Genomic DNA, 72,089 nt, shown 5'->3' on the forward strand with positions numbered 1-72,089 from the left:
CAATATGGAAACCCTACGGAAATATTAAAGTACTGAGTTATGTCTCCACTGGTGCAGTGGTGAGTTGAACACACACCCAAATATTTCCTAGCCCCATCATAAACCCCTCATTTGCTGGCCTCCTCCTGTGTGTGATTGGTTTGTCACTGTGCATGGTAGGGTGAGTTGGTGCTGACGGGATGTGTGTAAATCTGGGCATCTAGAGGGTCCACAGGGTTACAAAGGCACGTGCTTATAAATGGGGTCATGAACCTGGACCAGCATAGTGCGCATGCACCGCGGGGGGGTGGTGGCGCTAGAGTTCTCCAAGGTGGGCGTGGTCTTCTCCGGCAGTGCCAGCGCTGAGGCAATTGCCGCCTGGCTGTCGGCCGCGCGGCGTCTCCAGAGGCCTGAGCTTCAGTGGGTCGTTTGAAGCCGCGGGCAGGGAGAGAAGAGCGGTGACCAGGGGCTGTGTGGGAGCGGGGTTCGAGTGGGGAGGAGACTCTCTTCTGGTGCTGCGGGCTAGGCCGTCGGGGTTCCTGTCAGGACCCCCGGATGGCAGCAGTAGGGGAGAAGGCGTCTCGGCCCTCGGCCTGGAGCCACTGGGGTGCGGCTGGCTCTTGGACGGAGCCGCGGGGCGGTGGAGGGGAAAGGATGTCCCTAGGCCGCGTGGGGACCTGGGTCCCCTCAGCGAATGCACCCCGAGAGGAGGGAGGGTCGTGTGGGGACGGGGAGTGGAGACATTGCGTGCGCGCTGATTCTGGGCCTTGGTCCTCCACAGACGCCGCTGGCGGGGGGCGCAGAGGCCTAAGGGCTCCCGAGATCTCCGCTGGCAGTGCGGGTGCCGAACACGTTGTCGCCTGGCTGTTTCCCGCCTTGCCGAGTCCACAGGTCCGGTCCTCACGTGGTTCTTTGAAGACGCCATCAGGTAGAGGAAACACACGGACAATTAACACTTAAGGAGCACTTTTTTTCTTTTTCCTTTTGTCATTTTCATGTCTCGAAGTCCTACATGGGCATTGTTCCTTAAGTTTTTTTCTCCAGGATAGTGGGCCTTCTTCCTCCAGAGACATTGCTTCCAGGGGCACTTAGTGGAGCCATGGTCCCCACGCGGCTTAGGGATTTCCTCCCTCCCGTCCCCTGGCACTGGCTGGCTGCTCTATCCAAGAGATAGCCACCCTCCAACAGCACCAGGCCAAGTGCCACAGCCCCACTCCCAGTTTCTGGTGGTTAATTGGACATGTGTCTCACAGATTTTAGTTCCCACACTGGCTTTCAACCACGATCCTCAGACCTCAGCGTCTTGAATAGTTAGAATTACAGGCATGAGCCACGAGTGACAGGCCAGATAGTGATGTATGAATCCACTTAGCTTAGATAGAATATGACCTTTTTATTGATGGAAAAAATTGACTTTTAGACTTTGACAGCTTCTCTTCTATAACCTACAAGTGAAATTTGATGAAGACACAAGTGTATAATTTTGTCTTTGTCTGGTATTGCTTTTAGGATAACTCTGCAATCTTAAAATACTCTGGGAAGAGGCCGGGAGTTTGGCCTAGTGGTTAAAGTGCTTGCCTAGCATGCATGAAGACCCGGGTTCAATTCCTCGGTACCACATGCATAGAAAAAAAGCCAGAAATGGTTCTGAGGCTCAAGTGGTAGAGCTCTAGCCTTGAGAAAGTCCAAGGATAGTGCTCAGGCCCTGAGCTCAAGCCCAGGACTGGAAAAAAAATACTCTGGGAAGTTATGCCAACTAAAAGTAAGAGGGCAAAGCCCCTGTGTGCATTTAGGAACTTGAATTTTAGGAACATCTCCCCATTTGCAGAACTGGTCACAATGGCTCACTCTGCATAATTTGTTTGCACAAATGTAGTTTTCCCTGGGACAAGTACTCAAGCCTCCTGGCTTCCAAACTGTGAACAAACATGTAGATGCAGCAAGCCGGATAGCTCTACTTTGAAAGGCCTCATGGCAAAGCAAATCTCTAGGTAGGTGTGGAACTAATTTTGGAGAAGGATCCTACCAAATCTGACTAGGACTTATAAGCCTGTATTCAGGCTATTTATACAAATCCTGTGGCTTTACTGTAGACTCGGGCATTTTATAAAGGGCCAGGCAGGGTTGTCTATGTGACTAGTCCCCAATAATGTCTCAGGAGCTGAATTTCTATCAATCTTTTCTGATAGATAACATTTCTCTCCTGTTTGTAGGCCATATTGCTGCAGGAGTAGCACATTCTTGTTGACTCTACTGGAGAGGTGACTTGGAAGAGTGACAATATTAACAAATAACCACTCCTGCTCCAAGTTATTAAGGTTGGTATAGTATAATGATTTCTATCTTTTTATTCTTTACCCTTTTATCCTTGAACACTTGAACATTGTTTCTTGTAGGTAGTATATACTATTTTTAAAGATATGTTTTATGGAATGGGAAAAGGCTTCAAGGTGCATAGAATCTGTCTAGCAGATGGTAAAAGGAAAAATATTTTGGGGATATCCTTTCATTCATCTATTTTGGTCATTTTACCTGAACCTAAATGATGTGCTTAGGTGTAACTTCCTTTTTGGTGGAATATGTTTTAAATTCACACCTTCCTACTTGCTTAGCCAGTCTTTAGCACTTTTGCCACTCTAAGTCCTTTACTTGCTACTTTGGAAATCACATCTACCCACTTTTTTCCTGTGCTTGCTGCAAACTGAGCATCACCAGATCTCAGTCTCCTAAGTAGCTGAAATTAAAGTGTAAGCCACTGGCACCTGGCAGATTCTAATGTTCTCATATCTTTTGCTTTCTGCCTGTTTTACTGTTTCTCTTTCCTGCTTTCCTTTCTTGCCCTGGGAGATGTATTTATATTTTGACTATTCTTTGTTTTCTATGCACCTTGCATGTTTAATAGACATTTTAGATATGTAAATATAGGAGTCGATAGTCGTTATTATAGTTAATGTTTAATGTTGGTTCTGGGGTTGAAAGTCAGACTGGTCACTGTCCCTGAGCTCTTCTTGATCAAGGCTAACACTCTGCCAATCCTGGTTGTGATTCCAATGTCAATTCGCATTAGCACCCTTTCAGTGTGTGTCTGCTCCGCTTTGTTTGTCTATTACCATGTTTTTTGATCTGTAGCCATGGTGATTTGGGAAGTTTTACAATGAGTCTGACTGTTTTGTTTTTCAGATTGCGACCTGAAACATCTGAGGTGGTTTATAGTACCTCTTTACATCTTCAGTTAAAACATGGCCTCCAAGAAAACTAGCATCCCCAAAACAAGAAAGAGACAGCATAGAAAACCTGAAAATGTTGCAGAAGGAGAACTTGAAGAATATGAAGTGGAGAAAGTAGTGGGCCAGCGTGTAGTAGCTGGCAAGGTAGAATATCTCTTGAAATGGAAGGGATATCCAGATGCTGATAATACTTGGGAACCAGAAGAGCATCTAAATTGCCCAGCCTTAATTGAGAATTTTCTGCGATCCCAAGAAGATACCAGTGAAACTGGAGGTAGCATATCAACACAGGATAGTGAGGCTGATGATAATGCAACAGGGTTTGCTAGGGGTTTAGAGCCCGAGCGCATTCTTGGTGCCACAGGAACTAGTAATGGATTAATGTTCCTCATAAAGTGGAAAGATTCAGATGAGGCTGATCTAGTGCTAGCAAGAGAGGCTAATATTAGATGTCCTCAACTTGTAATTGATTTTTATGAAGAAAGGATAATTTGGGCCCCGTCAGCAGAAGATGATGCTTAGTGATAAATATATATATGTATTTATACGTGTACTTGAGTACATATATATATATATATACACACAAATACAAATACATATAACTTGGAGTTTTGGTTCTTTAATGGTTTGAAACAACAATTCTGATAAAATCAAACTTGATATACTGGATTTGAAAATAGTTACAAGTTTGAGATATTTTTGCATTCTTGTACTATTTACTTTTAAGGAGTATAATAAAAAGTTTCTGTAATTTCTTCCTCTATCAGAAAGCAGTATTATTTTCTTTCACGTATTTATTTTCTCTACATTCAAGAGTAGTTTTTCAATTTTAAATACACTTTTTGATTTTTATTTAATCAAAATGGCACCATCTTGGAATTGCTTGTGTGCATGTTTTTGTGTGTGCGTGTGTAAAAGATTCTTACATTCTCATTGTTTGGGAGATTTTTCTTGTTTGGGGGTACTGGGCATCAAACCCTGGGCCTTGCAAATGATTGCCAAATGATGTATAAATGAGAAACATCACTGTACCCTACCCCCCCAGTACACATTTTTTTGTGACAGTCACTGAGAAGCTCAGGCTCTTCTGGTTCCTGACAGGTAGCTAGACTTGTCTCACACTTAAGGTTCTCCTGTCTGCCATAGATATATAAGTACAAGAGATTTATTTTCAATTTTTCCTGGAAGGAATATTTATCACTTTCAAGAACTTTCCAGCCAGTGGAGATTAGGTTAAATCTCATTTCCATTAATTAGGTAAACACATCTAATTGGACATTGAACATTTTCTCTTTTCATCCATTTCGTTACAGAAAATTAGAATCTGTATACTGAAAGCTCATGAATTTGGAGATATCTTAGATGCAGATAATGGAATTATTTACAGATTTTGAAACTGTACAACCTCCAGACATTAATCAATGAACAATATTTCATAATTACTGACTTTCCTGCTTTCTCATTACTTTGTCATTCCTTACATGCAGGTTTCATCTCAGTATTGGGTTACTGGTTCCACAAAAGCCAGAAAAACAACTTTTTAGTAAGCAGACTTATACCTCACTTTATATTGTTTACTTACCTGTAAATCATGGGGAACAGTGATCAATATTTCTATAAGCTTTAAACAAAATTATAGAGCTGGGTGCCATTGGTTTATGCCTGACATTGTTGGTACTCAAAAAAAAAAGATTTGAGGATCAAGTTTGGAGGCCTGATTTATTAGGAAAATCCATGAGACCATCATAAACAATTAACTCCAGTTAAGCACCAAAATTGTAGCTGTGGATCAAGTTTTAGAGAATCAGCCTTGACAAAAATCAACACATTGACAACGTCTAGGCCCTGAGTTCAAGTCCCAGGACAATCTCTCTTTCTCTCTCTCTCTCTCTCTCTCTCTCTCTCTCTCTCTCTCTCTCTCTCTCTCTCTCTCTCTCTCTCTCTCTCTCTCTCTCTCTCTGGCTCCCCTCAGTCTCTCTCTCTTTCACACACACACATACTATCTTGTTCTCTGCTCTCTGATACCATTCACTCTGATGAAAAAATGAGGGGCTTAATTAGCCTTTAATAAGCTGTGTGAAAGTCTTGGATTTTACTGTAACTCCTGGTATGGTAAAACTGAAAAGAGGAGAAAATCCCTGGTGCATCTTTTCCAGTATCTCTTGCTCAAAACACAATCCACCCTCCCCAAATTGGCTAAATGTTGACAACAGCATGGAGGATGAATTTCATTCCTCACTATATACCTGAAGACTTGGGTAATGAGTCTGATCCTCACTTGGAATGTCAAAGTATTAGCAGCAATTGGGGATGAAATTTGTTAAATATGCCTATGTGAATACACTGGTGTGGTAAAGGGTAAAATGCAAGCTCTGGCTACCTGTTGCTGTTACTGTAAAGTCTTGAGATGAGAGGGCCTGGGGTCACTCCAGAGATGCACCGCTACCAGTGTTTGGGTCCTGGTGTAATGGAGGCTCCAGCCTGTTCTTAGTTGCTGATGCCAGACAACAGAGAGGAAAGTGTTGACCCAGGCTGCTTGGTACCACTGGGTATTTTAGCAGAAGCATGGGGAGTGCTCCCCTTTACTGGCTCTACACAAAAAAAACACACAAAGTCTGTAGTTAGTCTGTGGTGACCCAAGTGTCAATAGTGCCTGTGTGGTTAGAATTGTGTTTCTATTGGCTGTGGTAGCCCATTCCTATTCTCCTAGCTAATGGAGGAGCAAAGGTGGATGTGGGTGGGTCTATACTTGGACCAGCCCAGGCAAAAGATTTCCTGCCCACAGTCTCCACCACAAGGAAGGAGCACCTGTTCAGAATGGAGGTGTGGTAACAGTGATGGAATGCCTCCTGAAAGCAAGAAAGACACAGAAGAGGTGGGAAATCACTGAATCTTTGTGCCATGTGCGGCTTATACACACTAGTACACACAAGCATTCAGACACAAACACTCTTCATGATAATAACCTACCTCCCCCTCAACTGGAAGCATAAGAAACCAAAGGAATATTGGAAGAGTGTATTCACAGTGTAAGTAAAAGAAAAATTCTTGGGATATAATTCCATTTATATGGTTATATGAGTTCAATCTACCATAGATCTCCATGCCACCTCTGACCCACCACAAAAAATGCCAAACCCTCTGATTTTCCTCTTCCCACCGGCCTGTGATTTTTCTCACTCTAACTGGGAGGCTGATAGGTATGAATTATTGCTAGTATGTCGTGAAATCTCGCTTTCAAAACAATCTTCATGTGCAGGGCAATATAGGCAGAAGTATAATAGCTGCATGCCTCATTTGCAGAAGATGGAAATCTTAAGCACTCATAAGTTGGCAGATAAAATTGACTCTTAGGTGCCAGGAATTTGGCCTAGTGGATAGAGTGCTTACCTAGGATGCATGAAGACCCAGGTTTGATTCCTCAGAACCACATACACCGAAAAAAATCCAGAATTGTTGCTGTGGCTCAAGTGATAGAGCTCTAGCCTTGAGAAATCCCAAGGATAGTGCTCAGGCCCTGAACTCAAGCCCAGAACTGCCACAGTCGTTGGGTCCACACTTCTAGTTCAGAGGACCAATCTTTGTTTGATCTGGTGATTTTTACCCCAGGTAAGAATATGGGAGATGAAAAGTACTTGTTTGAGACCAGGTTTAAACTGCTAAACTATGTGTTTCTGCTGTGTAGTGGGGTGGTATGTAAAGCAGGCTTGTGATCCTCTCTGGGTGTGCACTGATAATAATAATTGGTAGAGTACACTTTTGTACTCTGGTTCCGGCTCCCTCTTTGAGGATGCCAACCATCAGTGGAGTAAGAAAAGGGTTGCTTTTTGTCACTGGGACCTCCCACTCAATCTTAGCTCTTGATTCCTCTGGGAAACAGGAGATTCCCCATCACCGATTTCCCAATGTCTGTAGCCAAATAAGGTGTCCAAGTGTTAAGGGTCTATTGAGTCTGTCAAGTCACATTGCTACTGTGCTTCAGTAGAGCCTGTGTCTTCAAAATATGGTTTCTGCTAAGTATTATTAGTAGTTTTCATTACACTAGCTATTCATGGAACAAAATCAGAGGTCCATAGTTAGAGAGTAGCTCAGGGAAGGATTCGCCCTGGACTAAATCTCAACAAAAAAAGCAGGTGTCCGAACTAGAGTCTTATTTCAGGTGAGACACCAAACCATTGGAAAGAAAAAAAAGATGAAATTGATTCAATCCATAATTCCAAATTTCATAATTACTCCCCTGCACATACACACACACATAAACACATGAGCATACAATTCACACACACAAGCTGTCAATGTGGGGTTGCACAATTTGTTGGATTGGAAGAACAATTTGATGTAGGGAAAATCCTAAAATCTTATTCAAAACGTTACCACACCTCTAAAGGACTGTAGTGTTGTTCCACTGTGACAATACTGTTTTGGGATGTGACCTACCACCTGATTTCTGTCCTGAACAAAAGGTAGAAACTGTGTATGAACTTTCAGTAGGAAGACAGGGGAGGAAAAGTTCACCTTACATATTTGCCACATGCCAGGTCTAGAGTTACCACCCTTGGTGGTGCCACCAGGTGGAGAGGAAGGGTATAACCAGAGCATGTTTGGGAAGAGGATGCAAGTCCCAACTGTGCCTACAGGCTTCTGCTGTGTGATTCAGGGTAGGGCAGTCTGGATTCTTCTCTGGTTATCCAAGGTTATCTGAGGGAGCCAGAGGTGGTGTGTAGTATATATCCCCTTATTGCCTGTTACTTTAGGAGTTCACACTCCCCTTGGAATGATGCTTCCAGCCAGTAAAGGAGGAAAGCATAAGTACAAGCAGCTTGGTGCCAAGAGGCCATGTAGCTGAATCCCAGCAAATGCAGCCTGAGTGGGAGTACATGACTTCTCCACCAAGCTTCAGCCACCACATGCAGACAGAATACTAATTATTGATTTCTTACTGAGAGTGCTATATTGAATCCTTAAGGCCATGAGCTCAACTGAGTTACTTTAAGGAAAGTTTTAAAAAGAGGCTCTCCTGTATGAGACCAGTTTATCATATAAACAGCATATTTTTCCTAAGGCTGTGCAAATTTACCCTTCAGTTTTTACCTGGGATGTTCCCACTTGTAATTTAAGGAAGCTCCAGAAACCAAAATTGGCTCAGTATTCCTGATACCCATGTAATCATGAGGCTTTACATTTAAGCATAACCAGCAGTTCTTTCGCAGGTCAGGGTGGGTAAGGTATACAAATCTATGTACCACAGAGTGTCACACAAAGAAGGCTCCCTGGAAGTAGTGACATAAAAAGTCAGATGTGAAGTGGCCTCCCATCCAAAATCAGCCCCATGTGATGGAGCCAGGCAGAGGTCTTGTCTATTTTTACCACAGTGAGTGTGGTCAAGATGCTGATGAAGGGATATAGGCTTCCTTCCAGATTTCTGTGGGGTTATCCTTGACAAATTTCTTAAACCAAATGGAATCTCCAGGTTAAACGAGGTGGGCTGAATTCAAGCTGGGCCTGTTAGATCCCTCCTGGGGACTTGCCTAAAACTTTACTAAGTTAAGGAATCATTATTATGTAACTTAAGGCAGGGTGCTCACTTCAGTGAAATCTATCTCACAGTGTTTTCCTGGTTGCTTCATCTGTATGTGCTGGCTTGCTTAGCAGGATGGGGCCAGGAACAGTAATTAAAATATTTAGGTTTCTCACTGTTTTGAAGGCAGCTTTTTAGGCAGTGACAGTAGCCGCATTATTTCCTTTTACTTCTATAGAATTCACTTTTTCATGCCTGCGACAATGTACTAAGGTGACAACTTTTGGTAACCATATTTCCTCCAATAAGTCTGGGATATCCTTGTAGACATAGAAGACCTACATAGAGACTGTAACTACCTCTGATAAGTGAGGTCTCCACACTCAAGAGAGTCTGCATTTATTAACACTTTTTCCATGTCTAATCCTTTAATTTATCTTCCCCTCTAAAGATTTCCCAATTTCCCAAGAGGTCACAGTCTGGTGATGATGCTTATAACACAGGGGCCTTTGTAGATCATCCCATACCCAAACTATAGCACAATGTCTACTTCACATGAACTTTAGATTTTTTATTGCTCTATTTTGAATTAAAAAAACTATTTCTAGAATGAATTTGGAAGACAGGTTGGTTCTGGGTCTTGGTGACATAACAGTATAGGATGAACCTATCAATATTGAATATGTTAGCCAGATGTAGGTGACTCTCACCTCTGAATCCTAGTTCTGATTATCTTGATTTGAAGCCAATTCACCCAAGAAAATCCACGAAACACTTCCAAAGAACTTGAAATGCCAGAAGTAGAGCTGTGGCTCAAATATTATATCAATAACCTTGAGCAATAAATGTAAGTGACAGAGTCCAAGCCCTCATTTCTAGTCCCATTACTGGCACAAAACAAACAAAAACACAAAAGCATCCTTTTTTAAAATATATTTTTATTGTAATTAATAAAAGGGTTACATGATATTTGCCAGATAGAAGGTGCATTAATTCACATATATTGATACCCTTTCACGTATCTTGGTCCCCATTACCCGCCCCTCCACCCCCCCGTCGTCTTGGTTTTCCCCCCTTCACTATCCAATTTCAAATAACCAAATACAAATAAATCCAATATATCAGATAACAAAGTGAGATACTGTAACAATATGATATAACCAAGGGACAGCAAAAGAGATGAGAGATAACATAGTACATTAAGGACAACAATCATTCATTGTATGGCTTTTGTTTCAATATCCTGGACGTCTTTTCAATTAGCTTCATACTATATGGCCTTATGTATCAAGGTTTTGCTCTATTGCAGATCTCTGCTAGTAGAGCCCAAGGTTTCTACTGATTATGGCAAATGAGGGAAACCATTGAGGCTAAGTTCCTTTGAGTCTGGCTTACTTCACTTAATATGATTTTTTCTGACTTTCCATTTCCTAACAAATGGGGCGATGTCATTTTTTTTGACAGCAGCATAGAATTCCATTGTGTACAAATACCACAACTTGTTGATCCACTCATCAACTGAGGGACATCTAGGTTGGTTTCATATTTTTGCTATGGTGAATAATGCTGCAATGAACATTGTTGTGGTAGTGGATTTAGTATGCCCTAGTTTCTAGATGGTTGGGTAAATGCCAAGTAGTGGAATTGCTGGGTCATAGGGGAGCTCTATGTTTAGCCTTTTGAGGCACTGCCATACTGCAAAAGCATCCTTTTTATTTTTATTTTTTATTGTAATTAATAGAAAGGTTACATTATATTCACCAGATAGAAGGTACATTACTTCACAAACATTGATACCCTTTCTCATGACATGGTCCCCATTTCCCTCCCCTCTCCCCCGCTCATCTTGATTTCCCCCCTTCCCTATCCAATTTCAAATAACCAATTAAGCACATATAAAATATATAAGATAACAAGGTGAAATATTATTAAAATATGAGATAACCAAGGGACAGCAAAAGACATGAGAGATAACATAGTACATTAAGGACAACAATCACTCATTATATGGCTTTTGTTTCCTTATCTTGGAGGTCCTTACATTTAGTGACATACTATTTAGCCTTATATCTCTAGATTTTTTTCTATTGTAAATCTCTGCTAGGAGAGCCCAAGGTTCCTTCTGATTATGACAAATGAGGGAGACTCTAGGGCCTTCTTTGAATCTGTCTTACTTCACTTAATACCTTACAAATGGGGAGATGTCATTCTTTCTGACAGCACCATAGAATTCCATTGTGTATAAATACCACATCTTGTTGATCCACTCATCAACTAAGGGACATCTGGGTTGGTTCCATATCTTTGCTATGGTAAATAGTGCTGCAATGAGCATCATTGTACTAATGGATTTAGTATGTCCTTGTTTCTGGACGATTGGGTAAATGCCAAGTAGTGGAATTGCTGTGTCATAGGGGAGATCTATGTTTAGTCTTTTTTAGAACTGCCATACTGCTTTCCATAGTGGTTGAACGAGTTTGCATTCCCACCAAGAGTGTAGTAGTGATCCCTCCTGGCCACATCCCCTCCAGCATCTGTTGCTATTAGTTTTCTTCATCCTGGCCATTCTAACTGGTGTGAGGTGGAATCTTAGAGTTGTTTTGATTTGCATTTCTTTTATGACCAGAGATGTTGAGCATTTCTTCATGTGTCTATAGGCCATTCTTATTTCTTCTTCAGAGAAGTCTCTCTTTAAGTCTTTGGCCCATCTTTTAATGGGATGATTGTTTCTTTGGAGATTAGTTTTGGAGTGTTTCAATTTTTTGAGCTGTTGATATATTTTAGATATGAGGCCTTTAGTATTGTATGGTTAGTGAAGATCTTCTCCCACTCTCTAGGCTTTCTGGTTAATTTGATAGCTATGTCCTTTGCCATACAGAAGCTCTGCAGTTTAATGCAGTCCCACTTATCTAGTCTTTCTCTGATTTGTTGTATTACTTTGTCCTTGTTAAGAAAGTTTCGACCTGTGCCAAGGAGGCCTAGTGCATCTCCTATTGCTTCAGTATTGCTTCCTATTGTTTTCAGTATGTCAGCTTTTACCTCCAGGTCTTTGATCCATTTGGAGTTAATTCTAGTGCAGGGTGACAAAGAAGGATCCAACTTTAGTTTTCTGTAGGTGCTTAACCAGTTCTGCCAGCACCCCTCGTGGAAGAGGCTGTCTTTCTTCCATTCTATTTTTTTTTGGCTCCCTTATAAAAAATTACATGGCCATAGGTCTGTGGTTTAATATCTGGGTCCTCAGTTCTATTCCATTGGTCTTCAGGCCTGTTCTTGTGCCAGTACCAAGCTGTTTTGATTATTATAGCTCTGTAATATAGTCTAAAGTTTGGTATTGAAATTCCTCCTGCGCTGTTCTTTGTGCTAAGAAGTGTTTTTGCTATACGGGGTCTTTTATTAGTCCATGTGAAGTTTTGAATTGCCTCTTCTATTTCTTTAAAGAATTACATTGGGATATTGATGGATATTACATTGAATTTGTAGATAGCTCTTGGCAAGACAGCCATTTTCACGTTATTAATTCTTCCAATCCAGGAGCGTGGGAGGTTTTTCCATTTCCTCAATTCTGCTTTAATTTCCTTTTTCAGGGTTTAAAATTTTTCATTAAAAATGTCCTTTATATTCTTAGTTAGGTTAATTCCTAGGTACTTTATTTTCTTTGAGGTTATTGCAAACGGATTTGCTTTCCTGATTGTTGCCTCGTTCCTCTTACTATTGGCATAGAGGAAGGCAGTTGATTTTTGAGGGTTAATTTTATACCCTGCTACCTTGCCAAAGTTTTGAATCAGCTCCAGGAGGCTTAGTAGTGGAGTCTATAGGGTTCTTTAAATACAGAATCATGTTATCTGCAAAGAGGGAAAGTTTCACTTCCTCTTTCCCTGTTTGGATCCCCTTTATGCTTGCTTCTTGCCTTATTGCTCTGGTTAGGAATCCTAATACTATGTTAAAGAGGAGTGGAGAGAGTGGGCATCCTTCTCTTGTTCCTTATTTTAGAGGAAATGGCTTTAGCTTTTCACCATTAAGTATGACAGTAGGTGTGGGTTTGTGATACACAGCCTTTATTATACTGAGGAATGTTCCATGGATTCCTAGTTTCTCTAGAGCTTTTAGCATATAAGGGTGTTGGATCTTGTCAAATGCCTTTTCTGCATCTATTGAGACAATCATGTGATTTTTGTCCTTGTTCCTGTTGATGTGTTGAATTATATTGATTTGTGTATGTTGAACCAGCTTTGTCTCCCTCTGATGAATAATGTTTGATCATAGTGCATAATTTTTTGATGAGTTGTTGTAGATGGTTGGCCAGTATTTTGTTGAGAAGTTTTGCATTGATGTTCATCAAAGAAATGGGTCTATAATCCTCTTTCTTTGATGAATCTCTGTCTGGTTTGGGGATGAGGGTTATACTGGCTTCATACAATGAGTTTAGCAAAAGCCTTCATTTTCAGTTTTGTTGAACAGCTTGAGTAGTATTGGTGTGAGCTCTGCTTTGAAGACCTTATAGAATTTAGCTGTGAATCCATCTGGCCTGGGCTTTTCTTAGGTGGAAGGTCTCTTATTGCCATTTCTGTTTCAGTGAAAAGCATTCTTTTTATACACACGTGTTCCTTTCTGTCTCTGGAGAGAACAATTAAAAATATCCCAAATTAGAAAAATAGCTTGGAGACACAGGGAAGTAACCAATAAGCAGTCATTTATTATAGTGCTAAGAGATTCATTCTTCCCAATACTCCAAATGGTGACAATGTATAAGTAGAACAGTTATAAGCAAAATGAAAACAATTTATGTCATTTACAAAGCCAACATTTCTCCAGTCTTAATCCTTTTGCTTTTGGGGCTAGGAGAGGGACAAGGTAGATGCATATTTTCTCACCACAATTCTTACTGTACATATGGATGAAAATGAGGCCTGATCTCAGCAAGTTTTCCCTCCAAGAGAAATGTGACTCTTTAGGCAAAGGAAACCTCATATTGGAAGTCTCTTCGATCACATTCTCATTCTGTGTTGTTTACTGTGAAGCCTGTGGAGTGTTAGGCAAGTTCTCATCTGATCAGTCACATACATACAAGTGCTAAGAGAGTCTTCTCTGCTACATTTTATTAGCATATATCACCTGTATATTGCATGGTATTTTTAAAAATGTGTGTGGTTACACATTCTCTTACACTCCTGATCATGCACAAATCTATTTATGTGTGCAGAGTTGAGCTTGAAACCAGGCACTGTGCACTGTCCCTCAAACTTTTTTCCCTTAAGACTGGCACTGTATCACTTGAGTTACAACTTCCCTTGCAGTTTTGTACAGATTAGTAGAGATAAAAATCTCATAGATTTTTCTGTACAGACTGGTTTCAAAACTCAGTCCTGAGACATCAGCCTCTTGATCAGCTTGGGTTATAGCAACAAATCACCAGTGCATGGAAATTGATGCTATTTTTTAACTTCCTTTGCATCTCTTCAATACCTCTCACTCACATATTGTGTCATAATTTTGCATCCCCCGACACACAGGTACATGTACACACATTCATCCAGCAAATAGTACTTTTGTCACTAAGTGAAGGCATAAACTAGACTATTTGCTGTGTTATTAACATTATAAAAAAGGCAAATTACTAAGATTTGGAGCATTTGAAGTCCTATGGGCTTCATCTGTAATCCTAGCTACTCAGGGGACTGAAGGTTGCAATTCCAGGAAGCCTGGGCAAGAAAGTGTATGAGAGACTTATTTGCAATGAACAATTCCAACAAACCTACAAGGGAAGTTGTACCTTAGTTCTTAGAACAGTAGCCTTGAGAGAAGCTCACGGACAATGAGTTCAGGGTTTTAAGGAGAACAGTAAAAATGTTTAAATGTTGGTATATTTTGAGTAAATATATCTTTTAGATGTGCTGTACAAAAATTAGTAATAAGCCACATTAAAATGCATGTATGCTATAAATATGCTGTTCAAAAATTAGTCATGCTCATTTAAAGCTAATATTAATAAACACTACGTAATTTGCATATTAAATTTACATGCCCTATGAAGAAAGTAAATTGAAACTGTGTGAATCCATAAATCCAAGTCTCACAATCACCAACAATTCACAAATCCTTACATACTAACACACCCAACCACACACATGAACATACACACAACTAACATTCATAAAAGATGTCAGTACAAGGGTGCACATTGTGTTCAATTAGGAGAAAATATTGGCCTCTGAAAGTTTTGAGACCATATTCAAAACTATAACTGTACCTATAAAGGACTGTGATGTAGTGCCTGTAGGGCGATACGAGTTTGGGGCAAGATCCACGTATTACATCCAAAGTTCAAATGAGACTCCAATACTCTCAGTTAAAGAAAGCTAAGAACTTTATTAAGCCATGTGGCAACAGCTTCCCACTACCAGGACCATGAATCCCCACTTTAATATAGTAAAAAATGGCCCCATGCCTGGGGTAGGTAGGGTTTTATAAAGAAGGATTACAAAAGTGGGTCATGCAAGACCATTGTGCCATAATTTCATTGGTGATTACTTAGTGACCTTTAAGTCCATTTTTTCTTCATCATAAGCATTAGACATTAGACATCATAACTCTCCGTAGTGGCAACATACTGTGGCTATTTCTAATTGGAAGGCAATGGCCTTACAAGTTAGACGTATTTTCCTCAGGGCATCCTGATCTTGGTTATCTTAGTTCAATTAGAAGGCTAACTACCATAGAATGTTTTCTTTCCCCAGATCATCTCAGATGGCCTTAAGGGCCTTCTGGGCTTTGCAGTTTTAACCATTGACTTAAGGGTTTTTCCTTTCTCAGTAGTATGTGTCTAGGGTCTTTCAACTAGCTCCTTCTCTAAGGTGGAGCGAGCCCAGTGGTGACTGGATTCCACACCACCAAGTACATTGTGCGCAGAGGCTTGCTTTGTATGACAGAATTCATAAACATAAAGAAGCTATGAGCTGACATGCTAGAGGCCAAGTCCAGAGATTGAATCTTGGGTCTGTTGGTGGTTCCACCTAGTAGTGAGGAAAGGAAGGACAAGTGCATGTTTGGGAGGAGGATGCAATCCTCAGTTATGGCCAGATGCTTCTGTTGGGTCCAGAATCATGCACTTTGGACTGTGCTGTAGCTATCTAAAGATGCCAGCAGTTAGGCCACATACCTTACCACTTCCTGCCTGGTATATATGGGGGCCCCACTCCCGTGGATGTTATGGGACCACCCTGTGGAAAACGAAGTGTAAGCCTGGGTCTTACACGGGCCTGTACATTGAATGTCAGCTAATGTAGACAGGAAGAACGCAGTTTATCAACCCTGCTGCAGCCATCAGAAGGTGGGCAGAAGGCTTTAGTCAGAATTTGTTTGTGGTGCTACAGTGGCATTTTATTTTAGTAAGGCCTTTGTTGTTGAAGTGGTGATTCGGGTGACTCTGATGACCACTCCTTTTATGCTACTTAATCCTGAGTCAGAGAAGTGTGTGTGTGTGTGTGTGTGTGAGAGAGAGAGAGAGAGACAGACAGACAGACAGACAGACAGACAGACAGACAGACAGACAAAGAGGGGGTGAGTGTTTGGAGACAGGTATAGTAAATACAGGGTCTTGAATCAATCATTCTGAAAGTATTTGTGTGTATTGATTGCATGGATGAAGAGGAAAAAAAGAAAGACCTCCAAGTAAAGCAGTTCCTACTCGAGTAACCCATAAATCTGAGTCCCCAAACCAGCACAACACACATAGAATATTCTTGCATGTTGGTGGACTCTTAGTCAAAGAGAACCAGAAGGCAGCAGAGGGGTAATTTTGGAAAGCCTAAGGACACATAAAAGGCATTGGATGTGTCTGCACTAGTGCGGTCCTAGATCGTGGATACACACTCGAATATTATTTGGCAGCCCCATTATAAACACCTCATTTCTCTGCCTTCTCTTGTGTGTGATTGGTTCCTCAATATACATGGAGGGAGGAGTTGGTACAGGCAGGGGAAGAGGCGGTGTCAATCCGGATATGTAGATCCTACACGTGGTCATTACAACGCATGCGTATAAATGGGGTCCTGAACCTGGGTGGCATTTTGCGCAGGCACTTACAGGGGCGCTAGAGGTCCTAAAGGTCGACATGGTGGCCTTTAGCAGTGCCGGTGCTGAAGAAATTGCCGCCTATTTTTGTGTGGTGTCTCCAGAGGTCTGAGCTTTAGTGGATGGTTTGAAGCCGCGGGCAGGGAGAGAAGAGCGGTGACCAGGGGCTGTGTGGGAGCGGGGTTCGAGTGGGGAGGAGACTCTCTTCTGGCGCTGCGGGCTAGGCCGTCGGGGTTCCTGTCAGGACCCCCGGATGGCAGCAGTAGGGGAGAAGGCGTCTCGGCCCTCGGCCTGGAGCCACTGGGGTGCGGCTGGCTCTTGGACGGAGCCGCGGGGCGGTGGAGGGGAAAGGATGTCCCTAGGGCGCATGGGGACCTGGGTCCCCTCAGCGAATGCACCCCGAGAGGAGGGAGGGTCGTGTGGGGACGGGGAGTGGAGACATTGCGTGCGCGCTGATTCTGGGCCTTGGTCCTCCACAGACGCCGCCGGCGGGAGGCGCAGAGGCCTAAGGGCTCCCGAGATCTCCGCTGGCAGTGCGGGTGGCGACCACATTCCCTCCTGGCTGTTTCCCGCCTTGCCGAATCCGCAGGTCTGGTCCTCACGTGGTTCTTTGAAGACGCCATCAGGTAGCAGATTTTTTTTTTTGTCATTTGTGTGTCTTTTACTCTCACCTGGGCATTTTCTCTTAGGTTTTTTTCTTCCAGGTTAATGCTTTACTGCCTTGATCCACAGGTCCACCTCCTTTTTTCTGGCGTTTACTTTTACACAAGTCTCTTATACATGTTTCCTGCCAGGGCTGGTTTTGAATAGTGATTCTCACATTTCAATCTCCTGATTTGATGGGATTACAGGCATGAGCCAATGGCACCTGTCGTTAGAAGCATGTTTTAAGTGGTACGTGTAGTTTTTTTTTTTCTTCTGCTCTTTGGCCCTGCGTCAGGTGATCTGTTTTATTCTCTGGGAATCAGCAGTTGGACAGAGTAACTCTGCTTCCTCCCAAGTCCAATTGATATTCCTCCTTGCACTTGGTTGGTGTCATAGGAGGTAGAAAGTATTTCCCAAGCCCCTTGATGTGACTGGGCCTCCCCACTGAATTTTTGCTATTGTACCTCGAGAGAAAGTATATGATCCTCCATCTCTCTGCAGGTTAGAGAAGAAATCCATAAACTCTATCCTTATTTTTGTTGTTGTTGTATCAAGGTGGCATTATGTTCCACTAGGGCCTCAGGTGTTACAGTTTTGATTCTGGTGGTTGTGATGGCCTATTCCAATTATTCAAGCAAATATAGAATAGTGGTGGTTGTCCTTGGATCTTTGTTTGACATCAGGACATGGAAAATGTATCATGGCTTCACCTACAAAAAAGTAATCAAGATGCGCTTGTACTTGAGACATGGCCCACCTAATAGAAAACACCACCCACATAGAAAGTCAAACAAGGAAAGTGGGGGAATTCCTGGATCCACTATCCATAACCAGCAGAGCTACAGACAGAAATATAAACACAATGTGCTTTTGAGCTTCTTGATAGCCTGGAAGCGCAAGGCTGCCTATGACAAATTGTGAGACCTTTTTCCAAGTGTAAGGCAACATAAAAGAATTAGGAATGTGCATGCCCATTGCTTCAGTGCTGGCTCCTGAGTATGAACCCTAATGGACGAATTTATGACATTTTTGCCAGTCCTGGGCCTTGAACTCAGGGCCTGGGGCACTGTTCTTTGGCTTTCTCAAGGCTAGCGCTCTACCACTTTGAGCCACAGCACCATTTCTGGCTTTTTTTTCTATGTGTGTGGTACTGAGGAATTGAACCTGGGTCTTCGTGCATGCTAGGCAAGCACTCTACCACTAGGCCAAACTCCTGGCCCCTCTGACATTTTTTGTCTGTGTTTTGTTCATCATCCTAGTTTGGAGGGCAATAGGCAGAGTGATTGATGGCACTGTGCAAATGCAGGTTTGAAATTCTTTCTAGGAGGAGGGAAAAGGGTTTGTGTGGGAAATGGCAAGTACCTGCCTATATTTTTTGTAAATTACCACAGGGCGTGCTAGATATCTTATCTAGGTATGAGCTATCTTCTGTTACCATTGAGCCTGAGGGAACAGCCTACTATCCACTTGCTGTACCCTCTCCCAGGAGTGAAGGTCTGATTCTGTTTAGTTTGGTGATGCCAATAAGTTGGTATGTGGGGGTTGAAAAGTGCATCTTTGGGAGAAGTTTTAATGTGCTAACTGTAGCTACATGCTTCTGATGTGGGTCAAGCAGTCTGGGTTCCTCCTGTGCTTATATATGATTTGAGCAGTTGGGTAGTATATACCTCCACTCATACATGATATAATTGGGATTCAGTCTGGCTCTTAGCTGATAATGGAGGCCAGTGCCTTCTGAAATTTTCTGTAAGGATGTTTCATTCCATGCAGACTCCTCTGAATTAAAATTAATGACACCTGAAAAGAATAGTATTATTCTTCCACCTGGATACAGCTTCCAAAAGGATGGAGGATTAGTTTTTGTCAATTTACTATGCTTTAATGAATATACATAACATTCCCAGGAATTAAAATTCTTATAATGAAATATTAAATAAGGAACAGATTCCTATAAAGGAAAGCATGAATAATCAATGAAATCAATTTAAATATTCTCTTATCATTTTCTTTTCTGTTTTGCTTTCTTTTGTGAAACCTTGGGCTTGATGTGGTGACTTGAGTGCTCTTTTTGAGTTTCTTTTGTTCAAGGATAGCTTTATCTGAAATTCTGGTTGGTGGGAAGAGTCTCACGGGTCTTTCCTGCCCAGGCTGGCGGGATCTTCAGATGTCATGCTCCTGAGAAGTTAGGATTATAGGGATGAGCCACAAGGGTCTGGCTTCTCTTCTCTTTTTGAAAGAAGAACTTTTTATTCAGCCTATGTGTACTTTGATAAACTCTCCATACTTTGTCCTCTGCCTTCCTGTTGCTAGGATTGACAGTATACATCAACATATTCATCCTACTTTTTAATATTTCACAGGTGACATTATGCTTTTGTAAGGAGACTCACTCAGGAGAAACAGAAACCTCTACTTAAGAGGCCAAATTTTCAGTCGGTGGAGAGACTGTTGGTGGACTCTTATCTCAAAGGCCAGCAGCCCCAAATGAAGCTAGAACAAAGGTTATATAGGACAAGTCTACATAAGGTTTGAGGAATTAAATCTAAGAAAAATTACTATACTTTAACAAGTCCCATCAGACAAAAACACTTAAAACTAATAAAAGGGTTTAAAAAAAAAAGTAAATCATCTAGGGACATAATCAGAAGAAATCAAGGGCCAATCCTCTAGAGAAAACTTAGACCCAGTCTCTTAACTTAATTCCCCATTGATTTTATGTACATGAAATAGATTTTTTTATTTTATGGGCCTAGGCTGCATTTGGTGGCCTTAAAAGAAGGTAAAGGTTTAGGGAAATGTAGAAGTATGTGCTTCAGCAGATCTGAAGTGGCTTGTGTCTTTCATCCCAAATCAGCAAGCTTTAGTCACATGCAGTAGATTCAGGCAGCAATCCCATCTACCATCACCACAGTGAAGGTGGTCTGGATAATGATGTAGAGTCCTTCCTGGCAGGAGTGAGTCATCTTTAATGAACTTTTTAACCCAGACAGAGTCTCCAGATTGGAAGGGATGGACTGGATCTCAGCTGGGCAATGGCAGGTTATCCTGGTGGGCTACCTGTATTTTCTGAATAGAGACTGGAAACACAAGGAGGCATTATTAACCTAAGGTGGGACCCTGAAATCTCTGAGATCTCCTAATATTTTCTGGTTACTTTCTGAGTACATAGGGTTAGCAGGCTAGGGACCCACTGGTTTTCAAGGATGTTTTCAGACAATGGTCTGGGGCAATTTACCAAGGTGACAACTTTTTTTGTTACCCAGACTTCTTGTTAATAAGTCTCAGATTTTCTGGGCAGACATAGGTGGCTTGAGCCTGTAACTATCTATTGCAAGTGCCATCTCCACACTTCTGCACTCGTTACCACAGTTTCCTATGCCTCTTCCTTTAGTCTCTCCTGCTTCATTTTTCCAAAATGATTTTAGTTCCTTGATCTTAAGGTGAATTGATGGGTGAAGATCCATCTTCTGTTATTTCTTCAAGCTGACTCAGAGAAGCTGACACTACCTAACCACAGACCTAAAACCTTAGCCTGTTTTAGAAAGGGGTTGCAAGGGTCAGATGTTATTCAGAGCAGTATTTTCTTCAAACTGGAAAATACATACATATTAACTTTTTACAACTATACAGACATTTTTAGCTACAGTAGTTCAGCCTGTCTAGCACTCTGACTTGCAAAAGCATCTTCCTGGATGCCTGCGAATCTGACCTTTGATGACCCATAAAATGCATAATAACTACCTGTGAAGGTTCATGCCTCATTGGGTACAAAACCTGTTTTGAACAGATGAATTTATGTGACTAATGTTAGCCAAAAACCCACTGCCACTTAGGGCTTTGAGCAGATACAGGGGGTTAGAATTTTAAGCTGTCCCCTCATTTGTCATCCTTCACTCTTTACCATCCACTATAGCAGATGACTGAAAGCCAGGGTGTAAGTTCTTGCACATTTACAAAGTAGAGAGACATGGGTATTAGATAGGCATGCTTGCAGTCTATTTTCCTGTGACCTCCTAGCTCTTATGAATCTTGGAGAGCCAAGCACAAGGGAGTTCAGGATCTGACGCCATCTTTGTCCATTCAGCAGACTTGCAAAATAGCATTGAAATCAACTGGCATCACAGATTAATCCCCTTTAAAAAAATGAAACTTTTTAAAAAGTATTTTCAATTTTTGAAACATCCCAAGGGCAAGTTTTCAGAAGTACTAATAACATTACCCACATTACAGTTACATTTGAAATAAATCTTTATAATTTTTGATACCTGGTCCCAAATTTTAACAGTGCAAGGAAATAAACCATAAGTTTTCAAGAGATTTACATTTATGCTAAGCCAGACTATGATTGCAGAATTAACAGCTTTTGTCTTAAACATGTTCATACACTCACACACAGAAACATACACATACACTTTTGCACAAAGATCTTAAGAAAGTACACAAAAGTGAATATCAGCCATCTGTTTTATGGCATTTTACAAGATGTGTGTGTGTGTGTGTGTGTGTGTGTGTGTGTGTGTCTTTAACAAACAAGTATAATCTCTTCCTCTTACATATAACCAAGATTTAAGGCACAACTTTTGAACAAGGCACTTTAGTTAGGCCTCATTTATCCAGGGCTTGCTTGTTTAGCTAGGCATAAACTGCTAATTGACCTTTGAATATCTTTAGTTGGAGGAAGGTTAGGTGAGAATCACCTGAAACTAAACTAGTCTGACTCTTTTACCCAGTCTTTTTTTTTTTAGATTTTATTAACATTGATTTTTACATCATATTTCAAATGTCATGTTTAACTAACAAGTATTAAAGATGGAATCTCTATATATAATCACTGGAACATAGATTTTAGAACATAATTAAAATTAAAATGGAGGTTTGTATGTCATAGATACATATGAATCTATGTAATTAAACATTATGTCTATAGAGTATATAGACCATCATAGATTTTTATGTCTGTGTAGTTATGTTTATATTGTCAAGACCATGTCCATAATCTTGGGTACTCAAATATTGAGTCATCGTTCTTGTACTGTTTGGATCTAATATCTACATATTAAAGATACCACGCGCCTTTTGTTCCTTTGGTCTTGACTTATCTCACTCATGAAGATTCACTCTAGTTTCATCCACTTCCCAGTTAAATGCCATTATTTTATCTTATCTGTGTGTGTGTATGTGTGTATCACATTTTTTGTATCCATTCATCTGCAGTAGGGCCTCTAGATTGTTTCCATCACTTGGCTATTGTGAATAGTGCAGAGATGGCTTAGCAGATGTCCTTATAATATCCTGGGTTATGATGCTCAGGGTAGATGCCCAGGAGTAGTATGGTGGGATCGTAGGGAAGGTCTGTTTTCAGTTTTTTTAAGAAATCTCCAAACTTCCTTCCAAAGTGGCTGAACTAGTTTACATTCCCACCAGCAGTGCAGTAGGGTTCCTCTTTCTTCACAACCCCGCCAGCATTTCTCATTGAGTTCTATTCTAACTGGGGTAAGGTTGTATCTTAGGGTTGTTTTTGTTTGCATTACCTTTGTGACCATGGATGATGAGCATTTTCTCATATGCTTTTCTGCCATTTTAACCTCTTCTTTTGATAAGTCTCTCTTTAGTTCCCTTGCCCATTTAGTGAATGGTTTATTGGGTTTGGGGGTATTAGTTTCTTGAGTTCCCTGTAGATACAGGATATTAAGCATGTGTCAGATGTATTATTGGTAAATATCTTTTCCCAGTTCATTGACTGTCTTTCTACTTTAGTAGCTTTACCTTTGTGCAGAAACTTTTTATTTTTAGGTAGTCGCATTTGTCAAGTCTCTCTCCAATGTCTTGTGACTGTGGGACTCTCTTCAGGAAGTTTTTGCCTGTGCCTAATGAATTCTAGTGTCACTCCTAATCTATCATTTAACAGTTTCACGGTGTCAGGACTGATCTTGAGGTCTTTGATCCATTTTGGGTTAATGCTTGTGCATGGCGATGGACTGGGATCAATTTTTAGTTTTCTGCATGTGGCTGCCCAGTTTTCCTAGCACTAATAATTGACGAGAATGTGTTTATTCCACTGTATATCTCTGATTCTTTTGTTGAATATAAGTTGACTATAGGTATGTGGTTTTATCTCTGCATCTTCTATTCTGTTCCATTGATCTTCTGGTCTATTTTTGGGCCAATACAATGCTGTTTTTCTTATTATGGCTCTATAGTAGAGTTTGAAGTCTGGTATTGTAATACCACTTTCATTGCTCTTTTTGCCTAGAATTGTTTGGGCTATTCTAGGTTTTGTTTTTGTTGTTCCATATGAACTTTGGGATTACACCTTCTATTTCAGTAAAGAATGTCTTTGGGAATTTGATGGGGATTGCATTGAATTTGTATGTCAATTTTGGCAGCATGGCCATTTTCAGTACATTGGTTTTCCCTACCCATGAGCATGGGATGTCATTCCATTTCCTGATATCCTCTTTAATTTCTTTCATTAAACTTTTTTATAGCTTTCATTAAATAATTTCTTTAAATTTTGGTTGTTAATTCCTAAATATTTTATTCATTTAGGGGCTATTGAAAATGGAATCATTTTCTTGATTTCTCCTTCTGTTTGTGTATTGTTGCCTTACAGAAAGGCTACTAATTTGCAGGGTAATTTTTTATCCTGTTACTTTGCTAAAGTGGTTTATTAGTTCTAGGAGTTTTGGAATAGAGTTTATTGGGTCATTCAGATATCGGATCCTGTCAACTGCGAATAGAAGTAGTTTAATTTCTTCTTTCTCTATGTGGGTCCTGTTTATGTCCTTCTTTTGTCTCATCGCTCTGGCTAAAGGTTCCAGCAAGATATTGAAGAGAAGTGGACAGTGTGGGCATTCCTGTCTATTCCTTATTTTAGGGTATATGGTTGTAGTCTTTCTCCATTTAGTCTGATACTGGCTGTAGGTTTGTCATATATGGCCTTAATTATTTTAAGGAATATACCTCCTATTCCTATTTTCTCTAGTGCTTTCAACATGAATGGATGTTGTATTTTGTCAAATGCCTTCTTGGTGTCCAGAGAAATTACCATGGATTCTTAACCTTAGTTCTATTGATATGATGTATTATATTAATTGATTTGTAAATGTTAAACTAGGATTGCATCTGTGGGGTGAAGCCTACTTGATCATAATGTACAATTTTTAAAATTTGTTTCTGGATTCTGTTGACTAGTATTTTATAAAGATCTTTGAATCTGCGTTCATCAGAGAGATTGGTCTGTAGTTCTCTTTTTTTGTTGGGTCTTTCCCTGGCTTGGGGATGAGTGTGATATTAGCTTCATAAAATGAGTTTGGTATGTTTTCTTCTGCTTCTATTTCTCAGAAGAGTTTAAAGAGTATAGGTATTAATTCATCTTTAAAAGTCTTCTAGAATTTGCAGTGAAACCGTCTGGACCTGGGCTCTTTTTGGTTGGCATGTCACTGATTGCTTCTACTATCTCCTTGTATGAAATTGATTTGTTCAGTTGGCTTATCTCTTTTTGGTTCAATGAGGGTAGCCTATGTTTATTTTTTAAAAATCATCCATTTCTACTAAATTTTCTTTTTTCTTTGAAAATAAGCCCAGAAGTACTTATTCATAATGGACTGAATTTCTTGAATGTCAGTAGTGATTGTTCCCGTAGGATCTCTAATCTTGTTTATTTGAGTTTCTCCTCTGCTTATTTTGATTAATCTTGCCGCACATCTGACTATTTTGCTGACTCTTTCAAAGAACCAACTTTTTAAATCTATTGATTTTATGTATAGTAGATCTTATTTCAATCCTGATATTTCTGATTTTTTTGTTGTTTTTGTCCTTCTAATTGTCTTAGAGTTAACTTTTTCTTGCTCCTTTAGGTGCTTCAGTTTATTCTTTAGGTTGTTTACATGAGCTTCTTCTATCTTTTTTCATATGAACTCCTAGTGTAATAAATTTGCCCCTTAGGACTGTTTATGTTGTGTCCCTTAAGTTCCTTTGTGATGTGTCTTGATTCTCACTACATTCTAAAAAGTTTTGAATTTCTTCTTTGATTTGTTCTGTAACCCAGAAGTTATTCAGAAATGTGTTGTTCAGCTTCCAAGTGTTTGAATATTTTTACCATTTACTATGTTGTTTAGAACTAGTCTGATTCCACTGGGATCAGATAGAATGCAGGGGATATCAATCCTCTTGTATCTGCTTACATTCTTCGTATGATCTATTTTGGAGTATGTTCCTTGGGCTTCTGAGAAAAATGTATAGTGTTTTGCTGTTGGGTGGAAGACTCTGTATATGTCTGTTAAGCCCAGCTGTGCTATGGTGTCATTTAATTCAGAGGTGTCTTTGCTTATCTTTTGCTTGGCTGGTCTGTCTTTTGATGAGAGTGCCATACTGAAGTCTCCCACTATGACTGTTTTTGAGCCTATCTTGTCCTATAATTCTAAGAGAATATGCTTGACATAGTTTGGTGGCTCCCATGTTGCAGGAGTGAAGTTTATAACTATATTATTCTGGTTATGCATTGACCCCTTTACTAATATGTAGTGGCCATCTTTATCTTTATGTACTGATTTTACCTAGATGTTAATTTCTTCAGAGATTAAAATTGCTACTCCTGCTTTTTTGCGTGGTTCATTGGAACAGAAAATTCTTTTCCATCCCTTCACTTGGAGTTTGCTTCTGTCTTTGGCAGTGAGGTGGGTGTCTTGGAGACAGAAGAGTGATGGGTCTTGCTTCTTAAGCCAATCTGCTGTACTGTGTCTTTGATTTGGTTGTTCAGCCTGTTCACATTTAGGGAAATTGTCATTATTTATTTTCCTTCTATGTTTCTTTGTCTCTTCTTTTCCCTTTGTGGTTGATAATTTATGGGAGATAACTTTTTGGTTTTTGTTGTTGTTGTTTTTCATGCCAGTCTTGGGATCAGGTCCTGAGCACTGTCATTGGGTTTTCTCAAGGCTAGAGCTCTACCACTTGAGCCACAGCACCACTTCTGGCTTTTTGCTATGTATGTGGTACCAAGGAATCAAACCCGGGTCTTCATGCATGCTAGGCAAGCACTCTACCACTAGGCCAAACTCCTGGTCCCTAGGTGATAACTTGTTGATGGGAATTGTTTTAGAGTTCTGCTTTAATCGCTTCAGTCATGTGTGTAATCACCTCCTTGAACAGAGTCATTTCTCATGTCTCTTCAAGTGACATTTCTTTGAATGGTGACTTCTCTCTCATCCCTTCACTCATGGTTCCTTTTGCAATTTGTGTGGGACTTTGATTTTTTTATATATATTTTGTGATTTCCACATTGGGAGTTCAGGGCTTGCTAACTGTTGTTGTAGGTTTGCTCTGTGGTCAATAGGTGGTTGTCTTTTCTTGGTTTGGACCTCATGGTTCTCTCTGGGTATCTGTGTATATGTGTGGTTCTCAGCCTAATTAATTCTATTGCTGACTTCAGGTAGGTGGGTCCAGGTGTGGGTTTGAACTTTTGGTGTTTCTGGGGTCAGGAGGAGTATACAGCTGTTTTCCAATAGTGCCTAAAAGTTATCTGTGTGAGTATTAGGGATTTGGCTGGGTAGAGCCACTGTTGGGGCTTTTCCACCAGATTCTCAGCAGCAGGGACTAGCTGTTGGGTAGCTGTTGATTGCATGCCCACCGGTTACGAATACTGAATGTCACTTGCTTTTTTGAGTGCGTGCTTGGACCTAAGCTAGGTAGCACAGTTGTGTTGTCTTGTACACCTGGTGACAAGCAGAAGGGCCCTGCTGTAGGTACTCTCTTTTGTTTTTTTCTGCCCTTAGGCACATGTGTTCTCAGTTCCCAATAGGAGTGAGTGGCTATTGCTAACACGCCCACTGGTTCCCAGTGGAGAAACATAGCTGCTGGCTGTGCCCACACTTGCGACTTAGATAGCACTTCTGCAGTGGGGTGGAGTGTACTCCCAATTCTGGGTCTGAGCGTGCAACCTTTGCTGATGTGTCCACAAGTTGCCAAAGGATGCGTGCAGTTGTGCACTTAGGTCTCAGCTAGCCCAACCACTAGTTTTCTGGCCCTGTTCCCAGGGGCTGGGCCCAGCTGAGGATGTGCTGCAAAAGAGATGAGAGAAAACATAGTACATTAAGGACAACAATCACTCTTTATATGGCTTTTGTTTCCATATCCTGGAGGTCCTTTCATTTAGCGTCTACATGGCCTTATGTATCTAGGATTTGCTCTATTGTAAATCTCTGCTAGGAGAGCCCTAGGTTTCTACTGATATGACAAATGAGGGAAACCATTGGCCCAATGTTCCTTTGAGTCTGATTTACTTCACTTAATATGATTTTTTCTAAGTCTTTTTATTTCCTTACAAATGGGGCAATGTCATTCTTTCTGACAGCAGCATAGAATTCCATTGTGTACAAATACCACATCTTATTGATCTACTCATCAACTGAGGGGCATCTGGGTTGGTTCCATATCTTTGCTATGGTAAATAGTGCTGCAATGAACATTGTTGTGCTGGTGGATTTAGTATGTCCTTGTTTCTGGACAATTGGGTAAATGCCAAGTAGTGGAATTGCTGTATCCCTGCTCTTTCTAGGGCAGAGCAGGGCCATTTTGGCCTGTAAATCTTTCTGTGACTCCCCGTGGAGGTCCTCCTTGTGCTGGTTTCCAGAGGCTCTCAGCAGGAGGGCGCCCCAGTAAGTTTTGGCTCACTCAGATACACACATGTGCACACACCCCCACCTGCTGTTGGAACGCAGGGTCTTAGCTCCCCTCAGTCTCCAGTTTCAGTTGCCTGGGGGAGGGGGCTGTTGGGCAGGTGCGAGTAGAGACATCTCCACACCCGTTGTTGGGGTGCTGGGTCTTACCGCCTGCCTGTCAGTCTCCAGCCAGTGGCCTGGGGGAGGGTGCTGTTAGGGGAAGGGATAGGATTCTGTGTTCCTTGCCCCCTCCAACACTTGCCAATCTTTCTTGGTCAGGATTGAGAGGGATCTGGGTTAAGTTCTGTGGCTTGCCACCAGCTTTGCTTTCCCAAAGTGTTTGGGGGCATCTGGGGTGCTACTTACTCATGGGGGTTTGGCCGTGAGCTGCTCTGTGGTGTTAGAGGGTCATTTGCCTCCTTTCTCATCTCAGCTGCTGTCTGTGCTGTCTGCGCCCAGGCTGTGTGAGATTCCTGCCTCTGGATTCTGCAGCTTGCTGGAATTCAGGGCTTCCTGAGATTCCCTGATTCTCTCGTTTTGTGGGAGAGAGCTTGGCTGGGTCCATATTGTACCTTTCTCCCCCACTTTTATCCAGTCTTATACAAGAACACCTTACAACTTTGACACGGCTTGGATTAGTTAGATGTCCAAACCAGGCCCACAACAATCTGCTCCCCCTTCCTCCAGCTGACACCACAGGGATTGTGTCTTGAACAGGTGAAGTAATTCACCAATAGGTAGGTAATATGATGCTGATGCAACATATTTTATTGATTTAATATAGCTTAGAAGAGTTGACACTATATTCTAGTTATTATCTTCTAGTCCTAACATGCCTGATTCTATCCTGCCTATACAGAACACCCACTGGACTCACCTCTCCAACATCTCTTAGTCCCAAAGTTGAACAGGGCCTGCCCGTCAGATGTTAGATGCAGCTCCTAGTCCTGTCACAGTGTGAGTTCCGGAGCTGCACTACGAGTCTCAGTCCTTGTTGGTCCTCTAGGGCAAGGAGCAGCTTCTGCATAGCCAAAGATCCTTGAACCACGGTCTCAGTTATGGCCAGTAGAATTGCTGTCTCTCATTCTGGGTCCTTTGCTTATAGATATTTTATGATTACTCTATCTTGTAAGTCATGCTTCTGACATTTCCTATGGTTACTGTCATATGTGTCCTTGCATCAGTTTTATGTCCCATGTCCACATGCCTTTAGATACAAGTTTATATTGGCAATATATTTCTTTAAATATTTTAGCTATATTTCATCCCATTGTTTGTCATTCTAATCATATTATATTAGTATTTTTCAATCATATTCATTTAGTATTTTCCTATCATAGTAATTATTTTAGTATTTTCACATCATATTTATTATTTATTATTTTCACATCATTATCTTCTGTTCGACCTTCACATCTTTATGCTCATAACAAATTGGATGCAGCCTGTGAATTGTGATTTTATTCAGATTGCTAGAGGACCAAACCAGGTCTGAAACTTCTCACACCCTGCCTCTTGACTGCTGCCACATGGAGGGGAAATAGCAAGCCCACCACCAGGCCCAGCTAGAGGCTAGAACGTTTATTCCCTCAAATATATCCAAATGAAGAACAAAGACACAGAAAACAAGGATCCACAATACAAAAACACAAAAACCGAACCCGGCTCTGTGAGACTCCTACCTCTTCCATAACCAAACTCTCTACTGTCCTGAGACCCAAGACTCTACAATATAAGAGTGCTACAATATGCCAGGGGGGCTTGGTCTACAGACCTCAACCACAGCAATTCCAGATGCAAGGTGGTCTTGATCCACAGACTTCTACCATGGAAAGGAGAACTAGCAATTCCTGTTATCAAATTAAGGAGACAGGAGACAGTTCTGAGCATGTCTTTTCCCCTTACCTTAGCATTTTCCAGACAGATTGATCCCCAGAATACAGAAAAAGAGACAAAAGACAGAAACAGACACTCAGACAGACACTCTGAAGGTTTCATGAATTACTCAAAGTTCTGAAGAGATTTAGTGGTATGTCTGGCATCTAGGATCCTGGCTGTTGAAGTGGTAAAAGAGCCATTGGGTCCTTAGAAAAGTCTCAAGCAGTGCTTGGCCTATGGAATCCCTGTTGTCTGGCAGCTGGAATTGTTAGTGTGGCTTAAAGGAATCCAAGTGCTCTTGTTGGCACTTGATTCTTGCTGACAGGGATCATGGATGAGCTCCCAAGTTTTGTAAGGAGACTCAGTTGTGAGAAACAGGAGAAACAGAAAAGCCATCACTTAAGAGGCCAAATTGTGAATCTGTATTGGAGAGCCAGAGGACTGCTGGTGAACTCCTGTTTCCAAAACCAGCAGCCTGGAGACTGGGAGTTTGTCCTAGTGGTAGAGTGTTTGCCTAGCATGCACAAAGACCCAGGTTTAATTCCTTGGTACCAGATAAATAGAAAAACAAGAAATGGTGTTTTGCCTAACGTGGTAGAGTGCTAACCTTGAGGAAAAAATCCCAAACACAGTGCTCAGGCCCTGAGACCAAGCCCAGGAGTAGCAAAAAGACAAAAACAAAAAAACCAGCCCAAATACAGCTAGCATAAACTTTATATAGGCCAAGACCACAAAAGTATCATACATGAGCAAAGAAAACCAGATAAGGACACTTAAACCTAATAGAAGTGTTGAATAAAAGCAAACCATCTAGGAAATAATCAGGCAAAATCAAGGGCCAATAACCAAGGGAATACATAGACCTAGACTTCTTACTTCAATGGTTTTATGCATCGATAGAGCCTGTATGGTTTTAACATGTTATATTTCCTCTGTTTGGCTTATACATGCTTTCATAGCTAGTCTTGAGGTGAAGATGCTTAAGATTGTATTTGAAGCATTCAGAAAAATTCGTTGTTCTGGAGCCAGGCACAGTGGCTTAAGTTTGTAATACTAGATACTCAGGAGGCTGAGATCTGAGGATCGTGGTTCAAAGCCAACCTGGGCACTAAAGTCCGTGAGACTCTTATCTCCAATTAACCATCAGAAAACCGAAGTGGGGTTGTAGCTCAAGGGGCAGGGTGTTAGCCTTGAGCCGAATTACTCAGGGAAAACACCCATACCCAGAGTTCATGCCCGATGACTGACAAAAGAATTAGTTATTTTGACCTGGCGCTGGTGATTTAGGCCTGCAATCCTAGCTGCTCAGGAGGCTGAGATCTGATGATCATGGTTCAAAGCAAACTGGGGCACTAAAACCCGTGAGACTTTTATCTCCAATTAACCATTAGAAAATGGGAAGAAGGGCTGGGGCTCAAGGGGTGGGTTGATTGTCTTGATCTGAAGAGCTCAGGGCTAGTACCTAGGCCCAGAATTCAAGCCCAACAGACAGAAAAATAAATTAACTCTAAAGTCTGTGGACTCTTATCTCCAATTAACCACCAGAAAACAGGAAGTGGCACTGAGGCTCAAGGGTTAAGGCAGTAACCTTGAGATAAAGAGCTCAGAGACAGCACCCAAGCCTAGAGTTCAAGACCCACAACTGACAAAAAAATTAGTTTTTCTGATCTCGTCTTAACATAAAGTGATATAATGTAGAGCTGAATATAGAAGCATTAAATGTATATTATCCTATGAAAATTAGAGTCATTTGGACAAACCATCACAGAAAATATTACTGGATACCAGATTTTGTGGTAGAGTGTCTACCACTGATTTCCTTTCTTATTATTTGCTAACTGAAAAGGCATCAAGAAGGAACCATATTTCCCCTACTTTATCAGTTCTTTGAACATAATCAAGAGAATGTCTTTTATTTTTTTTGTTTTTTGTTTGTTTCTTTTTATGGCTGTAGTTTGTTTTGTTTTCTGGTACTATTTGAGGTCAAAGGTCACCATTTCTTCAGCTTCCAGTGTAACATTAGCAGGATATAAACTGAAATTCTAGCTACCCAGGTGTCTGACCCCTGAAGAATTGAGGTCCATCGACAGCCCTGGGAAAATAGTGAGACCACATGTTCCATAGCCACTGACCAAGACACCAATGTTTCCTGCTTTAATCATAATTACTCAAGAACCTGATTGCTGAGGATCCTGGTTCAAGGCCAAAGTGGCCTTGAATATCCTTGAGACACTTACAAGCAATTAACCACAATTGGGAGTAAGTGAAATCGCGATTCATTTGATAAAGGTCTACTGTTGAACAGAAAATCCCAGCAATAGTTCATAAGCCCCATGTTCAAGATGTAGGACATGCACACACACACACACTCTCTCTCTCTCTCTCTCTCTCTCTCTCTCTCTCTCTCTCTCTCTCTCTCTCTCTCTCTCTCTCTCCAAAACTGTAATGCCAGAGAAATCTTGGGCATATATGAGAAAAATTCCAATATTGACAAAAGTATTTGCAGTTTTTCAACATTATTTGGTTTTTATTTTTTTCTCATAGACTATTTGAAGTGCATGCTTTATTATTTTTCTTGTTTCTGCTGAAAAAATTTCAAGCCACATAATATTCAGAATTATATTACTGATTATGTTGATATTTTATGTGGCACTGGGGCTTAAAGTAACATTCTTGCACTTGTTTTGTTGATGTTTTACTACTTAACCCAGGCCCCCAATCCTTTTTCCTTAGTTTTCATATTGGATGTCCTATTTTTGCCCAGGATTGTATGGATTTCCATCATCATATTGATGGCCTGTCATGTAGCTGGCAGTCTTTCCACTGAGATGCAACCTTGATAACTCTTTGTTCTTTCTTTCCAGTCCTGACTTCAAACTTCAGTTCTTCAAAACTTTGCCTCCTGCATAATTAGGATTATAAGCCTGATCCAGCATAGGTATTCATCTTTTTTGTGTTTGCTTTTGTGCCAGCACTCTGGCTTGAACTGAGGGCCTTCCCACTGTCCTAGAATTTTTACTCAAGGCTAGTGCTCTGCTACTTTGAACCACAGCTCTGTTTGTGTTGGGATATTTTTGTAGTTAATTAGATATAAGAGTCTAATAACGCTACATGCTGAGGCTGAATTTGAACCAAGATCATTAGATCTAAGCCTCTTGAGTAATCAAGATAATAGGTATGAGGAAAAGGCACTCAGAGAGAGAAAGAGAGACAGAGAGAGAGAGTCAGAGACAGACACAGAGAGAGAGACAGAGAGAGACAGAGAGGGAGAAGGGGGAGGGAGAGACAGAGAGACAGAGAGAGGGACAGAGAGGACATTTTCACTTAGTGATAGGTCTCAACTATTTATTTCCTTCTTTCGTCTCCTAACTCAGTAAGACTGTCTGCAAATGCAAAACAAAACATAATGAATCATCCTATTCCCTTGGAAATAGGCAGTTGTATATAATCAGAAACCAAGGAACTTCATTAGACACTTATCTGGAGTACACCTCAGGAACATAAATAGAATTAGAAGTGTATAGACATGTATGTGGGATAGGAGGAGCTCTCTGTCGAGAAGGCTTTGTGTTTGATACCTGTTTCAGGGGCTTTATAAACTAAACAAATTATAAACTTTATATGGCAAGTAAGGAGATTTGCTTACTTGATATCCGTTCTTCCTATGTTTTCCATTACAGCCTCAAAATTTCAACACACCCAGTAAAAAGGCTGCCCTGAAATAAGGATATCATATTGACCCAGCTCTGCAAATAAGATGTAAGTGAGAATCTCCTGATATTGGAATCTAAGAGAGTTACTGTTTTCTGGTTGAAATTGGATACACTTGGCAGGCATTTCACTGTTCACTGCTTTAGTTAGTACTGGCCGTGGAGCTTTCCTACCAGCATGAAGAAAACATATGATAAAGAAAGCAGAGCAGGAAGATAGGAGAAACCTTGCACTTTGAAGACACTGAAGAGATTGCATTGTAGAATGACCAGCATTTTGCTCATTTTAGACTGACGTGAATGTCCTTTACTCCCTTCCACCTCCTTCTGCAGTGTTCAGCTCAAGCTCTGTATTCAGTGGCCCTAGGTCCCCTACAACCGCTTTATGTTTGCATTCATCCAACCACTGTTTTCCTCAGGCCTGAATTCAGCAGAAGGTTAGGGAGAGAATTCCTGGTGTAAGTCCACAGAAAGTTTGTGTCCTTTTGGAGAACTGTGACATGCAAATCAATCTTTTGAACAAGTTATGATGGCTTACCCCTGTTATCCTACCAACTCGGTGGGCTGAGATTTGAAAGACTGTGATTCAAATCCAGCCCGATTAAAAAGTCCACTTGAGTCTACCTCTGATTAACAAGGAAAATGTGAGGCTGCAGTTGTGCATCAAGTGAAAGAACTGTAGCTGAATAAGGATGCTATGTGCAACCAATAGGAGCTGAGTCAAAACCCTGCTTTTCTCCTTTTCTCTCTCTCTCTTTCTCTCTCTCTCTCTCTCTCTCTCTCTCTCTCTCTCTCTCTCTTTCTCTCTCTCTCTCTCTCTCTTTCTCTCTCTCTCTCTCTCACACACACACACACAAATGCACACATATACACATGTCTGTACATAGAAAAATACAACACCAAAACAAGAAAAGTCCTCAGGACGAAAGGGGCACTAACATGGGGACTAGTAGTTTTTGCTGTATTTCACAAAATGCCCATAATGACTTCTTTTGAGAAAATGCAAGGCAAGTACTCACTATTTAACCAGCTTTGTTCCCTCCTTCCCTTCTCCTACATCCACTTTTTGTACTTTTTTGCCACTCCAAGGACTTGAACTCAGGGCCTGGGAACTGCCCATGAATTTCTTTGTTTTTCCAGTCCTGGGATTTGAACTCAGGGCCTGATCACTGTCCCTGAGCTTCATTTGCTCAAGGCTAGCACTCTACCAATTGAGCCACAGCACTACTTCCAGCTTTTTCTGAGTAGTTGGAACCAAGTAATCGAACCTGAGTATTTGTGCATTCTAGGCAAGCATTCTAATATAAGGCCAAATTCCCGGCCCTGTCTTTTGAGCTTTCTCAAAGCTAGCAGTCTACCACTTGAGCCACAGTACATTTATGGCTTTTTCTGTATATGTGGTACTGAGGAATCAAATCCAGGGATTTGGGCATACCAGGAAAACAATCTACCACCAGGCCACACTCCCAGCCCTGTTTTTGTTCTTTGTGCATTTTTTCTCTGTCTTCTCCATTCTCTTCCTATTCATTGTCCTTTTTCCTTCCTGATTCCCTTCTTTTTGTCTTATTTCTTTCTCCTCCTGTCCTCCTCAGCCTTCTTCTTTATCTTACCTTTACATTTTACTCTTCTTCCTCTACTTCTTTTTCCTGATTCCCCTCCACCTCCCCAATACTCTGTCTCTTCCTTTGGTAGAATCAGAGGGTCTTCATCATGATAAGGTTTTACTCTTAAACTAAACTACACCCAGCATCTTATTACACATTTTTGTGTCCCAACACTGCTCTGCTTTTTAGACACATTCCACTTTCCAACTTTTTTAATTTTTTAGTCATCTGACGCTCATGGACACTATAGCCTCAGTTGTCTTTAAATGGAAACTTCTATATCTCTGGCTCCCCAGTAGTTGTTATTATAGGATTTAGCAATCAGCACACAGAAATTTTTTACAGTTTTGATCTTTAAGAAACTGATCCTCTTGTTTCCAAAATTAAGAGGCCTATCCTCTGGATTACTTAGAACTCCATTGATGCTGTTAGGGCAATATTTTGATTATTTATGAGGTCCCAATATACAATATATATGGGTTCTGTTCAACGTCCACAATACTGATTTCCTGGGTTAATGATCATAATGAATGCTTGTGAAAGATTTGATACGAAACCGTTGTTTAAAATAAGTAAAAGTAGAATGTAGGCTGCCTGTTTGTAGCTGAGTACTGTAATCCTAGTGTTATTCAGCAAGGTTTAGTATCACAGTTAGAAAGCAGCCCAAGCAGGAAGGTCCATGACGCACCTACCTCCAGTTAACCAGCAAAAGGCTGGAAGTGGAGCTCTGGCTCAAGTGGTAGAACAATGCCTTTGAACAAAAAGCTTAGAGACAGCATCGAGGCCCTGAATTCAAACACTCTTACGAGCACACATTAAAGATATCTAGAAATAAAAATGCATGGAGAAAAAAATAATGGAGGCAATAGTGGATTTTATACTCTGATGATAACTAGGTAGAGAGAGTAAAGGAGGGATTTGAGGATGTCGAGCCAGCCAAAGAGACAAAGGCTGAAAGAAGTAGGAAAGCTGCATGTATCACAGAACATTGTGGAGGAAGCAGTAGTTAGTGACTTCCTAGATGGTGGGTCACAAGTTTCACTATCACAAAGAAAATGAAGTTGAGGATGCGGTTTTGAAGAACCAGGGCAATTCAGAGTGAAAATGCTCCAGAGAACAAGTACCCACTTATCAACTAGGTGCCAGTGGCTGTCATCTGTAATTCTTGTCACTCAGGGGGATGAGACATGGAGAACAGAGGTGTAAAGCCCACAGGGAGAAAAAAGTCTGAAAGACTCCATCTCTAATTAACCATCAAATAGCAGGACTTGGTGCTGGGCATTGGTGATGCTCACTTGTAATCATAGCTACTAAGGAAGCTGAGATTTGAGGAACAAAGTTCAAAGAAAGCTTCGACAAGAAAGTTTGTGAGACTCTCACAAAAAGAAATGGGAGTGCACATTAGCAGCCATGAAAGCTGTGCCAGCTGACTCTAACTTTCTATGTGCTGCTGCTTCCTGTCCTTTAACCAAGATGTACTTCTCCTTCAGCCCAGGGCCAGTGAGAGTATGAGGACCATGCTTGCTGTGTCTTAGGACTGAAAAGTGATCCTCTTCCTGAATTCAGTTCCAATTAGTATTTTAAAAACATTTCTCGGGCTTTTATTTACTACGCTGCTGAAACTCCTTCCTTTTTTGCTTTCCTACTATTTTTTCTGTTTTGTTAGCATGCACCTTAAACCTACAAATTGGCGTACTAAATTAATAAACCAACACTGCATAAAGGGTAAAAAGTTCCATTCCTCTATCCTTCTAAGCAACAAGTTTCAGAAAGTCTCATTTTTGCATTCTCTTTGCTGACCTCAACCTGCCTGCTTAAGATTCATGAACTGATTTTCGGTTCATCCTTTAATTGACTGTTTATACATAATTAATTTAACACACAAATATACTGCAACTATTTGTGATGCTTTCACTCTATTTCACTAGCACTTATGTGTGTGTAGGCATTGGGCCTTGACTTCTGAGCTGTGAGCTCACATTTTCTTTTTTTGTTTCTTTGGGTTTTTTTAGTTAGGGTTTGAAGAAGTTTAGTAAGATGTTGGAGGAGCAGGCTGGCCAGGGACACAGTGCAGCCTAGACAACTAACACTGTGACCCTGAGCAGGGGCGCAAGTTGGGCTTCCAAGTGTAAACTCAGCAAACTGGTTCTAGTTATAGAGTTCCATTAACATGATAACATCAGTTAATTTGAAACAAAGGACATTAACAATGGTAGTTACAGATTACTGGGCAGCAGAAGATGTGGGGGCTTTTACAATGGTAATTACACATTACTCCACAGGAGGTCAGGGTACATTCTAAACACAGATTCTGGGGATGATTTAAAGAAAAAACTGCGTTTTTGTAGCATTCCTTAGTTCCCAGTAAGAAGACAAATTCCTGGCTCAGTTTCCCCACTTAATCTAGGGTCTTTTTATTCTAAGGGACCCTCACATTTCTCCCCCCTTTTTTGAAGCTGAGTCAAATCCTTGACTCTTTTTCCTGGTACAAGGTGCTGTATTGGGCATGAAGGACCATTAGTTTAACAGTTCCAATTTTTTTTCTATGAATGCTATTAAAGCATTAACTACACAGTGGCCAACAGTAACTAGTAAAAGTAACAATATCTTTGGGCTAGCTAGAGGTACTAGCTACCTGGCCAGAGGGCTTTGGAACCATCCTAGATCTAGATTAGTGGGTTGGTGCTAGTGGAGCCGTTCGCATAGCTTTTCTAGAGCCTTTATGTTTTCTTCTATCAGCCCTGATGCACTTACATAGTAATAGCATTCTTCCTTTAGGAATAAACAGGACCCCACTTATATGGCTGTAAGAATACCCGTGTTAGAGTTGAGCTCTTTGTAATGATGCCAGAGACACTAAAGAGGCACGAGTAACCTCCTTCAATCTGTCCTCAAATTCTTGGGTAGTGTCCTAGAGCTCCCCTGGCAAAGGCTCTTCCTCCCACAGAAGTAACTAGGCTCACCATATCTTATGGGATGAAAGCTTCCCTCTTGGTTAAGGGATGGGATAACAATCTCTGAAGAATTTCACCTTTAGTAGAAAGTTAATTGGGGAACTTATGTCCCCAAAATACAAGGGACCAAAGTTTGATTAATATATAACCATTGTCATTGCTTGAGAAGGGTGATCCTCCTAGAGGGCGCCAAAGCTACTTCAGTAATAGTTTTAATTCCCTGTTCTTTTTCTGGAGAAGAGGTTGGCTGCTGGGCAGTGGTAACATTGGCTAACACTGATCCTGAAGATGACTTTGTCTGCCATATTTGCCATTCCCAAACTGGTGTGAGTTATTATCATCATTATTTACTCCCAACCTTAAAAAATACCAAGCAAATTACAAAATAGCATTAGGTTGTTTTTGAAAGTCTTACCTTTAGTGGATAGCTTGGGTCACACTGAGGTGTCCATCTTTCTGGGAGTCTGAAAGTCCAGGATCCTCACATGCTCTCTTCACCTGGGAGTGATGAATCCGCTAGCTCGTTCTGCTACCTTCACAGCGGTTGGAGTGCTGAGTATCACAGTGTAAGGCCTTGTCACTTGGACTCAAGTGTGGGGCTCTGGTAACAGTGAATACACACTTTGGTGCCAGGGTACTGGAAACCAGATGATGAACATGTCCCAAAGTCAATTTGTAAGGCCTGTAATGCCTGGATTAAATCACGGTTAGCGCTATCAGCTAGTTCAGCTTCCCCGAATTTTGAGAGTAAGTCTACAATGGGGAGATCTTAAACGAACAACTAAGCTCTCCTTCAAATGACTCCTCCTGGAACTGTTACTGGACATCAGGGATCACAGCCTGGGGATTAACAATTGCCATCAAATCTGAGAGGACAGCATTCTTTGGTTTGAAGGGGCATAGAGTACTCTCCCAGTCCTCTATCCAGTAAGTCCCTCACAATTGGGAAATATACATCAAAGCATTATCACTCTTCAGGTGGGCATAAAGAATAGTTCCACATCCGTGTACCTATCCTAACTCTGTTTGTATTATAGCTAACACAATTACACACCACTTTACTTGAAAACTCCATTTTTTATTAAATAATTTATTAACATTGATTTTATATCATATTTCAAATGACATGTTTAACAAACAAATATTCAAGAAGGGAATCTCTGTATATAATCACTGGCACTTAGATTTTAGAACATAATTAAAATTAGGCTGAGGGTTTGTATGTCATAGATACATATTAATCTATGTAATAAAACATGTCTGTTGTCATAAATTTTTATGTCTGTGTAGTTGTGTTTATATTTCCAATACCATGTCCATAGCATTGGGTACACAAATATTGAGTCCTCCTTCTTGTACTGTGTGGATCTAATAGCCATATACTAAGGATACCATGTGCCTTTTGTTCTTTTGTTCTTGACTTTTCTCACTCAACATGATTTGCTCTAGATTCATCTACTTCCCTGCAAATGCCATTATTTTACCTTGTCCGTTGGCTATGTACAACTGTGTATATATATATATATACATATACACACACACACACGCACGCACACACATTTTTTGTGTCCATTCATCTGCAGTAGGGCATCTAGATTGTTTCCATCTCCTGGCTATTGTGAATAGTGCAGAAATGAACAAACATGAGCAGGTGTCCTTATCATATCTTAGGTTATGATGTTCAGGGTAAATGCCCAGAGGTGGTACGGTGGGATCGTAGGGAAGGTCTATTTTCAGTTCTTTAAGAAACCTCCACACTGCTTTCTAGAGTGGCTGAACTTGCTTACAATCACACCAGCAGTGCAGTAGGGTTCCTTTTTCTCCACAACCCCGCCAGCACCTGTCATTGAGTTCAAAATCTTGGCCATTCTAATTGGGGTAAGGTTGTCCCTTAGGGTTGCTTTTATTTGCATTTCGTTTATGACCATGGATGATGAGCATTTTCTCATATGCTTTTCTGCCATTTTAACCTCTTCTTTTGATAAGTCTCTCTTTAGTTCCCTTGCCCATTTAGTGAATGGTTTGTTGGGTTTGGGGGATTAGTTTCTTGAGTTCCCTGTAGATACTGGATATTAAGCATTTGTCTGATATATTATTGGTAAATATCTTTTCCCATTTGGTTGGATGTCTTTCTACTTTAGTAGCTATGCTTTTATCTGTGCAGAAACTATTTATTTTTAGGTAATCTAATTTATCGAGTCTCTCTCCAATCTGTTGTGACCTTTGGATTCTGTTCAGGAATCTTGCCTGTGCCTATGAGTACCAGTGTCTCTCCAACTCTATCGTGTAGCATTTTCAAAGTTTCCGGTCTGACATTGAGGTCTTTGATCCATTTTGAGTTAATGCTTGTGCAAGGCGAAAGGCTAGGGTCAATTTTTAGTTTTCTGCATGTGGAATCCCTGTTTTGCCAGCACCAATAATTGAATAGACTGTGTTTGTTCCACTTTATATCTTTGGCTCCTTTGTCAAATACAAGTTGACAATAGATATGTGGTTTTATTTCTCGATCTTCTATTCTGATCTTCTGGTTTATTTTTGTGCCAATGCCATGCTGTTTTTGTCATGATGGCTCTATAATAGAGCTTGCAGTCTGGTATTGTAATACTACCTGCATTGCTCTTTTTGTGTAGAACTGTTTTGGCTATTCTGGGTCTTTTCTTGTTCCATATGAACCTTTGGATTGTATCTTCTATTTCAGTAAAGAATGTCTTTGGGATTTTGATGGGGATTTCACTGACTTTTTATATCAATTTTGGCAGTATAGGCATTTTCACTATATTGGTATTCCCTACCCATGAGCATGGGATGTCTTTCCATTTCCTGGTGTACTCTTTAATTTCTTTTGTTAGGCTTTTATAGTGTTCATTAAATAATTTCTTTACATCTTTGGTTAAGTTAATTCCTAAGTACTTTATTTGGGGGGGGGCTATTAAAAATGGGATCATGTCTTGATTTGACCTTCTGTTTGTGTGTTCCTTGCATACAGGAAGGCTGCTGTCTCTTGCAGGTTAATTTTGTACCCTGCCACTTTGCTAAAGTGGTTTACTAATTCTAGGAATTTGGGAGTGGAGCTTATTGGGTCACTAAGTTAGAGGATCATGTCATCTGCGAATAGGGATAGTTTAATTTCTTCTTTCCCTGTGTGGATCCCTTGATGTCTTTTCTTGCCTTATTTCTCTGGCTAAAGGTTCCAGCACTATATTGAAGAGAAGTGGAGAGAGTGGGCATCCTTGTCTAGTCCCTGAATTTAAGGTAAATGGTGCCAGTCTTTATCCACTTATTATAATACTGGTTTTAGGTTTTTTCATATATGGTTTTAATTATTTTAAGGAATGTACTTCCTATTCCTATTTTCTATAGTGCTTTCAACATGAATGGATGTTGTATTTTGTCAAATGCCTTCTCCGCATCCAGAGAAATTATCATATGATTTTTATCCATAGCTCTATTGATATGATGTATTAAATTGATTGATTTGCGAATGTTAAAGCAGCATTGAATCTATGGGATGAAGCTTACTTGATTGTAGTGTATAATTCTTTTAATTTGTTTTTGGGTACTTTTGGCTAGTATCTTATTGAGGAGTTTTGGGTCTGTGTTCATTAGAGAGGTAGGTCTGTTGTTCTCTTTTTTTGTTGGGTCTTTCCCTGGTTTGGGGATGAGTGTAATATTAGCTTCATAAAATGAGTTTGGTATGGCTCCTTCTGCTTCTATATCTCAGAAGAGTTTCAAGAGTATAGGCATTACTTCATCTTTCACAGTCTTGTAGAATTCTGCAATGAAACCATCTGGACCTGGGCTCTTTTCGGTTGGCATTTCCCTGATTGCTTCCACTATTTCATTGTATGAAATTGGTTTGTTCAATTTGCTTACCTCTTCTTGGTTCAATGTGGGCAGTCTATATTCATTTAAAAAGTCATCCATTTCTACTAGATTTTCCTGTTTCTTTGAATATAGGACCTGGTAGTACTTATTCCTAATGGACTGAATTCTTGGATTTGGGTCATGTGTTCCAGTAGGGTCTCTGATCTTGTTTATTTGAGTTTCCCCTTTCCTTTTTTTAAAATTAATCTTGCCAGAGGTCTGTCAAATTTGTTAATTCTTTCCAAAAACCAAATTTTTGATTTATTAATTTTATGTACAGTAGATCTTATTTCAATCTCTGCTATTATCAATTTTATTTTTGTTATTTCTGTCCTTCTAGTTGTTTTAAAATTAACTTTTTCTTCCTTCTCTAGGTGCTTCAATTTCATCTTTAGGTTATTTACATGCTTTTCTACTGTCTTTTTAATATGGGCTCCTGGTGCAATATTTTACCCCTTAGAATTGACTTTACTGTGTCCCATAAGATCCTTTGTGATATATCTTGATTGTCATTACATTCAAGAAAGTTTTGAATTTCTTCTATGATTTATTCTGTAACTCAGGAGTTATTCATCAGTGTGTTGTTCAGGTTCCAAATGTTTGAATGTTTTTTACCTTTTACTGTGCTTTTCAGAACTAGTCTGATTCACCTGTGATCAGATAGAGTACATGGGATTTTTATCAGTCCTCTTGTATCTGCTTAAGTTTTCTGTATGAACTATTATATGATCTACTTTGGAGTATGTTCCATGTGCTGCTGAGAAAAATGTATAAAGTTACGCTGTTGGATGGAAGTCTCTGTGTTTATCTGTTCAGCCCAGCTGGGCTATGGTGTCATTTAAGTCAGTGGTGTCTTTGCTAATCTTTTGTTGAGTTGACCTGTTGTTTGGTGAGAGTGGGGTGTTGAAGTATCCTACTATGACTGTGTTTGATTCTATCTTTTTCTGTAATTCTAAGAGAGTTTGCTTGACGAATTTATGTGCTCCCAGGATAGGGGAGTAAATATCTATTCTGTTTATGAATTATTCCCTTTACAATATGCAGTGGCCATCTTTATCTTTACATACTGATTTTACTGAGAAGTTAATTTTGTCAGAGATTAAGATTGCTACTCCTACTTTTTTGCACGGTGCGTTGGAGTGGAAAATTCTTTTCCATTCTTTCACTTGGAATTTGTTTATGTCTTTGGCAGTGAGGTGGGTCTCTTGAGGCAACATATAGATGGGTCTTGTATCTTTATTCCGGCTTCTGTTCTGTCTTTTGATTTGATTTTTCAGCCTGTTCACATTTAGGGAAATTATGGAGAAGTGGTTAGTGTCCTTTGTCATTATTTATTTTTACTTCTGAGTTTCTTTCTCTCTCTTTTTCCCCTTTTGTGTTTAGTGATTTATAGGTGATAGATTCTTGATAGGAGTTCTTGCTATTCTGCAATTTTCTTGATTATTTAATATTTTTAATGCTGATTTATTGTGAATGTATTCACAAAGCTTCTCTTTGGAATAAAGTATTCTTGTTTCTCCCTCAAATGTAAATGCTCATTTCGCTGAATATATCAGTCTGGGTTGGCAGTTGCTGTTCTTCAGGGCAAGAACGACACTTTTCAAGGTTTTCTTGCATTTAGGGTTTGCGTGGAGAAGTGTGCAGATATTCTAATTTTTCCCATTTTAGTATAGCTCTTTCTTTGTTATTGCAGGATTAAAATCAGCTCCTTAGTATTCGGGTCGAATGTTTTTGCTATGATGAGTCTAGACGAGTTCCTTTTAGGATCTTGCCTGTTAGAGTTCTGAAGCCTTCAATAATGTGAATATTTTCCTTTTTGTGGTTGGAGATGTTCTGAGCTATGATCTTGGTGAAAAAGCATTGCATTTCTGCATTTTGAAACTCCTCCCCCTCTTGAATTCCTGTTATTCAAAGATTAGATTTCTTGGCTGTGTCTGCCAGGTCCTGGAGTTCTCTTTGGTGAATTCTGACTGATTTCTCATCATCTCAGTCAATCTGTTGCTTAATGCTTCCATTTTTGTTTGCATTGTGGACACTGAACTGATCATATCTTCTCTGAATATATTAATCTTTTCTAGGGAAGTATAATTTTTTTTGTATTTCTCTTTTGAAATCGAGGAGCTCCTTGTTGATTTCCTGCTTATGTTCCTGGAATTGTTTATAGAATTCTGCTTTAATCTCTTTATTCATGTCCACAATCATTTCATTGAACAGTCATGTTTCATGTCTCTTCAGGTGTCATTTCTTGGGATGGTGACATCTCTCTGATCCATTCACTCTTGTTTCCTTTTGGGCTTTGTGTGGGACTTTGATTATTTATGTATTTTGTGATTTGTCGTTGCTATTTCTGCCACATTGGAATTGAGACTGTTGTTGTAGGTTCGCTAGGTGGTCAGTAGGTGGCGGTTTTTACTTGGTTTGGGGCTGGTGGTTCTGGGCACCTGTGTATAGGTGTTGTTCTCAGCCAAATTTGTTCCGTTTCTGACTGGGTCAGAATTTGCAGCTTTTACAGGTGTGTCAGCCCGTTCCCAAAGTCTGTGTGCCACTGCACAGCTAGATCTCAGCTAGCCCAACCAGTGGCCCAACCATGGGCCTGCAGTTCGGGGGCATTGGCCGTGGGGTGGAGTTGAGGTCTTGGCTAGCCCAGCGGCTAATTTGTCGGCCCTGTTCCCGGGGTGGAGCCCTGAGTTTTGGGAGCTCTTGTGAGATTTCAGCTAGACCAGTGGCTAGTTTGAGTCCCTATTCCCAGGGGCAAGGACCAGCTGAGGGCCTGGGGTTTGGGAGCTTCTGGGAGGCAGCTAGTTTGTGGGCCTTTTCTCAGGGGAGGGCCCCAGTAAAGGATGTGGGCTCTGAGGGCAGAGTCTCCTCTTTGTGGCTCTCTGAGGGGGAGCTCGGCCCCTGCTGGTCTGCCCTTCAGTTCCCTGCTGTGTTTCAGGGAAGTACTGGGCCAATTTGGCTGAGACTCCATGGGGGGACCCCTGGTGCTAGCTTGCCAGAGGCTCCCAGCCAAGGGTGCCCCACTTTGTTTTGGTTCAGTCAGATGTTCACACGCAGACACACACACACACACACACACACACACACACACACACACACACACACACACACACCCGCTGTTGGAAGGCAGGGTCTTAGCACCCCTCAGTCTCCAGTTTTAGTGGCCTGGGAGAGGAGGCTGTTGGGCAGGTGGGAACAGGGACACGCCCACCCCCTTTGGTGGGGTGCTGGGTCTTAGTGCCCGCCTGCCTGTCAGTATCCAGTCAATAGCCTGGGGGAGGGGGCTGTTGGGGGAAGGGGCAGGATTCTGAATTCCTTGACCCCCATGTACTTGCCAGTCTTTCTTGGGTGGAGTGGGAGGGGTTTGGGTTAAGTTCTATAAGTCACCACCAGCTCTGCTTTCCTGATGGTTTTGGGAGAACCTGCTGGACTACTTACTATTCAGGGGGGTCTGGCTGTGAGCTGCTCCACAGTGTTGAAGGGTCGTTCGCCTCCCCTCTGGTCTCCACCGCTGTCTGTGCTGTCCATGTCCAGTCTGTGTGGCGTTCCTGTGTCTGGATTCCGCTGCTTGCTGGAGTTTGGGGCTTTTCGGGCCCCAGTGCCCTCTACCACTGCTTTTGCAGCTTGGAGCAGCGGCAGGGGGTTGGGGAGGGGGTCCTCGCGTTTTGGAGAGCATTGGATATAAGCTTTATCCCTGTTTCTTTTCTTGTTTGTATACTTCTCCATTGATTCTTGAATTTGTAGTTGTTGATTTCTTAAGATAATTGGCTCATGGAATTCCCTGATTCTCTCTTTTTGTGGGAGAGAGCTAGACTAGGACCATATTGTTTCGGCGCCATCTTGCTTCTTCGTAAGCTCCATTCTTAAGACATACTCATACCATTTGCTACTTACTCAAACTTTCTGGGATTTGTCTTCTTCCCTTTTTCCACTTCAGAACCAATATTTTGAGGCAATCCTTATGTTTCAGATCCTTTCTTACTCAGAGGAAACCATTTTTTTGTTTCAATTCTTTTCCCAAGGTTTTCTTTGTTAACTTTTCCCTTTCTTTTACATTTACCATAGCACTCATTTGCATTTAGCATCTCTCAACCTCTAGGTTTTTCAGCTCTGGGTGGAGAATTCACCATACCTATCCAGAAGCAACAGGAGAGCTGCAAAAACTACTTATGTTCAGTCTCCTTTCTTCATTCCTCCTTACATGAAATCATACTATTTATTTCTTTGTAAAAGAGCTGAACTTTTGCCTGAGCTTTTCCCTCCTGTGACTTAAGGTGTCTCCAAAAGTTAAAGTTGGTTCCATATGTCTTTTACCCATATAGTCATGGGATTTTGAACTTAGCACAGAAAGAATGTCTCATGACCAAGGTCTTAGTTCTAGTAGAATCAAAGCAATCTCTTGTGCGGAAGCAACTGCAGGGAGGTGGAGTGAGGCAGGACAGGATGGATAGCTGCAGCTTCTTTCAGTAGCTCTAATGAAATGTCATACCTCCTGCTGGCTTGTCTGCAAATTTCTACACAGACAGGCTAAAGAAGTTTAACATAAGGCCTGACTTAAAATGTGTCAGCTTGTGACACACTGAAAACTTTACAAGAAGGAATAGGAGACACACTAGGCCTCCTTGGCACAGGTCGAAACTTTCTCAATAAGGACCAAGAAACACAATAAATCAGAGAAAAGCTGGATAACTGGGACTGCACTAAACTGCAGAGCTTCAGTATGGCAAAGGACATAGCTAGCAAACTTACTAGAAATCCCACAGAGTGGGAGAAGATTGTCACTAACCATACAACGGACAAAGGCCTCATATCTAAAATATATCATGAGCTCAAAAAATTGAATCACTCCAAAACTAATCTCCAAAGAAACAACCATCCTATTAAAACATGGGCCAAAGACTTAAAGAGAGGCTTCTCTGAAGAAGAAACAAAAATGGCCTATAGACACATGAAGAAATGCTCAACATCTCTGGTCATAAAAGAAATGCAAATCAAAACAACTCTAAGATTCCACCTCACACCAGTTAGAACGGCCAGGATCAAGAAAACTAATAACAACAGATGCTGGAGGGGATGTGACCAGGAGGGATCACTACTACACTCTTGGTAGGAATGCAAACTCGTTCAACCACTATGGAAAGCAGTATGGCAGTTCCTCAAAAGACTAAACACAGAGCTCCCCTATGACCCAGCAATTCCACTACTTGGCATTTACCCAACTGTCCAGAAACAAGGGCATACTAAATCCACTAGAATAATGATGTTCACTGCAGCACTATTTACCATAGCAAAGATATGGAACCAACCCAGATGTCCCTCAGTTGATGAGTGGATCAACAAGATGTGGTATTTATACACAATGGAGTTCTATGGTGCTGTCAGAAAGAATTACATCGCCCCATTTGTAAGGAAATGGAAAGACTTAGAAAAAAATCATATTAAGTGAAGTAAGCCAGACTCAAAGGAACATAGGTCCAATAGTCTCCCTCATTTGTCATAATCAGTGGAAACCTTGGGCTCTCCTAGCAGAGATTTACAATAGAAAAAAATCTAGAGACATTAGGCCAAATAGTATGACACTAAATGTAAGGACCTCCAGGATAAGGAAACAAAAGCCATATAATTAGTGATTGTTGTCCTTAATGTATTATGTTATCGCTCATCTCTTTTGCCATCCCTTGGTTATCTCATATTTTAATAATTTTTCACCTTGTTATCTTATATATTTTATATGTGCTTAATTGGTTATTTGAAATTGGATAGGGAAGGGGGGAAATCAAGATAAGCGGGGAAGGAGGGTGGGACGGAAATGGGGACCATGTCATGAGGAAGGGTATCAATGTTTGTGAAGTTATGCACCTTCTATCTGGTGAATATAATGTAACCCTTCTATTAAAAAATTTTCAGCTTGTATTTTCAATTTATTTACAAATTTATGGTATACAATTATACTAATAAGTCAACAAAAATCAGAGATTATGATCAAGAACTCCTATTAAAATATTCTTTCTAGATACAATGCATTTGTATCTAGAAATGGAATTGATATTTAGATGACACTCTATTTTGACTAATATAAGAGCTAATATAAATTTCATAAGTTTGAACATAGGAAAATCAGTATGCCTTTCAATATCTCAATGTTAATTCAAAATAATTTATGTAAAACTTGTAATAGACAACAAAACTATATAATTTTGTAAATTTTGTGATTTTTATACTAATGACAAAGCCCGATTTGATTTTTATGTATTCTCAAGGACTAGATTGTGTTTTCACATATGATATTTGACTATTTTAATTTGGATTTAAATTTTGCTTAAAATTTTAATTCTCAAATAATTATGCTTTTTAACACATTACCCCACTGGTTTTTAAGAAAGTATAATGCCTATACCCCAAAATAATTTACCAGGGTGACAACTTTTAGTAACCAGATTTCTTTTAATTGAGGCTAGGATTTTCTAGGCAGGCATAGAAGATTTGAACCTGTAACCATTTCACACAAATGCAGTTTCAACTCTCGCACACTTTCTTATTACCAATGTTTCTCATGCCTCTTTAATTTATCCTGCCTCATTTTCCAAAAATGACTCTGGTCCCTTCATCTTAAGGGGAGTTGATAGGCAAAGATCCATCTTCGGTAGTTTCAAGCTAACTCAGGGGCATTGACTCTATACTTAGCCAGGGACCCTAAAAGCTTGGCCAGGATTAGATGTCATTAGGGACAATATTTTACTTCAAACTGGAAATTATATATAACATTTAACTTTTATCAACTGCAGAGACTCTCTGAGTGGGGAACTTGATCTTTTGTGACCCTAACAATATCTAAGTTACCTGTGTAGGCCTATATACAGATCAATAGGGACACAGTCTCAGGTCCACAAATTTCTTTCCTGAATTTATGTGACTGGTGTCAGCCCAAAATTTGCTCAATTAGGGCTTTGAGCAGATACAGGAGGATTAGAATTTTATTTATTTTTCGTATCTTTTTTCTTTTTTATTGTAATTAATAGAAAGGTTACATTATATTCGCCAGATAGAAGGTGCATTACTTCACAAGCATTGATACCCCTTCTCATGTTTTTGTTTCCATTTCCCTCCCCCCATCTCTCCGCTCATCTTGTTTTTCCCCTTCCCTTTCCTATTTCAAATAAAGAAATAAACATATATACAATATACCAGATAACAAGGCATGATTCTGTAACCAAATGAAAATAATCAAGGGACAGCAAAAGGGATGAGAAATAACATAGTACATTAAGAACAACAATCACATGTTATAAAGGACTTGTTTCCATATCCTGTAGGTCCTTTCTTCTAGCCTCATCCTATATGGCCTTATATATCTAGGTTTTGCCCTATTGTAATCCTCTGCTAGGAGAGTCCAAAGTTTATACTAATTATTACAAATGAGGGAAACCATTGAGACTATGTTGCTTTGAGTCTGGCTTGGGATTAGGATTTTATACTATCCATTCATTCCGACTACCTTAAGATTTTACTCCCCACTATCACAAATGACTGGCAAGTTCCTGCCCAGTTAGAGAGTAGACATGGGCATTAGAAAGCATGTTTACAAACTATTCTATGACCTCCAGGCTCTGATTCATTTTGAATGGCCAAGCACAAGTGACTCTAGGATCTGACACCATCTCTGCCATCCAAGCAGTGGCTTACTGCATCTGGATGCTCTATTGCTGTTTCAGTGTCAGTCAAAAAGGAAAAGAGACAGGATGAAGATGGTCCACTCAATCCATCCAGCTAGGTTTAGATGAATAGCCTTTGTGCCAGCTTATCCTCTTCCACCATGCGTGGACTCCCCCTAGGGCCTGTCCCACCATGGGAACCCAGAGCTGCACCTTTGCCAGTTCACCTCTCACCACCAAAGATGGGTGCACAGGCCTATCCTAACCTTTCCCTGTCCTTTCTCTTGATACTTCATTACCTAAACAGTTTTAGACAGACAGGCAAAATTTCTGACACTGATAAACTTTTATATTTAAATTTCTAATACTTATTTCCAATACTCAAATTTAGCTGAGAGAAATAAATACCAAATTCCCTGATGCTTTTTTGCTAAACCGGATAACTTGATTACAATGTAAACAGCAACATTTGAAGTGCCAAAACCTAATTATTTTTCTTGTAGTTTAGACATAAATTTACCCATTAACTTTTTTGTGTTTCAAGTATAAACAAACCCACTGTTTTACACAGCATGCTGACAGTTTAATCTTGAACATATTTGCTCACACACATTCATACAGAGATCTTGAAGCATGCAAAATTAATATCAGACATATATTTTCCAGAATTGTTAGTGTCAAGAGATTTTTTGACAAACTACTCTTCCAGATGACAGCCAAGTTTCTGTTTGTTTTTGCTCCAGTCCTGGGCTTGAGCTCAGGGCCTGAGCACTGTCCTTGGATTTTCTCAAGACTAGAGCTCTACCACTTGAGCCTCAGCAACACTTCGGGCTTTTTTTTCTATGTATGTGATGCCAAGGAATTGAACCTGAGTCTTCATGCATGCTAGGCAAGCACTCTACCACAAGGACAAACTCCTGGCCCCGACAGCCAAGTTTTAAAACAAAACTTATTAACAAAGCACCTTAGCTGGGACTCATTTTTCCAGACCTTGTTTCTGATATCAGACACATTACCATAACAATTTCTGCAGAGGAAAGCTGGGTGGGAGTCCTCTAGAGCTGAGTTTAGCCCACCCAGAGCATGATTCTAGTTTTTTTCCCAATTTTGACTAGACCATTTTAATACCAATTTACACTGGGGCCAAATTTAAGCCTGGGGCAACCCAGGACTTACGTCTGAGTCCTACCCCAAGCCATCTCCTGATTGTCCCTTCAGCCAGGTTGTTAGGAAAAAAAGAAAATTAGACTAGACCTGCAGATGCCTTGCATGACCTCTGCCCACTTCAATTGCAGCTGTGCAGGCGGGGCCATGCCAGGCCTGGGTCACAGAAATGTACAAATAAATAATAACGAAGACACAGAAAACAAGGATCCATATTTAGGGCTGGTACCAATTTCAAAAACAAAACAGGACAAGACAAGATACCTCAGGAAAACAGCGAAAATAAGACAGAGAAACAGAGACCTTTAAATAACCTCCAAATTTTGATGCCATGCCTGGAGACAAGCCAACTGTCAGAGTGATAGAAAGATCATAGGGCCCTGAAATGTCTCAGGGGGCTTCTCCCCTGTGGAGATTTCCATTCTTTGGCAGTGGCCCAGCAGCACAAGTAGCTTCAAGAAACCCAGATTTCTGACCCATAATTATAAAAATATGCAACAGACAAAACAGACAGACAAACCCTTCTCCAAACGGAGGAGGCAAATGGTGACCAAGGCCTCCCTTGACCTCCCTAGTCTCATAGAGTAATACTGTGTCCAGTTTCTCTCCGTTTAGACCTACAAATGGTGTGCCTATACAAGTACAAATGGTCTGCTCAGACCTACAAAGGGTGCACCTATACAAAGACAAAGACACAGGGGGCTGGGAGTTTGGACTAATGGTAGAGTGCTTGCCTAGCATTCACAAAGACCCAGGTTCAACTCCCCAGTACCACATACATAGAAAAAGCCAGAAGTGGTGCTGTGGCTCAAGTGGTAGAGCTCTGGCCTTGAGAAAGCCCAATGACAGTTCTCAGGCTCTGAGGTTTTTTTGCCCAGGACAGGCAAAGAAAAAAGACAAAGACACAGACAAAGACAAGGACAAACTGATCGGTCAAAACCTTTACCTCCGGAGGTTTGGCAAAGAGCACTCAATAAGACTTCTTTGTCCCGATGTTAGAGCATGATTAAGGACTCTATCCTGGACAAACCCCCAGAAATAAGTTATGGCTCCAAGAATGATCCCACCAACGTGGAGTTACGGTTTTAAGAAGTTTATTAAGCTATGCAGAAGCTGGCTGGCAGATTCGGGAGCTAATACTGTGACCGCATTTCCCTTTTTCATTTAAAACTGCCTCTGTACACTTTGAACCATACCTCCACATCCATTTTCTTTCTTGTGAATTGGGAATAAGGCTCTCTCAGCCTTGGCAGGCCAGCCTTCTTCCAACTTCAGATCTCAGCCTTCTTACTAGCACTATTCCCTTCCATATGAAGAGAATATTTCAAGGGTCTTATTTTGAATCTCATGTTTATTTTAGTGGTGTTGTTCCCAATTTTTAACTGTTTACTCACCACCACCAATGTGTTGTATATTCAACATCTGTAGGCATTGTAAGTTCCTGATTTATACATACACTCCCCAAAGTATTTGAGAACTTACTCTTTCTGCAGTGGTGGTGAAGAACACAGACATTGGTTACACCATGTCTTCCATACTTGCAGACTATGGTAACAATGGTTTGGGGACAAATGTAGTTGAGGTGTTCTCTTCTCTTCCTTCTTACCAGCCCATTGGCCAAAGGAAACATTCAACTGAACTTGGAAGATTCTACAGCTGTAGGATAAACCACAGTCAGAGAAAGAAGAACTCTTAGAAGAATAAAGGGTGAGTGTGTCTCCATCTGTCTGGAAATGTCTCTTTCTCTGCCTTCCCTTTGTAGTCATTATGCCCAGAAGCAGAGGCACCTGAGCTTCAGGAAAATGTGCTTTTCCTTTTTTATCTTTCTCTAGCACTCATTGTTCTTGTCACCTTCAAAGAAAACAGATTGAATGTGGGCTTTGAATTTTAAAACCTTTTCCAACTAACCTTTAATGCTTTCTGTTCTTGGACCTATATGTTGGGAGGAACATCTTTACATTTTGGGGTGCACGATCACACAGAAAGTGCAATTACAACATTGTACAACTTTACATGTACTGAGAACCTCTTTTTTTCCCAAAGAAAACACCTTGGAAACTATTCAAGCATCAGCCTGAGCTGAGCCCTGCCCTTGATGACATCTGGCTTTCTGCATTTGAGACTCTGCCTGATTGTACCATTGAAACAGTGTTAGTTTCCTAGTTGTCCTAGCTGCTGTGTGAGTATACTTACTTTCTGACCAGAAAAATGGCAAATGCTCCTCGACCCAGTTCATTCTTTCTGTCTACTCAACCCCCTGTTAATATACAACAGATAATAGTCACTGAGGGAGAAAACACTCACGTTCTCACACACGACTCAGTAGGTTTTCACAATGTGGCCCTAGATTTCACTGGGGAGAAGTGGACTTTATTGAGTACAGAACAGACAGACATGGATAAGGTTGTGATGTCAAATCAGTATGAGAACTTGTCTAATGTAGTACTTTACTTCAGCCAACCCATCATGATTATCAAGAGTGAAGAAGTGCAGGACAGAATGGACATAGAAAGTCCTTCAGGTTTTTCTTCAAATATCACAACTCCCTTTACATTCCACCAAGCACAACCTACTCAAAATAGTTTGCAACTAGAAATACTGAAAATCAAGGAGGAGCCAATAGATGAACACAGTCCTCCTCAGTGTAACAGCACTGGTGAAGCTCTGTGCACAGAAGCTACCATTGCTCAGAGTAGGAAAATGGGTGAAATCAAGGAGGAGTCAATAGATGAACACAATCCTCCTCAGTGTAACAGCATTGGTGAAGCTCTGTGCACAGAAGCTACCACTGCTCAGAGTAGGAAAATGGGTGAAATCAAGGAGGAGCCAATAGATGAACACAGTCCTCCTCAGTGTAACAGCATTGGTGAAGCCCTGTGCACAGAAGCTACCATTGCTCAGAGTAGGAAAATGGATAATGGAGAGCAAAGCCATTCACATGACCACTGTAAGTTTGATCCTGGAGAGTCCTCCCATGGTAGACCACATAATGGAGTTTCTAATGGGCAAGAGTGCAGTGCAGACACAAATCCTTCTGGTGTGAGCTCTTTTGTAGCTGGGCAGAAGAGAAACCAGGTATCAGTGAAACATTATATATGCAAGGACTGTGGGAAACTCTTTAGTTTCATCACCCAACTCCCAAATACTAACCCATTACCTCTTACATTCAGTCACTGTAATAGTAATAGTACATTGACGGGTCCCACAGATTTGCAGTTACATCTCAGAAAACACACTGGTAACCAACAACATAAGTGTGATACTTGTGGAAAATGCTTCAGCTCAAAGTATAGCCTTAAGAGACATTTTACAATTCATTCAGGGGAGAAACCTTATGAATGTCCTGAGTGTAAGAAAACCTTTAGAATTCTCTATCTTCTGCAACAACACAAAGTAATTCATTCTGAACGAAAACGATATGAGTGTAATGAATGTGGCAAAACTTTTCATTGGCGTAGTAATCTTAAAAGACATATGCTAACACATCCCACAGGAAAATAGAATTCCTTCAGTGTGTATGCTAAAACATTCAAAACTTGTGTTCTTTAACACTAAGACTGAAAAAATAATTTACCCAACATGTAAACATATTTAGTCATCTGTCCCATTTTACGAGATAGCTGAAAAGACACATGGAGAGAATCACTTTTAAGGTATGTTAATTTGGATATGGTCTTCTTGAACACAAATCCTCACACTGGATAGAGACCCTCATATGTGCCCTTGCTGTTACAGATCCTTCAGGGAGCACTGACTTCTTAGAATACATGTAAAATTTTATCCTGAAGAAAAGCCCTTTACATGTGACCAGTGTGCGAAAGGCTTTTGGTATGTGTTCCCTGACTTGTCACAACAAATAATCCTTCAGATGGAAAAAGTGTCTAAGTACGTGTGAGAGTGTTCAGGGATCTTGTACCTCACAGGAAAACAAAGTCTTTAGTAAGAATGTACATTTTTCTTGAGAATTCATTGTAATCTTTGGGAACAGTTTCACAGGAAAGTGATTGTGCTCATCACATAACATTGTACATGGGGAAAATGTAAAAATTGAACTTTTAAATATTCTCACCCTGTATCCCTGTGTGGGTTTGTGTTTCTTGTATTTTTATTGTAGATAAAACTAGGGTACATAAGTTCAATTTTTAAAATTTGTTATGTTATTGAAATGTGCTGGTGGCTGTCTCTTGGAACTCTTGAGACTGAGACGGCTGATATCTGGAGAATTGTGGTTTGAGGCCAGCCTGGGCAGAAATGTTTACCAGATTTCATCTGTAAATTAAACACTAAAAAGCCAAACTGGATGCATGGTTTAAATGGAGGTGGGTCAACCATGAACCCAGATAAGAGTTTATGTTTAATCTGTCAAATAAATATATAAGATTTTTAAATTGGGTAGTGTTTGAATTTAATATATGTGTGGGTTAAAAACTTTAAAAAAAAAGCATAATGTTTTCCAGACATACCACTTCTGGTTATATTTTAAGAGAGTTTACTTGGGAATATATAGGCTGACTGGAAAAGGGTAGAAGGATATAGAAAAGCAGTGTGAAGGGTCATAATGAGTGTATAAGATATGTATGTAGTGAAATTCCTGTATAGTTCATTTTGTGTTTATTTTAATAAATTTTAAAACTTGTTGAAATACATTTTCTGATGTGTTAATATAATTTGGAAAGTGACTATCACAATTATGAATTTTACAGGGGCAAAGCAAGGATATTATAACAATCTGAGCACGTGCTATGTGTGTTGTAGTTGACATTTATGCTGATATATTAATCAGAATAGCACTGGGAATATTGTTGTCACATGCTGAATGAAGGATACAATATAGGCTTCTTCAGGTACTGCACTATCTACAGCATTCCCATTAGCTTTATTTGTTCTACAAATCTGTATTAAATAGAAAAAAATTCACTAATACTCTGCCGTCCAAAATGGATAAAGAGAATGAAGTGTTGTTTTCATTTGAGGAAATGAGCCCAGGCCAAGTTCAGTATCATGTTTGTTCAGTTTTCTCATTTCACATCCAACTAAGGAGAATACATGAAGGGAGGAAATATACAACAGATTAACATTTGATTTAGTATAACCAAGGAAAATTTTGTAAATCATTTGACCAAAATATTTATAAATTTATATTACTGATTCTAATCTCCTCAGGAATATAAAGGTTTCTGAACCCTGATTGTAGAGTTTTGAGGCAAATAACTATGAAAATACATTTTAAATAGGCATCCTAGTTAGAAGATTTATAAGTGGCAACTATCAAAACCAGTCTCTGAAAGCTATTTTTTCCTATTTGCTACATATGGCTCTGAATGGTAACCTGCTCACATGATCAATTTAGTAACACTTTCTAAATTAATTACTTGGGATCAGCTCACCCCAGTTAGACAGTTTCCTCTGCAGATTGAGTGTGAGAAGCCTAGGGAGTTCATGTCAGTCCTGGTGCCTGAACTCAGGGAATAGGCCCTGTCTGTTAGTGATTACCCTCAAGGCTACCACTGTACTTCGTTGAGTGACATCTCCATTTCTGATTTTCTGGTGGCTAACTGGAGATAAGAGTGTCAGGGATTTTCCTGACTGGTCTGCCTTAGAACTGCAATCCTCAGATCTTAGGCTCTTGAATAACTATGGTTATAGGCATAAGCCACTGGATCCTGGATAAGTATGGCCAGTTTTGAGCAAGTAGCACTCTCTCTCCTCACTCTAGAGTACAACAGGAGCCAGGATTTTGGCCTAGTGGTAAAGTGCTTGCCTACTATGCACAAAGACCCTGGTTCGCTTCCTCAGAAAAAGCTGGAAGTGGTGTGATGGCTCAAGTGGTATAGCTCTAGCCTTGAGAAAGCCCAAGGACAGTGCTCAGGTCCTGAGTTCAATCCCCAGAACTGGCAAAAAAAAGAACGAAAAGAAAAGAAAACAATGACAGCCAGGCACTGGAGGCATCACCTGAAACCCTAACTACTCAGAAGGCTGAGATTGGTGGATCTCAGTTTGAAGATAGTCTGGGCAAGAAAGACTATAAGATCCTTATCTCCAATTAAACCCCAAAATATCAGAAGTAGAGCTATTCCTCTAAGTAGCAGAATGCTAGCCATTAGCAAAAAGAGCACAAGGACAGTGCTCATGCCAACAGCTAAATTGCCATGATCTATGAAAAAGAAAAAGAAAAAACAGAAAGAAAAAGAGGGCTGGGAGTTTGGCCTTGTGGTTAGAGTGCTTGCCTAGCATGCACAGAGACCCGGGTTCGATTCCACAGAACCACATACATAGAAAAGCTGGAAGTGGTTGTGTGGCTCAAGTAGTAGAGCATTATCCCTGAGCGGAAAAAATAAGCCCAAGGACAGTGCTCAGGCCCTGAGTTCAATCCCCAAGACTGGCAAAAAAAAAGAAAAAGAAAACAACAACAACAAAACTATACAGTGTCAGGTACTTATGGAACGATAATTGATCTCCACTGCGCCCAGTTTCCTCATAGCCATTCTTGCACCTGCCCCTAGTAATCCCCCATGTTTCTATCTAGCACTTAGATCAACTGGGGTGCCACTGGGACACACACACACACACACACACACACACACACACATTTCCATCCTTTCCTGACCTCTGTCATCACCTGCCCAGCTTGCCTGTCAGTGTGTGTGTCAGTGGAAGGCAGGATTTGGCAGTGGCAACATCAGAAGAAGCAGTAACAATAGTAGGGGACTACAAGCTCAGCTAGGCACCAGATACTACCTTGCTCTACTTGCTCCAGGCTAACTTGAAATGTAGGGAAAGGGCTTGTGATGTATAAAAAACTTGAAGTGCACCCTTGACTGAGGTTTTTGAGGCTTGGTGAGCCTATAATAAAGCCAAGGGACAGTTTAGCAACCCAAGTGCTTGCAAGCAAAATGCTTGAGAATATGTTTTTCCCTGAGAGTTTTTCAGTCTTCTCCCAGTGAGTCACTGATGTGGATGTTGCAGTTAGAGGTATGTTGGTTATCTTAATAAATTCCTTAATAATCAGTTGAGTTAAGTAGAGGAGAGATTATGTCAGATCATCTAAATGAAACTGAATGACTTGGAAAATCTTTAGTTCAAGGCTGAGGAGAGAAGGAGAGACAGACAGACAGACAGACAGACAGACAGACAGACAGACAGACACAGAACACAGACACAGAGGGACATACAGAAAGATTTGTAAAAGTAATCCTAACAACAGAGGAGACTGAGGTCTTAGGATCACAGCTTGAAGACAGCCTAGGCAGGTAAGTCCATGAGACCCTAACATTTCCAAGTAACCACTGTAATCTGAAAGTGGACGTATAGCTCAAAGGGTAGAGCACTAGTCTTGAGCAAAATAACTGAGGGATAGGCTAAGACCTTAATCTCAAGCCCAGGGCTGGCACCAACACCACCAGCGTCAGCAGCAACAAAGAGAATATAGTCCTAGTACAAAGAAGAACTTCATTTTTTGGTGTACTTGTTGGTAAGTCTGCCTAAGCACAGGGACCAGAGAAAGTTAAACCCTAGTACCTTAAAAATAAATAAGGAAAAGGGGCCTGGAGTTGGGCCTAGTGATAGAGTGCTTGCCTAGCATGCACACAGACCCGGGTTTGATTCTTTGGTACCACATACATAGAAAAAAGTCGAAAGTGGTGCTGTGGCTCAAGTGGTAGAGCTCTGGCCTTGAGAACACCCAAGGACAGTGCTCAGGCCCTGAGTTCAAGGCCGAGGACTGGCAAAAATAAATTAAGAAATAAGAAAAAGACTGCAAATATTTACACAAAGTTTTTTTAAATGCTCTAGCTAAATATCCAGAAGTGTAGTTGCTGAGCCAGATGTTAAATATAAGGTCAGTGTTGTCTGGGTTACTTGAGAGGTGTATTTTTAATGCTAAGAGAAACTACCAGTTATGAGTAAAAACCCTGAGAATGTACATTATGCCCTGATTTCAAGTTCAAGTACCTAAATCCACTGCCGTCCACACATAAAGAAGACAAAAAAAGAAAAAGAAAATGAAAAGTAATTTTTTAAATGCTGGATGCCAGTGCCTCCTGTGTGCAATCCCTGCTGCTCTGGAAGCTGAGATATGAGTATTACAGTTTGAATGGCCCTGAGACTCTCATGTTTCCAAGCACTAATAAAACAAAAAAATCCATATTTGTAGCAGTGGTTCAAGTTGTAGAGCACTATAATTGTGATGAAAATCACAGAAAAAAAGCCTAGGCACTGAGTTCAAGCTGTAAGACCAGCATACACAAACAAAAAAAGAAAGAATGAAAGGCAGACAAAGAGAAAAGTACAAGAATTGAAAGGAAAAGAAACTGTCAAGACTTTTCAAGACCATTTGTACCATTTTGTATCCCCATTAGCAATGAATGAGAGATCAGTTTCATCACATCCTTCTCAGAATTTGATATTTTTCCTGTATAGTCATTCAGGTAGATATGTGGTGATATCTTTTTAAAATGGCTTTTCCTTCATAGCCAGTGATGTTACATGTCTTTACAAGTCCTCTGTGAGATTTGAAAATGTTTTCTTATTCTGAAGCTGGTCTTTAAATTTACATAACCAGAGAAATTTTTAGGGTTTTCAACAAAGCTTTTAAAGACACAAACAACAGGCTTGGTGTGGGGGCACTCAAGCCCAGCAAAAGCAGACTTTATATGGATATACTCAGGTACAAGCTCAAGTGCCAGCATAACTTTTCCATCTAGGGCAGATGCACATCAGCCTTTCATATAGGGGTATAATTGGAGAGTACACAGAGGTGGCTGATTCAAGCCGTTTAGAGAGGTGATCCATGCAGAATCAGAACATTCTCTATGCAAAGCTTTTCTTTTCTTTTTCTTTTCTTTTCTTTTTTTGCAAAGCTTTCCTAAATCTATGACAGTGGCGTTTCTCTGAAGCAGAGCCCTCCTAGCTCACCATAGGCTAGGAATCTGCATTCAATGAATGGCCTCTCTCACCTCTAGGCTTTTCATCACTGGGAAGGTATGCCTATTATAGTCACCCTGATTATTATATATTTCAAGGTTTTCTTCCTAAAATTCCAAACCACTTTCTGGTATTGTTTCCTTTAGATATTAATTATTGATCCATCTGCTAGTGACACTTTCCTAAATTCTCTGTCATCTGAAAACATCTTTATTTCCCAATAATTTCTGATGGATAATTTCCTAAACCTGGAATTCAGAATTGGCTGTTCTTTACTTTTACCATTTGTAAAATGTACCACTTCCTTGTAGACATTTCTGGATTCAGAGAAGTATGCTATGCTAGCATTTAAATCAGTGTTCCTCTATAGGTAACATTTCTCTCTTGTTCCAATGAATTTATTTAAATCTAATTTTCATAACGTTCATATGGTGTTTCTTAGTACAGACATTTTTAGGGTTTGGCTGGCCTATTTTGTGGTTGTTCCAATGACTATTTAGCTTTTAACACCCTGGCAGGGCTTATCTGGCCTGTATTGTTTGTACACTACTAGAAGCCAGGTTGAAGGTGAGGAGCATGTTACAAGCATAGGCAGTTATTAGATCTGCAGTCATGGTGATTTAGAAGTTTCACAATTGATTGGCATGGTAGATTTTTTGTTTCTTTTCCAGTAACTACCATAAAATTTTAATGAATATTCCCATAAGAGGTGAGTAGAGATTGGGGATCGCTGGCTTGATTTGTTGCAGGATTGTGACACAGAGCCTTTGAGGTGGCTAAAAGCTACAGAAAGAAGAAACAGAGCAGGCAATCTGAAAAGGTTTTAGTGTTGAGAATTTGGGGTGGAAAAAGTGGTACAGAGCTACATAGAATATCTGCTGAAATGGAAGAGCCATCCACATGCTCATAATACCTGGGAACCAGAAGAAAATTTATATTGTGCTGACTTAATCACAGCCTTCATAAATTCGAATGGTTTACATCCCAATGAACTTGAAAATAGAAATGGCTTTTCCAGGAGTCTAAAACCTGAACAAATCATTGATGTCACGGATATTTGTGGAGAATTGATGTTCCTCATGAAGTGGAAATATGTATATCAACTTGAGTTGGTTCTGGCAAAAGAGGCTAAGGCTAAATGCCCTCAAATTGTAATTGCTTTTTACCAAAAGAGACTAAATTGACATGGGAGATAAAACACAGTAATTGTTTCCATTAATTGACATATATGTTCATTAAACAATGTATATGTACAATCTGAGTCTTGTGTGCATTTATGTTGTGAAACAACTACATTCTTTTTTCATATATTTTATTGTAATTAATAGAAGGGTTATATTATATTCACCAGATAGTAGGTTCATTACTTCACAAACATTGATACCTTTCTCATGTCTTGGTCCCCATTTCCCTCCCCTCACCCCCACCCATCATCTTGTTTTCCCCCATTACCTATCCAGTTTCTAATAACTAAATAAGCATGTATACAAGTTATCACATAACAAGGTAAAATACTTTAACAATATGAGATAACCAAGGGACAGCAAAAGATATGAGAGATAACATAGTACATTAAGGACAACAATCACTCATTATGTGGCTTTTGTTTCTATATCCCCGGAGGTCCTTTCATTTAGTGTCATATTATATGGTCTAATGTATCTAGGTTTTGCTCTATTGTAAATCTCTGCTAGGAGAGCCCAAGGTTTCTACTGATTATGACAAATGAGGGAAACCATTGAGCCTATGTTCCTTTGAGTCTGGCTTACTTCACTTAATATGATTTTTTTCTAAATCTTTCCATTTCCTTACAAATGGGGCAATGTCGTCCTTTCTGACAGTAGCATAGAATTCCATTATGTATAAATACCACATCTTGAACAACTACATTCTAATATAAAACCAAGTTTGATATGTTTGTTTTGAGAGTAGTATTTGGGCTGCTCTCTTAATTTTTTGGTATTAAATATATGACAGGCTTTCCAGAGTTTCTTTCTCTATCAGAAAAGAATTATTGCTTCCAGGCTATATTTTCTTGATTTTCAAGAACAGGCTTTTTATATGTTAGGTATCATTTTAGTTATCACTTAATCAAAAGCACTATCTTTTACTACTATGTTGAAGGACCATCCTAATGTTTTGTGTATCTGTGTGTATACATAAAACACATTAGCAATGTTTTTAGAGGTTTTGTTCATTTAGAGGTGCCAGACCCACACCCAGGCCATATGCTAGTAAATGATCTATCACTCAGTTACATCCCTGGCCTCTGTTTTATTTTGTTTTTGACTAGGTCCCTGGGCAGCTCATGGTGGCCTTGATCTTGTCAGGCATCAGGGTGTCTTAAACTTAGGTGTTTCTCCCTCTGACATAGACATGTATATGTAGTAATTTCTTTGCAAATTTTTCTGAAGGGTATATATTTTAATACTAATAACTTTACCAACCAAATAAATTAAGAAAAATCTTGATTAGATTTAATTAGCTAGGCAAAACTAAGTACACCTTGAAAACTTTCTGTATTGAGCCATCACTTTATATAATATTGGAATATGTGTAGGGGAAACTCACAAATGTTTGACTTTCTAAGATGCAGCCTATAGAAATGCAACCAGCTGCTTGAAGATTTTGACAATTAAGGACCTAAATGAGTGAACAAAACTTCATAATCGTTGACTTGAATACTTTTGCATTTCCCCAATTCAGTCTTTACATGTATGCACAATCTTTCTCAGTGCTGATTTACTGGTTCCACAATAGCCAGGAAAAACAACTTGTTTAATAATCAGAATGAAAACTTCACTGTATATTGTTTACTTAATCTTTAATAATGGTAAAGAGTGATCAATAAAGGGTTTTCTACTCTTATAAATGTAACTGTAACCCTTCTGTACATCACGCTAACAATAAACAAAATTTATTTAAAAATAAAGTTTTCTATGTTTTAAACAAATTAATAAGCCAGAAGCAGTGACTCATGCCTCTCATCCTAGCCACTCAAGAAGCTGAGATCAGAAGAAGGAATTTGGAAACCTCCCAAAATTAAGACTCTGAGACATTTATCTCCAATTAACTACCACATCTGGAAGTGTGGCTGTGGCTCAAGTAGAAGAGTTCTTTTGAACAGAAAATCTATGGGACGTTGCCCAGGTCTTGAGATTGTCACTCACTGGAAAATAATGAAATAATATCTTTCCCCCATTCTCTTCTCTGATGCCATTCTTTCAATCTTCTTAGAAGAATGAAAGGCACAAGCAAACCCTGCTAGACTATATGGAAATCCTGATGACGTGTGACTCCTGACATAGTAACAATGACAGGCAGAGGCAACATCTGGTCTGTGCATCCCCTACAGTATTCTCTTGTGCATGACCACAACATTGTGGAGGAGGAAATTGCCTTGTTTGCCTGGAGATTTTGTGTGGGATTGGATCTTTCCTTGGTATGGTGAAGGTAGCAGAAGCAATTGGGGATGAAAATGGTTAATTCCATCAATTAGGTCTATGTGTTGCACTGATTGTGAGAAGAGTTAAATTATAAATTTACCTGTTACAGGTCTGGTGAAGCCATGTACTCAGAGGGCCTAGTGTCAGTCCAGTGATGCACTGATGCCACCAATTGGACAGAAGACACCTTCCCTACGTGCCTGGTGCAGTAGAGGCTCCAGCTTGCATTTGGTTTATGATGCCAGAAAAATGGAAAAGGAAAGCATGGCCCCAGGCTACCTGATACCACTGGGTGGCCTGTAGGGACTAACAGGTCTCTTTCTCTGGGTCTGCAAAAAATGTGATAAAAATCTGTAGTTATTCTGTTGTGACCTAGGTGGAACTATGGCCTGGGTGGTTTAAATGGTGTTTCTAATGTCTGTGATAGCCCATTCCTCTTTTCCTAGCTAATGGGAGAGAGCAAAGGTGGGTTTAGGTAAATCTGGGCTTAAGGCTAGCCTACACAAAAGATTTCCTGCCCACAGTCTCATCAATAACAAGGAAACAGCACCTGTTCAGAGTGGTGGTGTGGCTAATGTGATGGGTGTCCTCTTGGAAGCAAGAAAGACAAGAAACTGAGGAAAAGCTGGGCGCGTCTGTAATCCAAGCTACTCAGGAGGCTAAAATCTGAGGATTGTGGTTCAAAGCCATCCTGGGCACTAAAGTCTGTGAGACACTTATCTCCAGTTCACCACCAGAAAACTGGAACTGGTGCTGTGGCTCAAGGGGTAAGGCAGTAGCATTGAGGTAAAGAGCTCAGGGACAGTGCCCAGGCCCAGAGTTCAAGCCCCACGACCATCAAAATCTAAATCCTAGGGCTGGGAGTTTGGCCTAGTGTTAGAGTGCTTGCCTAGCATGCATGAAGACCCAGGTTTGATTCCATGGTACCACATATACAGAAAAAAGCCAGAAGTGGTGCTGAGGCTCAAGTGGTAGAGCGCTAGCCTTGAGAAAACCCAAGGACAGTGCACACGCCCTGAGCTCAATCCCAGGACTGGTAAAAAAATGTCTAAATCCTATGGCCCACCTATACTCACTATTTCTCTTACTCCCCCCACTCTCCTCTCTCTCTCTCTTCTCTCTCTCTGTCTCTCTCTGTCTCTCTCTGTCTCTGTCTGTCTGTCTGTCTGTCTGTCTGTCTCTCTCTCTCTCTCTCTCTCTCTCTCTCTCTCACACACACACACACACACACACACACACAAGCATGCATGTACACACACTAAGATTCTAAGCTTGGTGCTTTACCTCTCACTTCTTGAGAAACATAAGGCTGTCTAGGGAAAATTGAGGGCCTTTATTCAATGTGTAGGGAAAACAAAGGGGCTGTGGTTATAGATCCCCTGGTACTGGGTCAGTTTATGTGTTTAATCTACATTATTAGGCTTCCTTGCCAAACACTCCTCTAAACTAAAACAAACCCTATGATTTCCCTCTGCCCACAGGCCTGTGTAACTGGGAGACCTATGGTCATGAGTTAACTCTGACACATTTGGTCATAGTCTTGGCTTCTAAGCACTATTCATATGCTAGGCAATAAGAGCAGAAGCATGATACCTGTCTGCACCATCTGGGGTTGATGGAGGTCCTAATGGTATATAAGGTTGTGCTGGCATTACTGTAGCTTTTTTCTGTATATGTGGTACCAAGTAATTGAACCCAGGCCTTTGTGCATGCTAGGCAAGCACTACCACTAGGCCACACTCCTGACCTTCTAACTTGTTTTAGAATGTGGAGGCCAGCCAGTTGAGGAAAATATTTCTCAGGCCAGGGGCTTCTGCCTGACCTCAGCTAATGCACCTGAGAGGAGCATGTTCCTGCATCAGGTTGAATATATCAAAAGGCATCCAAAGTGTCTAGTGCCTCCTGAGTATGTGTTGGTCAGATGACATTTTTTATTCAGTAGGGCCTGTGTTGTTCACATAGTATTTCTAATGTTTATGGTGCTCAATCTTGGGATCCTAGCTAATTTGTGAGAGAAGGCCAATGTGGGTGAACCTTGCTTTTACTTATGCCCAGTTAAAATACTGACATAGCCTCAGTCTCCATCCCCAGTTGGCTGTGAGCGTTGGAAATCTCAGGATCAGCCCAAACACACCTGGCATCTGGATCTGATGATGCTCCTCTGGTTAGACTAGAAGCTTCAACTTGTCTAGAGAAAATTGTGAGACCTCAATTCAAAATATAATTCAATGCTAATGTCCACAGTGTGGGTACAGGGTTGGTTTATGAGTGCAAATGAAACAAACATTCTGATCTCTCCAAGGAGAAAGCCACAGTCAGTTCTTCCTGTCTTTCTGATTGGCCCCTCACCCTAATTAGGAAGATGATGGGAGGAGTTACAGCTGGTCTACTACTTGAATCTTAGGGCAAGAAGTAAGGGCAGGGCAAGTGGCAAGCTACTTACATGGCTGCAGATGCCTGTTTTGAGTGCTAGAGATTGTAGTCACTCACACTTTGAGTCTACAGCAAGAAACTCTTAGTTCTGTGCCAGAGGCTGGATCCAGAGATTCAATCCTGGGACTGTTGGTGGTGCCACCAGGTGGAAAAGAAGGGAGTGACAAATGCATGTTTGGAACAAAATGCATATTCCAACTTGCTACCAGCTTGTGCTGTGACGTTTGGGATTAGGAAATGTTGACTCTTCTCAGATTATCTAAGAGTGCCAAGAGTTGTGAAAAAACACTTCTTCCCCTCCTGCCTGGAGCATTTTTGTTCCCACTCACCTTGAGATAATGTCACAAACTCAGTGAGGGAGGAAAATATAAGTCCATTGTGCTTGGTGCAACAGGAGCTCCCTGCTGAATCTCAATGCAGCCTGAGAGGAAGAATGTACTTCGTCCACACAGTTGCAGCCACCAAATGGGGACAGAAGTCTCTAGCTGAAACTAATTTGTGATGATACTGTAGCAATATATTTCAGTTTGCCCTGTGTTTTTGTAGTTGTGATTCAGGTGATTGTAGTGCCAATACTTTTTATCCTAGTTAGTCCTGTGGTATAGAAGTTTATGTGTGTGTTTGGTACCAGGCCAGGCAAAACATATGGTCAAGAATCCGTCTATCAAAAAAGTGGTTGTGTGTGTAGTAGTGTTGGCTAAGTTACAACAACAGCCTTTAATAGGAAGTCATCAAAGCTAAGGTGGCAAATGTCTGCATCTGAGTCTACAGACCAGCATAGCACACAGAGTAGGTTGGCATGGTGGTATGACTATTGCTCAAACAGAAGCAGAAGGTGATTGAGGGATAATTGTGTGACAGTATGGAAACATATTAGAACTGAGGATGTGTGCCCATTGGTGCAGTACTGGATTGTTAGCACAAACCTGAATATCTCCCAGCCCTATGTCAACCCCTTGTTTCTCCACCTCCTCCTGTCTGTGATTGGCTTGCTGGCAAACTGTGTTAAAGAAGCGCAGACTTCTAAATCCTATGCAGTGTCACAAAGGTGTGTGGCAAGTGAGGATGGGGGTGTGATAATAATGTTACGGGCTTTCTTGGTGAGCCTCCTCACACATTGTCTAGTGACACTTTCTAGGGGCACTAGAGGTCCAAATTGATCAGGAGACCTTCACTGGTGGTGATGAAGGGGGTGAAATTACTGTCTAGATGTTTGAAGATTGGCAGGTTCTCCAATTTTCAGATTGTTCTGTTGATGGTGCCACCAGGCACCTCCTGGAATCAGAGGAGCAGTTTTCCTTGCTGAGTTTTGTCTGGTGTCAGCAGATGTGCAAAGTATATCCCCTGCTTCGTGCTGGTGCAGTTGGGGCTTCAGCTGGTAAGTACATGAGTCTGCCAGGGAATGCAGAAGAAAAGGAGGGCTTCAACTCTCTGGGTGCCACAGGGTACTAATTTTATTGCTGAATCTCACCTAATTAACTCTGAGATGAAAAGAGGTTCTCAATGAGGCTTCGGTCCTTAAAAGAGTACTAAAGATTCTAGCCTGTCCTGTTCTGTGTAGTTCAGGTGACATTATTTAAAGAAAGCTTAAGTGCTAGGTCCCAATTGAATAGTGGTGGGTCTTGAGCACACCATTGCATGTCTTCCAGCTCCATGTAAACCCCCTCATATCCCCTGCCTCCTCCTGTCTGTGAATGGTCTCACAAGGTGCGTGGTAGGGTGGAGGGTAATTGCAGAGCATGCGTCAGTAGGGCATTTAGCTTGTCCACAGTCACGAGGACGCAAGTGTGTGCGTGGGGTCGTGAACCTGGCCCGCACCGTGCGCAGGCGCCGTCGTGGGCGCTGGAGGTCCCAACGGTTGCCTTGGTCTTCTCCTGCAGTGCCAGCGCTGAGGCAATTGCCGCCTGGCTGTCGGCCGCGCGGCGTCTCCAGAGGCCTGAGCTTCAGTGGGTCGTTCGAAGCCGCGGGCAGGGAGAGAAGAGCGGTGACCAGGGGCTGTGTGGGAGCGGGGTTCGAGTGGGGAGGAGACTCTCTTCTGGCGCTGCGGGCTAGGCCGTCGGGGTTCCTGTCAGGACCCCCGGATGGCAGCAGTAGGGGAGAAGGCGTCTCGGCCCTCGGCCTGGAGCCACTGGGGTGCGGCTGGCTCTTGGACGGAGCCGCGGGGCGGTGGAGGGGAAAGGATGTCCCTAGGCCGCGTGGGGACCTGGGTCCCCTCAGCGAATGCACCCCGAGAGGAGGGAGGGTCGTGTGGGGACGGGGAGTGGAGACATTGCGTGCGCGCTGATTCTGGGCCTTGGTCCTCCACAGACGCCGCCGGCGGGGGGCGCAGAGGCCTAAGGGCTCCCGAGATCTCCACTGGCAGTGCGGGTGCCCACCACGTTGTCGCCTGGCTGTTTACTGCTTCGCTGATATTTTTATTGTTGTTTGAAGTCTCCACCAGGTAGAGAACACGGGATGGCTACTATCTATTTGGGAGCAAATTTTAATTCTTATCTGTGGGTTCTTAGATCATCCAAGTTCTTTAGATATTCACTAATGCCACCATATGTGATTGCAATTCCTGCCTATTCCAAGTTTGGCATTGCCCTCCTTCTGATTTGGTGTAACAAGAGGAGGAATGTATGTCCCAGGATCCCTGGTGCTACTGAGCTCCCCTTTGAATTTCAGCTCATGTACCTTCATGAAAGGACCATGGTTCCTCGATCTGCCTGCAAATTCAAGAAGAGAACCAATGTATCTCTACATACTTTTTGGTGACTGCATGGCATCATGTTTCAGCAGAGCCTCTGCTGTTAATATGATGTTTGCAGTTGATGTGCTGGCCTGTTCATATTAATCAAGTTCATGGAGATCAAAGTTGGTCAGGGGATTTTTGCCTGAGTCCAAGACATGAAAAATTTGCCTTAGCTTTACTTTTTAAAAAAAGACAAAACAAAGCTAAACACTGCCCTTGGCACTGGTGGCATGGCCCATCCAATTAAAAAGAGAAAACCAAGCAGGTGCTGGTGCAACACTCAATCCACATTCTAAGACTACCACATAGGCGACATGGCCTGGTGGGGCTATGATCCTGGATATGCAGTATTACTGAGAAATAAGTGTGAGACTTTTGTCACTCACTATCCAAACCATAAAAGTTCTACTTCTATAGTTTGATCTTATGACAAATTGCAATACCTCCTTTCTCTTGTTAGAAAAAAAAACAAAGGAAGAAAAACACTCATTTCTACTTTGTGTGATTCATCATTATAATTGTTAAGGGGAGGGAAACAAGTTGTTGCTGGCCAAAACTGTGCAAGTACAGACTTCGAACTCCTTTTCAGTGTCAGGAAGGTATGTGATAGGTGGGGAAGGGGTAGAAGGCTCTGTTTTTCAGGGTTTTGTTGAAAAGCCTCCTCATGCGTTATCTCCTGATACCTGTTCACGGGAGTTCTTAACAACTCAAGCAATCTCCATTGGCAGTATTTGAGTGATTGAAATTGCTTCCTAATTGTTTACAACTTGACAGGGTCTAGTGTTGGGTTCTCATGTTGCTTTGTTGATTGGGGCCATTGGACAAAGAACAGGGCTGAAAAGTGGTACTTGGAGACAGGTTGAAAATGCTAACTGTGGCTTCCTTAGTCTGGTATGATCTCCTGGGTTCAGGGGAACATTATTTTTTTCTGGTTTCCACTGATATCTACAGTTGGGCAGAGAACATCCTGTGCTTCAGGCTGTTGCAGTTGAGGCTTCACGTTGCTGGTGCATGAGCTTCCAGGAAGAGCAGGAGAAATGTAAAGCCTGTGTGGGGTCTCTTGGTGCCACTGGGTATTTTTCATTTAGTTTTATTTGATGCTGAATCTCATCTAGTGAATTCTGAGATGAGGAAAGAGGTTCCTCCACCCAGTATCAGGCTCTAAACAAAGATTGAAGATTCTAGCCTGTTTTTATCTGTAGTGGCCAGGTGGCATAATTTAAAGAAAGCTTCAGAGTATATTCTCTTTTGAGTAGGTAGTGACAGGGTGGCATTATATTTAAGTAGAGACTCTGGTGTTCAAATGGTGTTTTTGTTGACTCTGGTGACCCATACATGTTATCCTAGCTATTTGGGGAGCAAAGTTGCCATGTATTGATGGATGTTTATTTGAGGCCAGTCTGGGTAATGACATGACAGTGGCTGTGGCACTGGAGGCCTGACCCAAGTGATACAACAAACACCAAGAGGAAGAAAGACAAGTGAGAATGCGATAATCTCTGGATCCACTACCCATGGCTAGCAGAGACACAGACACAGACAGATCAATATAAACATACAGTGTGCTGTGGCACCTCTCAGTGGACTGGAATCTCCAGGCTGCGTAGGGAAAATCATGAAACCTTATTCAAAGTGTAATGCAATCTAAAAGGATTAAGAGTGTACAGGCCCATTGTTTCAGTGCAGGCACAAGTGTATGAACCCAAATGCACCATTTTTCTGTTTCTTCTGTATTGGGTTCCTTATTCTAATTCGGAGTATGATTGGCAGGAGTAGCTGATGGCACATAGTGAACTTCTGAATTCTTCCTAGGGGAAGGGGCATAAGGCTTGTGTGGGAGATGGTGAGTCACTACTTGAATTGTCTGGAAATTACTACTGGGCATGCCACAGGTCTTGTCCAGGTAGAACCTATCTTTTGGTACCATTTAGGCTGAGGGAATTGCCTCCTATCTATTTGCCACCACATTCCTTGGGTGTGAATATCTGATCAGCAGTTGGTCTGATGTTAATGCCCACAAGTTGGTATGTGGAACTGGGTGCTAGTGGCTCACACCTGTAATCCTAGCCACTAAGGAGCCTGAGATCTGAGGATAACTGTTCAAAGCCAGCCTGGGCACAAAATCTATGAGACTCTTATCTCCAATTGACCACCAGAAAACCAGAAGTGGTGCTGCGGCTCACCATGGTAGAGCACTAGCTTTGAGCTGAAGAGCTAAAAGTGTCCAGGCCCCAGAGTTCAAGCTTCACTACCAAAAAAAAAGTTGGTATGTAGGGGTTGAAAAGTACATCTTTGGTAGCACTGTGGCTACGTGCTTCTCCTGTGGAGTTCAGGTACAAGCAGTCTGGGCTCCTATTTAATTATCTGAGCAGATGTCTAGTAATGTCCAGCATATACCTCCCCTCATACCTGGTATAGTTGGGTTTCAGGCAGGCTCTTGGCTAATAAAAGCAGCCAGAGCATTAGGAAATATTATTTCAGGCTGCTTTGTGCCACTGATCTCTCATTTGAATTCAGATTAATGTTGTCAGTCAGGCACTGGTGGCTCACACCTGTAATCCTAACTACTCAGGAAGCTGAGATCTGAGGATCACAGTTCAGAGCCAGCCTGAGCAGGAAAGTCTGTGAGACTCCTATCTCCAATTAACTACTAAGAAAACAGAAGTGGCTCTGTGGTTCAAGTGGTAGAGCGCTAGCCTTAAGCTGAAGAACTCAAGGACAGAGCCCAGGCCCTGAGTTCAAGCCCCAAGACCTACCAAAAAAAAAAAGATTAATGTTACCTGAAAAGAGGAACACGATTCCACCACATGGACAGAACCTCCAAATGGGATGGAAGTTTGTTTTTTGTTATTAATTTACTCTGTTTTAATATATGTACATAATGTTTTCAGAAAATATAAATCTCATAATCAAACAGAAAATAAATTAACAATTAACACAATCATATAAAGGAAATATGAATAATCAAGTTATAAAATGAATTTAAATATTTTGTTTTCCTATTTTCTGTTTTTCCTTTTGTTGAGCCCTGGTGCTTGAACTCATGGCCTAGGTGCTATCCCTGAGTTTCTTTTATTCATGGCTATCTTTATCTGAGCATTTGTATAGTGGGAAGTAGGTCACACCCTTTTTTGCAGAGGCTGCCGTTGAATAGCAATTCTCAGATTTAAACCTCCTGAGAAGATAAGATTACTGGTTTGAGTCCCCAGTGCCCAGCTTGTTTCATTGTTTGAAGAAAGGCCTTCTTATTCATCCCAGGTATGCCTTGAACTCTCCGTACTTTGTCCTCTGCCTTCTTGATTTTAGGATTAACGGATGTACACCAACACATTCATCATAATTTTTAATATTTCTCAGGTGACATTATAGTTTTATGCTTCCTTGAAGCCTGTATGTTTTTTATGGTTTTATCCTGCTTTATTTTTCCCCCTTACTGGGCTTACTCATGGCATCCAGGCACCAGTGTCTCATGGCTTTAATCCTAGTTACTCAAGAAAATGTGATCTGAAGATATGGTTCAAAGCCAGACTGGCCTGGAAATTCCTTGAGACTCTCATTTCCAATTAAGCTACAATTATACCATGTATGAGGGGAGGTATATACTAGACATTACTAGACATCTGCTCAGATATTT

General features: G+C 40.9%; 2 protein-coding genes and 1 pseudogene across 3 annotated transcripts in view; all 3 read left to right on the plus strand.

Annotated features, from left to right (window-relative positions):
• Positions 1–3,218: 3,218 nt before the first annotated feature.
• Positions 3,219–3,728, plus strand: LOC150040655 (chromobox protein homolog 3 pseudogene; annotated as a pseudogene).
• Positions 3,729–17,315: 13,587 nt separating this feature from the next.
• On the plus strand, positions 17,316–55,491 carry LOC150040656 (uncharacterized). Of its 2 annotated transcripts, XM_090326080.1 has the most exons (5): positions 17,316–17,420; positions 32,840–32,913; positions 33,656–33,734; positions 52,530–52,627; positions 52,964–55,491. In XM_090326080.1, exon 5 carries the CDS (start codon positions 53,129–53,131, stop codon positions 54,419–54,421), a length of 1,293 nt encoding a protein of 430 aa, XP_090182206.1. In that variant the 5' UTR covers positions 17,316–17,420; positions 32,840–32,913; positions 33,656–33,734; positions 52,530–52,627; positions 52,964–53,128; the 3' UTR covers positions 54,422–55,491. The 2 variants fall into 2 exon arrangements, with proteins under 2 accessions (XP_090182206.1, XP_090182207.1); XM_090326081.1 differs by lacking the exon at positions 32,840–32,913.
• Positions 55,492–68,064: 12,573 nt separating this feature from the next.
• Positions 68,065–72,089, plus strand: part of LOC150040657 (zinc finger protein 69 homolog B-like) — an 8,273-nt gene continuing 4,248 nt past the window's right edge. The window contains exon 1 of the mRNA XM_090326156.1: positions 68,065–68,161. The gene's annotated coding sequence lies outside the window, so the exon portion shown is untranslated. The remainder of the gene's footprint in view (positions 68,162–72,089) is intronic.

Source organism: Megascapheus bottae, chromosome X (assembly GCF_031878675.1).
Source record: "Megascapheus bottae isolate mThoBot1 chromosome X, mThoBot2.hap1, whole genome shotgun sequence".
Classification (NCBI taxonomy): domain Eukaryota; kingdom Metazoa; phylum Chordata; class Mammalia; order Rodentia; family Geomyidae; genus Megascapheus; species Megascapheus bottae.

Excerpts from the sequence above, each read along its gene's own strand:
- LOC150040656 (XM_090326080.1), top strand. The coding sequence starts at position 53,129 with ATGGCAAATGCTCCTCGACCCAGTTCATTCTTTCTGTCTACTCAACCC.